The following is a 64282-nucleotide window of genomic DNA, read 5'->3' on the forward strand; positions in this document are numbered from 1 at the left end:
ACTATCACGCCTTCGAACAGATGATGATCGGAGCTGACCGTCTGAAGCCGGCCAACTCAGATCTGTTCGGGTTCTCAGGAGAAGTTGTCAAGGTCGAAGGGCAGATTGAGCTTCCAGTTCTTATCGGGGAGCCGCCCCGCCAGTCCTTCGCAATGGTGACTTTCCTGGTGGTTAAGGCCAAGTCGGCCTATAACGCCATTCTAGGACGCCCCGGCCAGAACCTCCTCCGAGCGATTCCCTCCGCTTATCATCAGAAGATGAAGTTCATTACGCCAGGAGGCGTAGGTGAAGTCAGAGGGGATCAGCCCCAATCAAGACAATGCTATGCGGCAGCGCTGAGAGGGAAGAATGCGTTTGATCCCTTCCAATCGAGCTGTACGATCTGAGAGACGAAGCGCAGGTCACAGTCAACGAGCCCGCAGAGGACCTCATCTCTATTCAATTGAACATCGATGACGAACTGAGGGTTGTCCAGATCGGCTCTGCCCTGCCAGAGGCCGCGCAGCAGGATCTCGCTCAGTTCCTCAGGGCCAATGCAGATGTCTTTGCCTGGACTCCTTCAGACATGCCCGGCATTGACCCGTCGATTAGCACCCACGAGCTCGGTGTCGATCAGACCTGCAAGCCCGTGAAGCAGAAGCGTAGACACTTTGCACCGGAAAGGCGGATAGCCATCAGAGAAGAGGTGGAGAGGCTTTTGAAGGCCGATTTCATTCGTGAGATCCAGTATCCGGACTGGCTCGCGAATGTGGTAATGGTAAAAAAGTCCAACGGGAAGTGGAGGACCTGTATAGACTTCACAGACCTGAACAAGGCCTGCCCAAAGGACAGCTACCCACTCCCAAAAATAGACCAGCTCATTGACGCTACAGCAGGTCACGAGCTGCTCAGTTTCATGGATGCTTTCTCAGGATACAATCAAATCAGAATGTACGAGTCAGACATCCCGAAGACATCATTCGTTACCGACCAGGGGACTTATTGCTATCGGGTGATGCCTTTCGGACTGAAGAATGCAGGAGCCACTTACCAGCGTCTCGTCAACAAGCTGTTCAGAAATCAGATCGGTCGAAACATGGAGGTCTACGTTGATGATATGCTAGTGAAGAGCAGAAGTGCTTCCAACCACGTCTCCGACCTCGAAGAGGCCTTCCAAGTCTTGAGGGAGCACAACATGAAGCTTAATCCGACCAAATGTACGTTTGGCGTCGGAGCAGGCAAATTCCTGGGCTTCATGGTAAGCCAGAGAGGAATAGAGGCGAATCCGGAGAAGATCAAGGCGGTAATGGAGCTGACTCCTCCCAGCACTATCAGAGAGGTACAGCGACTGACCGGACTGGTGGCAGCTCTGGGGCGGTTTATTTCTAAATCCGCCGAGAGATGCCTCCCGTTCTTCAATGCGATCAAAGGTATAAAAACCGCGCCCTGGACTCCGGAATGTCAAGCAGCGTTCGAGGAGCTGAAGCAATACTTGTCCTCCCCTCCCTTGTTGTCCACGCCGGAGCCAGGAGAAGAGCTGATTCTGTACCTCTCAGCGGGACCCTTGGCAGTTGCGGCAGTACTGATCAAAGAAGAGTCTAACCAGCAAAAGCCAATCTACTATGTGAGCAAGGTCCTCCACGATGCAGAGACCAGATATCAGCGAGTAGAAAAGCTTGTGTGCGCCCTTATCATGGCGGCCCGGAAGCTAAGGCCGTACTTCCAGGCGCACACAATCAAGGTCTTGACAGGGCAGCCTCTCAGACAGATCCTCCACCGGCCAGACACTTCGGGCCGACTTGTCAAGTGGGCCGTGGAGCTCAGTGAGTTTGATATCAAGTATCTACCCAGGCCGGCGATCAAAGCTCAGATTCTCGCTGACTTCATAGCCGAGTGCACAGTTCCGGACCCAGACCCCGGGCTGGTAGCAGTTCCATCTCCAGAGGCAGAGCCGGCTGTACCGGAGCCTCGAGTCGTTTTCAGAGCATCACCGCCCCCCGGAACTGAGTCCGTCATCGCGCACCCAGTTTTTGATGAAGAGCCGCTCTGGGAAGTTTATGTGGATGGGTCATCGAACAAGACAGGGTGTGGTGCAGGACTAGTTCTCACCGGACCAGAGGACTTCGTCCTGAACTACGCCCTGAGGTTTGGTTTCCGTGCGTCCAACAATGAAGCAGAATATGAAGCGCTCATAGCCGGGATGAATCTCGCTGTACAGACCCGTGCTCAGAGGTTAAGGGCGTACTGCGATTCACAGCTGGTCGTCTGTCAGATCCAGGGAGTATATGAAGCCCGTGAAGAGCGAATGATCAAGTACCTGGGAAGGGTTCGCGGTCTGGCCGTTCATTTCAAAAGCTTTGAGGTCGTCAGAATCCCCCGAGCAGAGAATGTAAAGGCAGATGTGTTATCAAAGCTTGCGGCATCGGGTTACACCGCCCTCAGAGAAATTCGCATGGAGTTTCTGAGGAGGTCCAGTATCGATGCCCAGTCCGTTGTGGTGATGCAGATTGACGACGAGCCGTGCTGGATGGATGAGATAATCAGGTATCTGCGCAGCGGAGAGCTCCCGGGAGAGAGGAAGGAGGCCCGTAAGGTCACGCAGAGGGCAGCGAGGTTTTCACTGGATGGCGAGACTCTATACAAGAGGTCGTATACCCTCCCGTATCTGAAGTGTCTTCGCCCCAGTGATGCCTTGTTAGCCCTGCAGGAAACCCATGAAGGAATCTGCGGAGAGCACCTCGGGGGCAAGGCCCTGGCCATTAAAATCCTCCTGAGAGGTCTGTACTGGCCTACATTGAGGAAGGACGCGCTGAGCCTTGTGAAAAAGTGTGAGAAGTGCCAGAAGTTCTCTCCAACCGTCCACCAGCCACCCGTTCCGATGGCCCCGATCATCAGTCCTCTTCCCTTCGCAGTATGGGGAATGGATATTCTGGGCCCCTTTCCGCCGGCCTCGGGAGGCCGTGAGTTCGTCGTTGTCACCATTGATTATTTCACCAAATGGGTAGAAGCAGAGCCTCTAGCCAAGATCACTGAGCAGAATGTACAGAACTTCTTCTGGAAATCAGTGGTGTGCAGGTTCGGAATCCCCCGGGTCCTCATAACGGACAATGGCAAGCAGTTCGACTCGAGGAACTTCCGAAAGTTTTGTTCTGACCTGCACATAGAGCAGAGATTCACATCTGTGGCACATCCTCAGACGAATGGGCAAACAGAGGTGACGAACAGGACCCTCTTGCAGGGGATAAAGAAGAGACTGGATGGCAAGGCCGGGCGTTGGGCAGACGAACTGTATCATGTGCTCTGGGCGTATCGGACTACTCCGCGTACGGCCACAGGCGAGTCACCCTTCAATCTCTCCTTCGGAACAGAAGCAGTGATCCCGGTTGACATCGGCGTCCCCTCCCCAAGGATCGTCCATTTCAGTGAGCAGCTCAACGGGGACGGACTCCGTGCCAACCTTGACTTGCTTGAGGAAGTCCGAGAGGAATCTCAGATCAGGACGGCGGCCTATAAACAGAAAATATCCAGATATCATGACGTCAAGATCCGACCAAGAGAATTCCGTGCTGGCCACCTAGTCCTGAGGAAAGCCTCCGTTTCCCAGCCAAGAAGCGTGGGCAAGCTCTCTCCGACCTGGGAAGGACCATACCGAATCAAAGAAGTCATCCGTCCAGGAAGCTATCGGTTAGAGTCCCTCGACGAACAGATGCTACCACACGCCTGGAATTCTAGAAATCTTCGGAATTACTATCAGTAATTTTGTTTGCCTTGTAAAGAACTGCTGTAATCATCCAAGTTCTGTAATGAATAAAATAAGTTTCCCGAACAATTGTCCCTCTTTGAGTAACTTATTTAGACATCAGCGTATAGCAGCAGTGGTGCACTCCGGCTCATCCTAGTGGGTTGGAGATCAGTTCCAGCCAGGACGCCCGCAGTGGAAACCACTTTCAAATATTTCCTAAGTGTTTGAGTACCAAGCTTCCAGCTCGGTTCTCGCAGACTTAGGACGAGCAGCAGTGGTGTACTCCGGCTCATCCTAGTGGCTTGGAGATCAGTTCCAGCCAGGACGCCCGCAGTGGAAACCACTTTCAAATATTTCCTAAGTGTTTGAGTACCAAGCTTCCAGCTCGGTTCTCGCAGACTTAGGACGAGCAGCAGTGGTGTACTCCGGCTCATCCTAGTGGCTTGGAGATCAGTTCCAGCCAGGATGCCCGCAGTGGAAACCACCTTCAAATATTTCCTAAGTGTTTGAGTACCAAGCTTCCAGCTCGGTTCTCGCAGACTTAGGACGAGCAGCAGTGGTGTACTCCGGCTCATCCTAGTGGCTTGGAGATCAGTTCCAGCCAGGACGCCCGCAGTGGAAACCACCTTCAAAGATTTCCTAAGTGTTTGAGTACCAAGCTTCCAGCTCGGTTCTCGCAGACTTAGGACGAGCAGCAGTGGTGCACTCCGGCTCATCCTAGTGGCTTGGAGATCAGTTCCAGCCAGGACGCCCGCAATGGAAACCACCTTTAAAGATTTCCTAAGTGTTTGAGTACCAAGCTTCCAGCTCGGTTCTCGCAGACTTAGGACGAGCAGCAGTGGTGCACTCCGGCTCATCCTAGTGGCTTGGAGATCAGTTCCAGCCAGGACGCCCGCAGTGGAAACCACCTTCGAAGATTTCCTAAGTGTTTGAGTACCAAGCTTCCAGCTCGGTTCTCGCAGACTTAGGACGAGCAGCAGTGGTGCACTCCGGCTCATCCTAGTGGCTTGGAGATCAGTTCCAGCCAGGACGCCCGCAGTGGAAACCACCTTCAAATATTTCCAGCTCGGTTCTCGATGCAGCACAGAAATAATACGTACAAAAAAATAAGAATGCTGTACAGACAGGTGAACAAAAATGTATTTGTATTCAGTATTCGTATTACAAAATTGCTCTCTTCGCCGAGCTGGCTTACAAAGAATAGGCGTTACAAAAAACGTATCACCAAAAAAGAAAGAAGGCTGCTGCTCAGGCCTCCTCGTCTGCCACCACCTCGGTGACGACCTCTGCGGGAGTGAGGGCTGCAAGCTCGCCACCCTCCGCCGAGGAGACGGCGGCCACAGTCACCTCCGCATCTACCTCAATAGGCCGGGAGGAGTCCGGTTCGTCTTCCTCCTCATCTTCCTCATCCTCTGGAGGTGCATACGGAACGGTTAGCCCGTCCAAGGAGATGTCGGGGTGAAGCTTCTTCACCTGCTCGGAGCAGAGAAGGAAACCCGCCCTGTAGGCCTGGAGGCCTAAGTCGAAGTGCTGGGCCTCCTTCCTCTCCTCAGTTTCTTTCACGGCCTTCTCCACGGCCGCCTTCTCCTTCCTTCCGGCCCTCTCTGCCGAACTTAGGAGATCCTGCACGGCCTGGTTTTTGACCCTCTGCAGTTCGTCCTGTAAGCTGTTGAGTTCAGCTTCTTTGATCTGGACGGCTTCAGTGAGCTCGCCGTTCTCCTTCTGGAGCTGGGCCTTTTCGGACTCGATCCTTGTGATCGTCTCAGAGAAGAGATATCGCTTCTTGGCCATATCCCTTGAGTAGACCTGGAGTTGATAGAGGGCGGAGCTGATTGCCGCTTCGCAGGTCTCCGGCACCTCTTTTTCGACTGCTAACCGGTCGCGTGGGAGGACGCCCTTGTACATCAACTCTGTGGCCACCCGGGTATCCCCCAGGCCGGTGTCCGTTTTCTGCACGGCCTAGTTCGGGCGGAAGACGTTGTCGCCTCCAACCGATGCAGTAGCCGGCATACTCAGTACTGCCCCGCCGTGCTTTGACCCTGTCGCCGCTCCGGACTTGGAGCTCTGACCCGTGGTGTCTGCCCGGCTCGATAGGGCAAGCTTATGCGTCGCCCGGCTGCTTTTCAGAGGCTTAGCCAGCGCGACCATCGGCGGAGTCGACTCCGGCACCTTCCTCTTCTTGCCCTTTGTTTGGGGCTGCTCCTGTGCTGGGGACGCGCCCGAGGACTGCTTGATTCTGTCCAAAAGGGACATCTGCTTCACCATTTCTGCAAAAGAGAACGGAGCGCAGTCAGAAATATGAAAGTTGAAAAACACTTCAGAAAAATAAATGTTATCCTATAGTATCTACGTACGTGCCGGCGTCGCACGACTGACCCCGAGTGCGACCAGCTCGGCCTCTTCTTCGAACTCTGAGCAGTGTACTGGACCTCGCTTGAGCTCTTCTTTGATCAGAGCGAAGGTCATATGGTCATAGTCCTCGAGGGCTGGTTTCTTACTAAGGCGTCGAGTGTCCGGCGTTCTCCATTGTAATGAGAACGGCCACTGCGAGCCCGGCGCGGTGTCCTTTACATAGAAGAACCTGTTCTTCCATGTGTGAATGGAAGAAGGTATCCCAGTGATCATTTTCATTTCAGGCCTCTGGCTAATGTAGATCCAGCCGCCGTCCTTATGCCTCTTCAGGTGCGCACACATCCTGAAGACGGGCACGGTGGGGTTCCTACGGAGCCGGACTTCAAGAAGGTACAAGAAGCCGATCAGTGTTCTCCAAGAGTTTGGGACGACCTGTGTAACTGCCAGCCCGTAATAATTCAGTGCGTCCGTAAAGAAGGGGTGGAAGGGGAGCCTAAGCCCGGCCCGAAAGGCCTCCTCATATACGCAGAGGTCTGCGCTATCGTTGCTGGCCCGATCCCCTTCGACAGCCGCCCTCAGAATGTACCGGCTAGGAATACAGTATTTGTCCCTGACGATCTGAAGCCTGTTCGGCCACAGATGGTTCACCTCGTATAGGGCCCCGATGTTATACTGCGGGTTGGCTTCCATCTGTGCCTCCGCTAGCACCTCGACTGGCATACGCGACGATTGAGGAACTGCCGCTTCGACGTCCTCATCATCGTCGCTGGTTTCTACCCGGTCCGGTCCGTCCCCACAGGCCGGAATTGTGTCTAAATCCACGCTCATTTCCTCACCGCTCTCCTCGTCTATTATGATCACTAGCTCTTCGCCCTCAACACCGGCCTCCACTATAGGCGAGGCCGGAACCGCCCTCTCCGACGCCTCGGACCCCGATGCGGTACTGGTCGAACCGGACTCCTTTGAACTGGAGTCCGTCTCCGAACTAGTGCTAGACATAAAAAAGGAAGAAAAGAAAAGCTAAAAGCTAAAAAAGATTACCGAACTGAAGTGTTGGACGAGGACCTCCGGGCTCACTGATCCGAAGCGGGCAGAAAACTTGAGTAGCCGAACAGAAGAGGAGGAGAGTAAAAGATGAAAAGTAAGAAATGAAGAGTAAACTTCTGTATTTATAGAGAACCTGAGAAGAGCGGGAAAAATCCCGCCCCTTTCCGCCAGCCGGAGTGCGCCACGTCGCCTTCCGCATTAAATGCGCCGCTCGCATTAAATACGCCGCCTGCATTAAATACAAGGCACAGGTCCCAAAGCGCTAGGCGACAAAAGACCTGTCCGGCTATCCGGACAGGATAATTCAAAAGACAAAAGACCTGTCCGGCTGTCCGGACAGGATAATTCAAAAGGCAAAGACCTGTCCGGCTGTCCGGACAGGATATGGCGCGTTTAGAAGACAAAGACCTGTCCGGCTGTCCGGACAGGATAATTCAAAAGGCAAAGACCTGTCCGGCTGTCCGGACAGGATATGGCGCGTTTAGAAGACAAAGACCTGTCCGGCTGTCCGGACAGGATAATTCAAAAGGCAAAGACCTGTCCGGCTGTCCGGACAGGATATGGCGCGTTTAGAAGACAAAGACCTGTCCGGCTGTCCGGACAGGATAATTCAAAAGGCAAAGACCTGTCCGGCTGTCCGGACAGGATATGGCGCGTTTAGAAGACAAAGACCTGTCCGGTTGTCCGGACAGGATAATTCAAAAGGCAAAGACCTGTCCGGCTGTCCGGACAGGATATGGCGCGGTCGCTAGACGACAAAAGCGCTAGGCGACAAAAGACCTGTCCGGCTGTCCGGACAGGATATGGCGCGTTCGCTAGACGACAAAAGCGCTAGGCGACAAAAGACCTGTCCGGCTGTCCGGACAGGATATGGCGCGTTCGCTAGACGACAAAAGCGCTAGAAGACAAAGACCTGTCCGGCTGTCCGGACAGGATAATTCAAAAGGCAAAGACCTGTCCGGCTGTCCGGACAGGATATGGCGCGTTTAGAAGACAAAGACCTGTCCGGCTGTCCGGACAGGATAATTCAAAAGACAAAAGACCTGTCCGGCTGTCCGGACAGGGTAATTCAAAAGGCAAAGACCTGTCCGGCTGTCCGGACAGGATATGGCGCGTTCGCTAGACGACAAAAGCGCTAGGCGACAAAAGACCTGTCCGGCTGTCCGGACAGGATATGGCGCGTTCGCTAGACGACAAAAGCGCTAGACGACAAAAGACCTGTCCGGCTGTCCGGACAGGATATGGCGCGTTCGCTAGACGACAAAAGACCTGTCCGGCCGTCCGGACAGGATAATTCAAAAGACAAAAGACCTGTCCGGCTGTCCGGACAGGATATGGCGCGTTCGCTAGACGACAAAAGCGCTAGGCGACAAAAAACCTGCCCGGCTGGCCGCCCACAGCCTTAGTCGAACAGGACCACGTAACCTCCTGAACCAAGGACGTCCAGGAAGCCTGGCCGCCCAGACCTCTGGTCAAAAATTTAGCCGTGCTGGATAGCCGAATGCCTTCTGCCCGGCCGTACTCCTGCAGGCCAAACGCCAAGGCCAGGCCAAGACGCCAGGGGTCTCCTGTCCAGCCACTATTTCTCCTAGCTGAGTCTGAGCCCGGCCTCAGCCGCCAGGAGGTCTTAAGGCCGGTCCGACGCTGTCTTTACCTTCTCTTTGCTTCTTCTAGCCACTTTCATGGCTTGAAGAACCAGGGGGCAACTGATAGGGTCCGGACTCAGCACTGAGGGAATCCGGACTCAGCAATCCGGACTCAGCACTGAGGGGTCCGAACTCAGCATCCAATTAGCTTCTGGCACGTGGCCCTCACAAGGACCGTTGGAAAGCCAACACCTGTCTCCACTAGGTGTGACACCTGGACCAATCAGGGACCTCCACCTACCCTCCTTAGGTATGAAACCTGGTCCATACAGAGGCCACCACCTGGCTCAGAACTACCACCTGTCCTAGACAGGTGGCTCAGAATCACTATAAATAGCCTTAACTTGTGCTAAGGTGAGGGTCCTGAAAAACTGAGAGCCAAAACTCTAAGCTTTTTGCTCTGACATTGCTCTGCACTCCTGCTCATACTGACTTGAGTGTCGAAGCGCCCGTCCGGAGTATCACTCCGGGTTGGTCCTCTGACCCTTTTCTTTCTTGTCTGTACTCTGTGCAGCGCAGGACTCAACCAGCCCCTCAGTCGTGGCTCGTTAGCCCGGACCACCCAGCCCTACCATAACCTGTTACCGATTTTAGGCCTAACAGAGGGGGCTACTAAGCTTTTGGATGAAATGGAGGAGAAGAATGTAAGAGCTGATCTTGTGACTTATAACATTCTGATCGGCTCGTTATGCAGGGAAGGCGAGTCAAGAAAGGCAGTTAGGCTATTGGAAGAGATGTTTGAGGTGGGTTTGAATCCAAGTCATGTGACTTACAATACTTTGATGGATGGGTTCTGTAAAGAAGGAAACATGAAGGCTGCTTTGAATGTGAGGATGAGGATGGAGAAGGAAGGCAGGAGGGCAAATGTTGTCACTTATAATGTGCTTATTAGGGGACTCTGTGGAAAAGGGAAGCTTGAAGAAGCAAATAAACTTTTGAATGAGATGTTGGAGAAGGGATTGATACCAAATAGAGTCACCTATGATATTGTTAGAGATGAAATGATGGATAAAGGATTTGTTCCAGACATAGATGGACATCTTTACAACAGTGCTTCTTAGCACTTATTGGGAGCAAATGACAGATTTTGATGTGTTCCATGTTTTCTGGATTGAAGCAGACTGACTGTTGAAAAATTTTAGCAGTCAGCCTATAGGAAAAATATTAGGGTTTTTTCAGGGAAGACCCAAAGTGCCTATCAATCGGATTGCAGCTAGAAGATTCCAGCTAGAAGGGCCTGGACAATGTAGAAGCCATGTACAGCTTACTAAATTATAAGTTCTGTTAAAGTGCATTCCACACAAATTTTTGAAAGCTTGCTTTCTCAATCATGTTTTATACAGCTCTTATGTGATTTAGTTCCAGGTGAAGCCTCCCAACCATTGGCAATATCTAAGGGGCCCTGTTTTTTTTTTGGATTTTGAAAACCGATTGTGCGTACAAAACTGACTATTGGGGTCATAATTATATTTAGGCCTTGATTGTTTTTTACTTTGAGAACCGATTGCAAGTCCAAATGGAGAAGGGATTGATACCAAATAGAGTCACCTATGATATTGTTAGAGATGAAATAATGGATGAAGGATTTGTTCCAGACATAGATGGGCATCTTTACAATAGTGCTTCTTAGCACTTATTGGGAGCAAATGACAGATTTTGATGTGTTCCATGTTTTCTGGATTGAAGGAGACTGACTGTTGAAATTTTTTCGCAGTCAGCCTATAGGAAAAATATTAGGGTTTTTTCAGGGAAGACCCAAAGTGCCTATCAATCGGATTTCTGTTAACTTACCAACTTCTCCAATAGCTCAAGCTGTTGGAGAAAGGCAGTATTTAATCTTTTATACTTTAACACTCCCCCTCACGTGTGGCCCCACTTTCTAGGGTTGGCCTACACGTGGCACATGTGGCCCCACTTTTGGGTTTAGCCATTGCATGTGGATTTTGCCATCAAGGAGGTTTGAACCCAGGCATTTGCTCTGATACCATGTTAACTTACCAACTTCTCCAATAGCTCAAGCTGTTGGAGAAAGGCAGTATTTAATCTTTTATACTTTAACAATTTCAGCTAGAAGATTCCAGCTAGAAGGGGCCTGGACAATGTAGAAGTCATGTACAGCTTACTAAATTATAAGTTCTGTTAAAGTGCATTCCACACAAGTTTTTGAAAGCTTGCTTTCTCAATCATGTTTTATACAGCTCTTATGTGATTTAGTTCCAGTTGAAGCCTCCCAACCATTGGCAATATCTAAGGGGCCCTGTTTTTTTTTTTGGATTTTGAAAACCGATTGTGCGTCCAAAACTGACTATTGGGGTCGTAATTATATTTAGGCCTTGATTGTTTTTTACTTTGAGAACCGATTGCAAGTCCAAAACTGATCAGGGGACTCAGGGAGGGAGGATATGATCTCTGGATGGGGGGAGAGGGAGAGGGAGAGAGAGGGCATCTGTTCTTTGAATTTTTCTTCTTCTTCTTCACCTTCTTAGTTTTACTATTCTTTGAATCTTTTGCAACTAAGAAAAATTAGTAGAATAAAATTATTTTATTAATTTAATTATATAGTTGTTTTAATTTTCTATTAATGGGGGTGAAAAAGGCAACTCTATTGCGATGATCCCACGTGGCACCCAGGGAGACCACTCGGCCAATCCGACAGCTCTGGGTCACTACGGCCCTTTCCCCTCTCCATACGATGATCCAAACCGTCCATTTGATGGTCCACAACGTAAATAGATTGTGCCCCAAAAATCATTGCCATAGGATGATCCCAACCGTCCGATCTATTGAAGTTTTCATATTGTGAGTTCCTCTTTAGAACGGAGGGTTGGGATCATCCTATGCTAATGATTTTTTGGGCACAAGCCCATCAAATGCACGGTTTGGATCATCCTATGGTGTGGGTTGTACTGTCCAATCCTCATTTTGAAAAATAGGGGGTGTATTCATGCATAGTAATGCCCATAAGCTACTGGGTCTTGAGTCGGTAAAGCGAGAATCTTCCCGAGTCGTTTAGCGTCTCCTTCTTTGAAGATCAAAATAGAGAACCTTGGTTGAGGAATACACCAATAGATGGGCCCCACCAACCTTGGTTGTGGAACTATTCTGGTCTTCTTTTGACGTTTGGTAGATTTTTCTTTCTCTGGATATTTTATCAGAGGCAACCTATGTAATCATTCATTGTATCAAAAAGTCTTTTTACTTAAACAGATCACCTTTGACTAACCATGGTTGTGGAATACAGCAATAGATGGCCCCCACCAAGGATGGCCCACTACCTCAATAATCTAACTGGCCTAGATTTGCCAATTGGCCACATCCACTAACCCTCTGATCAATGCTCTAGATTTGCCAATTGGCCACATCCACTAACCCTCTGATCAATGGCCTAGATTTGCCACTTGGCAGCATCTGACATCACGGATTTGACAAGTGGCATCTCACCTAGTTGATGAGAACAATGGGCCATGAATCATACAGGGTGGAGCCCACCGATTTAGGTGGGTCCCACATTCCCAAACTGTCCAAATGAGAATCCAAGATTTTTCTTTGTCGATCATGCAGCTGGTCAGCTTTCTAGAAGAGAGAGAGCGAGAGCGAGAGCGAGAGAGAGACGTGTGATTACAACTCAACCGCATTCATCCTTCTTCACGCAAATAGACGGAAGACCTTGACTCAGTAGGAGGTCTTCTTTTCCCACTACCCACTGATAAATGCTAGCGCCACTCTCCCAATCCCACACTCAGGCTACTATTCAACTAAGTCATGGAAGTGGTAATCTGAACCGTTCATCTATCCTCACCTACCACCACCTCAACATTTCATTCGAACGTCTCATTTCAAATCAAATGAACATTTCCAAATCGTACAATCGGGATAGTTGATATAGCAAATAAGACACGAAGAGTGTCCCTAACATTAATAGCCCTCCTCTACCCTCACCAACAAGTAATAACTGAGCCAAAGATGTATAATAAATATGGACACACACATATCAACAAGAACAAAGTTCACATGGCCACCACTCAACTTCACAGTCTTCTTCTTATACTCCCTCTCCTCCTCGTAACTTACAAAGCCACCTCCTCCCACCACCACGACCACCACCACAACAGAGCCCTCCATTTCTCCCTCTACCAACATGAAACAATCAACAAGACCGGATTTATCATCGTTAGTGGAGTCATCGGACCAGGCGTTAGCCAAACCACCACTCCATTTGGCACGATATTTACGTTCCAAGACCCCATGACGGTCACCGCAAAAACTTCGTCTATGGTTCGCGGCATCGTCGAGGGGACTTCGATCACGTCGGGGCTCGACGGCCTTCGGAGCATCTCAATTGCTAAGATCACTCTCAATTTGAAGGATCATAAAGGGTCTATCTCAATTCTTGGAGTGGTCCACAACACTAAACCTTCGAAGCTCCCGGTGGTCGGTGGGACCGACGACTTCTTGTTCGTTAATGGGTACGTGAAGTCTTCTCCGGTGAATCTCGTCGGCTTGACAGTTACTTACAAGATTGAATTCCATCTGTATTGGCCTCCATTTCCAGTCCATGAAGGTTCTTAAGTCTTTGGGATGGAATACCAATATATATATGGTGTGTGAGATTTCAAAAAGTAATGTATGGCCCACTCCGTAGGATGATCCAAACCGTCTATTTGATGGGCCACAACGTAAATTGGTTGTTCCCAAAAAATCATTTCCATAGGATGATCCTGGCACTCGGATCTATAGAGGTTTCCAAAAGATGCAGATCCTCTATAGATTGGAGGGCTAGGATCATCCTACGGAATTGATTTTGGGGACACACTCAATTTACATTATGGCCCATCAAATGTACGGTTTGGATCAACCTATAGTGGGCCATACGGGACCATTTGGAAAAAAAAAACAAAAAAACTGGACTATACGGACACACACCATATAAAAACTCTGTATATGTAGTTTAATAAATCAGGAGAGTTACATTTGTTTCAGGTTTAATTTCATAGGATTGTTGTTAAATTGATATTCTCTCTTTCTGTTTTCCATCTAAATTTCTTGTATGGTTGTTATGCACTGGTCTGATCAGTGATCTCACTCAAATAAATATGTAATATTTTACACACCTGTGTCAGGAGTCTTCCTAACTGCCTTTTGTATTTTGCCACGTGTCCAATAATAGATATATAAATCTTTTTATGACAAAACTATCCCTATCTCTATGATAGAATGACAAACGTATTCCTAGTATGGTATATACATTGCAATATTTAGTCTACTAATGTTGGGTCATAGAAATAGGCCTTATATTACAGTAAAGGCAAGGAAAGTAAGTAAAACACAAACAAAGAGAAAGGAGATGTGAAGTGTGCAAATGAAGACCAATGTTACCTCACTAATTGCCTGCTGCATGTACTATGCAGAAGTCCTCAAAATTCTTCTTATCTGATGAAATTGAGTGAGAACAAGGTGAGAAGTGGCCGAAAAACAAGGAAAAGAAAATTTCTATTCAAGCATATGGACACACTACGTTCACTCCTTCTCAATGAAGGGTAAATGATACACATGAAGAGAAAAAAACAATTTGATTTCTCTTTGATGCTAAGTATGCACTAATTTTAACAGTTCTGATTGCATGTGTACAGTTTAAGCTGTAGATTTACAAACTTCTGGGTGCTCCCTCTTAGTCTAGTTAGGAAAATGCAATGACTATTGTACATGATCAGATTCAGATCTTACCTTCAACTCACTATTATATATTCATTGAGTTGAGAACTTCAAATCCAAGTCGTAGTGTCAATGATTGGCGTGCCCCCATGTTGAAATTTGAGATTGAGCCCTTTGACATGGGGGCATTGAGTATTCAATTTCATTATTCCTCCTTGATTACAAAACCAAAGATGAGATCATAGGTGTGTTTTTTTTTTTGAATAATCAAGAATTTTATTAAGAAAAGAAAGGGGCAAAGGCCCGCAACCCATATGGTCGAAACAAAAAAAAAAAAGTACATCAAGAAACTAAAGATCTCAAGGGGGAAGGAAATCAAAATTCTCAATAGCCTCCTTGCCAACACCCGTTAGGGCTAACCTATCCACATCACTATTAGCCGATCTCATTATATATGTTTGGAAGCGAACAGAGAAATCAGTCACTCTATCCTAAATCTCATCAATCATATGGGCGAATCTCCATAGGTGTGAATAGCTCCCGTCTGACCGCCTGATGACGTTTAACGATGAGATTATAACTACGAAGTAGATCCTCAGGAAAGATACATGAGGAAACAATGAATGATTTTGCTTCTCATAGACTCCATTCATTCTCTTCATATTTCTGTCAAACCCCAAGAACATAAAAGCAGAAGAGAACGAAAGTTTCAGTTCAATAACCTCTAAAATCTGTTTCTATCTCATTGAGAGGCCTTACTATGCCCACTCGAACAAATGCAATTTTCCCAAAATTTCAAACCGTTTCAACAACAGAAAAACATCAGGAAGGGAGATGGCAGTATGTGATACCTTGGTAATCTTCCCATACTATCATCCCTTTCTTTTAAAAAAAAAAAACACTTCAATTATAGGAAGAAGTTTTAAAGTCTGGTCGGCTTCTCCTGGGAAAGAATGGAATGGATAGGCCAAATGAATCTTATACTCCTTTTAAAAGATTCATTTCTAGGAGTTACAATAGATTATTTAAATTTAAAATTCATGCGACAACACTATTCATGCCTTGAAAAAGTAATAAATTTGAGTTTTTGTGCAAACTTCGATTTAAAGGGCGGGAAATCACTGGACATCCTCTTATCGAGGCACTGTTTTGATCTCAATGGACTACACATCCTTGTCGGAATACCGCCGGTAGGAGCAACCTTTCGCCGGCAGTATGCCGTTTTCCGGCTATGCCCAAAACTTTTCCAAAACTGATTTTCTATCTTTAAATCGCCGACATCGAATTGATGCACCGTATGTTGTGTTGGACTCCATGATCATGAAAAATGTTCCAATACCATTCGATCATCGATCCGATTTGTGAATTGCCGGTGGCAATCAAAATACCAGTTTTTATCAAGAAACCCTATTTCAATCAATGTTTTACCAATTTTAATGCGATTTTCTAGGACTATCAACGGATCCACCTCGGATCAGATCCACTTATGTCTCAGTTACAATCCATTCAAATCCCTTATCGGTCGGATCGAATTCGGAGCGTTCTTTAGATCTTACTTCCCGTGTCCCAGTCACGACCATCCATCAAAGAGTCCTAGTATGTCCTACTTACATTGTACACAATTAAAATGTTAAAAAAAAAGTTAGAATGCTTAGTCAACTATGAGCAAACGATTGTCCTTTATGTAATATCTCCCAAATGACTCAGAGCCCTAGTACTTGTACAATGATGGAAATCCATGAACAGAGCTATTCAGCAAATGAAATCCAAACAGGTTTTTTAAATACACAAATGAATAAAAATGTGAATCTTTTTAATCTTGACTAAAACTCGAAGATTGCAATAGAGAGTGAGCTAAAAAAGTGTTTGGTCCAAACAAGTGTGGATGGAGCACATGCAAGACAAAATTGTGAGTATCGACAGAATGGAATGGCCTAGTTGATTAGGGTATGGGTGAGTGACTAGCGATTGCGTGAATGGATTGACAAAGTGGATTAGGGTTACGGGAAGAAAACGATTGGTATTTCTCCTTGCTCCACAATAGACAGTGATAGGGACTGATTTCCTCTCTCTTTTTTTTGCCATGGATTACCAAGAGAATGATGTAGAAATTGTTGTGTACAAGTAGGGACCGGATGAGGGATTTTGTAGATGTTTGAGGGAAGGGATGCAACTCCTCATCCTGTTGATCCCTCTCTCAAGCGTCTCTCTTTATTTACAATTTTTCATTTACGAGAAATTATATCGTGCCTGACCAGCAAGTCCCTTGTGGCCCTTGATATTTGATCCAACAGCAGACTCTGAAAAAGTGGTCTGCTGTTGGATCAAATATCAAGGGTGGTACCGCTAGCAAGGTACTTGACGGTCGGGCGCCATAGAAAAACTCTTTCATTTACAACTCTTCACTTAGTGCCTTTTTACAAAAGCAACTAACTAACCAAAATGATCCAAGATAACGATCTTGCAAAGGCCACATCCACCGTTAGGATTAATTCCTAACAACATGAACCAGTTAAAATTAACATGCATTTTTAACCTGTTAAATGGCATTCACATTCACATTCACATCACATCCGCATCATTTGAACAAAATTCATAATTTTATATGTAGTAAAAGACATATGTGCAATCGGACTTGACATTCACAAAGAACTTTTAACTTAAAGAAGCTCTCACATAGAACTGTTAACTTTCCAACTTTGCAATGCACACCCAAGACAGTATGACTTCATTCACCTTTGATCAAAAAGAAGAAACACATGATGACAAAACTGAAATCCCAAAGTTGACAACGAACATAAACAAAGTCATTACAAATGAAATAAGAAAAAAGTGAAGTATATATCTTCCTGTAAGGATGATGACTCCTACATATATAGAGACCAATTTTCCATCTTCAACTTTACATGTAGGAGACAAATTGCTGTCCTTTACCAAATTACTTCATCTAAAGCATGATACTGTGGAATGGAAAACGTATATACTGCAAACAAAGAGGTTGGAGTTTTGGAAATGCAATCTAGCCATGGCCTTGCTCTTCCATTGAAATGAATAACAACATGCTTGGCATCTATATAACACAAAGTTCTCAACTGCCACAAGCTCAGATCTGATTTCAGGTTCTGCAATAAAACAAAGAAGCTAATCAGTAATTATTTTATAAGTTTAATGACACAAGTTTGAGTTAAGAAACAGAGTCAGAGGTTCATGAAACGAATATACCATCACGAGTTAGGCTTCAGAGAATCAGAAGCCAACCAAGCTGGATGATTGATTATATGTCAAAGTAAAAGGAAGCTTATTCTGACTGGACTGAAGACAGTTAAAGTCAGTTAGAACTGTAGTTAGCAGTTAGCATTCTGTTGTAACTTTGGTTAGTTAACTGTTGAATTGAAAGGGATAACAAATGAATTTTCTTCAAAATGTTCTTCTAATTCTTCTTCTTCTTCTTTTTCTTTTTGTCTTCTGGTTTTCTGAATATCTACAAGGCATGACTTAGCCCATTGGAATTCGAATCGTGCTCATTCAACTGTAAACTGAATTAGTTACGGGTACTAATGGGCTGGATTCATTCAAAGCTTTTGCCCCAAAATGAATAGCCCTAATAGCATAAATATATCATGCTGAATAATAAATAAAAGAGGCAACATGAAATTCTTTATTAAGGAAACATGAACACATCACCTGTGCCCCTCAGTTGGTGAGTTCAAAAGAAGCACAAAAAGTAGTTCATGAATCTTCTATAATCTTTATCTTTGAAACAATATAACTCGAAAATGCAGGCATGAAGAGCAATGTAAAAGCAAGTCTTATGGATCCTCGTTAGTTTTATCATTGGATTGTCGACCCACCAAAATGCAGAGCTAGCCGCATGTCACGAGCCAAGTAGCTTCTGAACCTGCAAGGAGGGTCAGCAACCAAAGGAGAGAATTGCCAGCAAGGCTTAGAGAGTAGTTGAGAATAACAAATTCTATTAAATTCTGTAAGACAGCTAAGCAAGCAGTGAAAACAGTTAGCATAACACCTATAGCTATAAATAGACAAAGGGAAAGCAGAATCAGTTGAGAAAATTGTGTAGAAATTTCTTAAGTTCTGTAATTGGAGGTTCTGGTCCTCGAAACCAGTTATCTTTCTTCTTTTTTTCTGCAATTCAAGAACTCTTTTCTTTTTCTTCTTCTTCTTCTTCTTAGAAAATCTGTTTCTTCTTCTCTTTACTAAGCTCATAACACCGCACCATATGCAAAAACTGAAAGAGGGCTTTCTTTACCAATAACATCAGATACTGGAATTAAGCACATTGCACGTCACTGAGGCAACTAAAACAAAACATAAGCAACAACATGCAAACCACATTCGAGAAAAATACCAATTATGTAACCTTTCTGTGTATCTATTTCATTCAAAAATAAGGAGAGAAGATAAAAAATTGGTTTGGGCCACTTGTTTGAATCAAAACATGAAACTAAACTAGTAAAGCCCAGAAATTATGAAACCAAATAAACCCATAGGAAAGGGATAAAACTGATGAGAGGCATCTATATCAAGCCTACAAGTGAAAGAAGAGCAATTTCACAGCTCACTTTTGCAGAGCTAGGCAATTTCATGGAAATCCATTTCGCAGCTCACTTTTACAGGAGAGAATAGCCACCTCAGATGAATTAAATGCATAAGACAAAATCTGCCTAAAAGTAGCCTGTGTGGCTATTCTCTCCTGCAAAAGCAGCAAAATTGCCTACCATACCCCCCTTATACACAGGTATGGGACTGATATCTGCACTACCATAGTTTGGTAATGCCACCATCACCATCACCAACACCCCACCACTACCATCACCAACACCCCACTACCACCACCACCACCATACTATTATAAGTCTCCTCCACCATCATCTCCATCCACACCTCCTCCATACATACAAATCAACACCTCCCCCATCACCATCACCATCACCATCACCATCACCATCACCATCACCATCACCTCCCCCATCACCATCACCATCACCATCACCATCACCATCACCATCACCATCACCAGCTCCCCACCACCATCACCTCCCCACGATCCCCATCCCCATCACCAACTCCCCACCACCACCATCACCAACTCCACACCACCACCACCGCCATCATCACCACCACCACCACCACCACACACACACACACACACACACACACACACACATATATATATATAAGGTTTTAAATAACCTCATTTTGTTATATGAAATGTTTAATTCATAGAAAGAGTTTTAGATGGCAGACCAAGATTTCCTGTTTTTTGTTGGTATTCTAGTTATGCATAGTATAAAATATGGTTTCAAATAATTATTTATAAGCTTTATTGAAAATAAAGTCATTCTAAGGACAAACAAAGGCTGTAGAAATGGTGAGATTGGGGATGAAAATAAATTTCTCAAGAAATATCTTGTGTGACTTGCCCTATTGGGATGAGGACAGTAGACATGATGTGACATGTCTCTATTATTTATTGCGTATTAGATCTTTCAACAACTTGTGAGGCCATAGAGGAAAAAATATCTTATGTATAGAAGTAGTGAATGTCATATGGCTGTTGTTTCCTACCTCACGAGCATTGAGTTGCACTGGAGCATGAACTTGTGCTAATGTCACCCTGTGCATGCAAGCAACAAGATACCTTCATCTGGCGGGAGGTTCTAGCATCACAAACAGTAGAACGAATGGGTTAAATAAACAGAGGTTCTAGCATCACAAACAGTAGAACGAATGGGTTAAATAAACACAGCGTAGAAGATGAGAAAAAAAAATGATAGGACTTAATTTTTGATCATTTTGAAGCATTTTGAAGGGGCTAATTGACTCCTCTTTGGAGATATTTGAGCACAAGATTGAGAGAGAAACGGATAATCATATTTCATGCATCAAAACTAGATTAGATATGTTCTATCACAACAATTTTGACTATGAAATTGCATACACAAATATAGACAAAAAGTAAATGCGTTCTATGACAGAAGGATGAAAAAGTCTAATACAATGCAATAAAAAACTAAAAAAGGCAAAGGAAGATATAAACATGGAAACATACTGTCTCAGAAATGAGACCTGGCAAACGTGACCCGTGCCCGCGGGTCGCCCAACCCACCCGCAAATTTGCAGGCACGGGTCTGAGTTTTAGTGACCCGTCAAAACTGACCTGCGGGGGACCCAACCCCCAAAAACACGGGTCAGGTCGGGTCAACCCGCAGGCACCCGCTGGTCGTTTAGCTTTTTTAAGGGTGGTGATTTTGTCCTGCTAATCTAGTTAGATGGCTTTTTTTTTAATGCGAAGGATGGTGATTTTGTCATGCTAATCTATTTTTTAAGGGTTTGATGCCTGAATAGGTTATGGCTGGCACCATAGAATATAAATAGGTTGTGGCTGGCACCATAGGTTGATCCCAACCCTCCGATCTGAATGTTAGAGGGTTGATCACTTGATCCTAACCCTCTATAGATCGGAGGGTTAGGATCAACCTATTGAAATGATTTTTGGGGCACAACCTATTTAGGCTGTGGGCCATCTAATGGACGGTTTGGATCATCCCACGGTGCCGGCCATACCGCCCTCATCAAAATCCAATGATAACATTTCCCAAAATAAACGAGTGTTTGAATTTGCGGGTGACCCGCGGGTTGACCCGGCCCACCCGCAGGTCACCTAAATTCTGACCCGCAAAAATGCGGGTCATTTCCTGACCCGACCCGTGTGACCCGCACCCGCATCACCCGCGGGTTGACCCGGCCCGACCCACCCGTTTGCCAGGTCGGTCAGAAATGCACCAACATGGCCCATGATAGATCAACTCGGAAACTAAACTTAAAAACATAAAGAAAAGGTGGTTCAGTACTCCGGCTTTGATTTAACCTGAAAACAAAGGAAACCCAAAAGTAAAGAAATAATTTAGCATACTTGTCAGTAAAATTATCATCATGCACCAATAAATCTTGGCATCGTATATCATTTACATTCCAAGAAGGACGGCCAAGTGACTGGTGCTCCAAGCAGCGTCTGCGATAGTTGTGAAGAATTCGGATGGTCTTACCAGAAGCTCATCTGGCTCCTCTCCGGCCGTGATCTGGATCTCAGAGAAACCCTCTCCTAATAGCTCGTCCTCAACTACTACTGCCGGATTGACACTCAAACGAATACCACTAGCCACTAGAAGCCCCTCACCTCTCGTTGAATGCTCAGTAAGTCAACCTTGGAAAAAACCAAATGATCAGAAGTAAAATTACACAGTTCTTTATTAGGTCACAATTTGACATATGATTAGATTAAAAGTTAACGACATTTATACCCGATCGTCAGTGAGATCTTCGTGGCTGCCAGAGGAGGGTGCATGTGGTCGTGATGGAGTAAGATCGTCGGAAATTAGCCGTTTTAATACATTGATACTTTAATTCGCGATTTATTCGTTTTCATTGGAAATCAACTGTTTTAAACTGTGTTAGCATTTTAAACGTCGTATTATTCGGCTTTCCCGTAAAACGCATTTTTCAAACAAAAAAAAACGCCATTTAGTACGGCGTTTTGCTAACTATGGCTGTGACTCCTGAGAGTTGGGCGGATTCTTTCTCTTTGTCATGCCTAAGTAAAATATGTGACCTGTAAATAGAAAAGCGAGATTTGTATCAATGATTTACAAAATATAAGCACTGATTGCAAAACTAACATGTACATAGATTATTTGCAACAAAAGATAAATCATACAAAGCACAAATGTAGCAAAAATAAGAAAAATAAAAAATACGGAACTATCAAGAGGTGGCACAAATTTGACTTTTAAAGAGAGGATCAGTTAACCAATTTCATAACTATGGACATCTAGATAGTGTTCTCAAGTTTAGCTCCATGCCTAAAAAAAACAATCAATTTGTGATATGCAAGAACTAATTGTAGAACAAAGGATTTGAAACATAAAGAATGCAAGAGCTAAATGTAAATAGATCTAAATACCTTTTATAGGATAGAAAGCCAACGAATGTCAAATTAAGGTCACGGATTACTTAGTATCGCCTCCAACATCATCCACGAAGCTATTCTCATCTTCAGTGCTATCGACTAGCTCCCTAACATATATAGGGTCTTCTTGGTTAGATTGGATAAACATTTCCAGCGGTCCGTCAATCTCTGCCCCAAGAGTGTGTGTGTGTGTCTATACACACACACACACACACACTTGGGAAACAGATATATACACACACACACTTGGGAAACATATATATATATATATATATATATATATATATATATATATATATATATATATATATATATATGAGGAAAAGGATTGTACGCTCTACCGTACCTAAAGTTAGGTACGGTAGAGTGCCAAATCACATGGGTCCCCCATTTTTGGTGGGCATCTAAACCATTCATTTGCAAGGCCCCATCATAGATAGGGTGCATACCAAAAATCAGCTCCATAGGATCATCCTAACCCATCCATTTGTGGAGGCTAAAATGGACAGACAGTGTTTGTCCACAAATCTGCCCATTTTGCCCTCCAGTTTTGGAGGGGTTAGGATGATCCTATGGTGCTGATTTTTGGTATGCACCCTATCTATGATGGGGCCTTGCAAATGAATGGTTTAGATGCCCACCAAAAATGGGGGACCCATGTGATTTGGCACTCTACCGTACCTAACTTTAGGTATGGTCGAGCGTACAATCCTTTTCCTCTCTCTCTCTCTCTCTCTCTCTCTCTATATATATATATATATATATATATATATATATATATATATATATATATATATATATATATATATATATATATATATATATCTGTTTCCCAACTTTCAATATCATCCAAATTTTGTACTTCCACTGCCTCGCACTGTATATATGTCTTTGCACAATCACATCAAAAGTGTCCCTAGGCTTTGTCTTGGTAATCGCGTACCAGTCTTTATTGTTGAGGTGATCTTGTACGTAGAAGACATGCTCTACTTGAGCGACGAAGACAAAAGGCTCATCTTCACAATGGCGAGCTATATTTACAACCGTAAAACCAAGCTCATCTATTTTTACTCCTCTTCCCGGGTTGGATCAAACTGATCACACTTGAATATCAATGCCTTTATTTGTCTGAAATAGTCAAGTTCGACGACATCCATCAAGACACCATAGTAAGTGACATCACCTACTATGTGATTTCAATCCCTTGCACTCGCAAAACTTGACATTCGTGCAGGACAACCACTCCACTATTCTATGTTTTTTATTTTTTGCTCGTGATCTTTCACGTGAAAGCTGTGGACCACGATCCCGAGGACGGTGAGCGAGGGACATGAGATCCCACGCCGATCCTCTAAGATCTCCACAATGTGAAGGAGAGCTCTACCAAGGAACTCTCGAAATGGTGCCACTCACAGCATAGGTGGCGATATAAATGAGATACCTCTCGATTCAAGGACTAGCCCAGAACCAAGACGTACCTATAACAAAGAAGAGTCGTCATCCAAGGAAATAAGCCCTGGATCCCTTGAAATACTCTGTTGCAACGGATAATCAGAGATACAAAAGTCCGTACCTGATGACGAATGGGGAAGGTGTTAAGCACCCCCAATTCGCCCAAGTGCAAGCACCTGGACTCTTATGCAATTTTAAATTAATTTCGAAGAGTTTTGGGCTAAAATCATGTGAAATGGGAACGAGTATCCCTGAGAAAACGTCTATCTAAGCATGCGTGACCCGGGGATGGGTAAAAGGGTTGTTGGAGCTGAGAGAGATGAGATGGGGAATGGAGGTAGGACGGCTGCTCTAGGGAAGAGGATGAAGTCAGGTTTGAGAAGTATAGAGGGGTGAAAATGGTGTTTGGAGGCGGTGCTCGGGCGGATTTAGAGGTTAGAGATGGGGTCTGTTGGGATGTGAACCATGAGGAAATGAAGATGAAAATGGGTTTTGATTAAGATCTGAAGTGGGTTTGATGATGGTAGTTGGGGTTGGGTTTTAAAGACAAAGAGATGTGTTCGGATTAAATGGAGGAGGTGGAGGTCGGCCGGATTCCGGTGGAGTGGGATTTGTAGAGGTGGCTGATGGTGGAAGAAGAGGCCGGATTCTGGCACAATTTTGACGGAGAAGATGGAGTTGCAGTGATTGGAAATGGAGATGGGTTTTGGTAGATGGTTTTAATGGTGGTGGATTTCAAAGGGGTTTTGGTTCGGGATTCCGGCGAAGGTTCCTTGAGAAGAAAGTTGCAGCGGTGGCTGAGAAATGAAGGTGGAGGTAGAGGCCAGCTAGGGTCGGATTCGGTTGGGGTTGGATGCGTGGGTATATGCCATGAAAAGCTTGGGGATGGTGGCTGGTTTGGATGTTTGAGAGTGGAAATGGGTTAGAGGTAGGTTTTGAGGAGAGGATTTGATGGGTTTTGGGGTAGGAAAATGGTGGAGGATGGTGGTCGGTGGCGGTGACAGAGATGGTTGGAGATGGGTTTGTGCCGGTCTCCTTCTCCTTCCTCTCTCTGTTTTGTTTTGTTTTTCTTTCTAAGGAAAATGGGGCTCCCTCCTCTACCCACGAGACTCCTTGAGATTTTATAGCTAGGGTTCAAGCCCTCATGCTAATCTCAGCCATCCATTTATCAGATTTCTTTTCTTGGTTGCTGTCAGCCCTTGATTCCTTATCCCTCTTGCCCTAATTCTATCTTAGAAATCCTAAAAACCTAGAGTGTCTAGTTGATCTAAGCCCTACACCTCATCTCTTTAATCCAATGGCCCATGCATGTTGCTTGCAAAGAAAGTAATGTCCATTTTACTAAATACCCCAAGGAGAAGGCAATTTTACCCTCCTGCCACTATACCCTATTTGGCTTTTCTTCTCTCAGAGGGAATGGTATATTATTCCCTCTCTTCTCCAAGCAACCCCAAGCTGGCTAATTCACTCCCCTCCTGCTTAACATGGGAAAGTGATTAAACACACGCACGCTTTGATAAATGCACTCCTAGGGATATTAGCAGCCTCTTAGGGATTTTGCGCTGCAGTGGGTGGGTACCATTTTGAAGTTTTTTCTGCATTTGGGGCCCACCTTTTCAAGAATTTCGGGATTCGGTTCAGGACCTCGACTCAACTTCGGGATTGGGATTTTATTCGATTTCGAGAATTTATTCAATTTTTGGGGAAAATTGTCCCGTCAAAATGGGGTGTCTACAGATGCCCCTCTTTGGCAGAGGGCACTTGTCGCACGAATGCCAAAGCTGAAGAGACAACACATTTTGATCGGCCCGAAATTTCAAATGAAAAGATACAAAAGGGATTGGATTTTTTTATATTAAATGACAATTTGGACTTTGAACATTCAGGCGGAACCCACATGCACTGAAAATGAGGTTGGGATAATCAGGCGGAACCTTCACGCCTTGAAGATAGAATTTTTTTTTAAGTAGGCGGGACCTTCGCGCACTAACGGGAGATTTGGTTAGGTGGAACCTTCACACGCTAACCACAGGGAAGCTTTGTTATGCGAAACATTCACGCATTAAAAAGCAATGAAAATTTGTTATGTGGAACCCTCACACAGTAACAAAAGGTGGAATTTTAATTAGGCGGAACCCTCACGCACTAATCAAAAGGGAAAGTTTTGTTATGCGGAACCCTCACGCAGTAACAAGCGATGGAAATTTGTTATGTGGAACCCTCACACAGTAACAAAAAGGGAGAATTTTAATTAGGCGGAACCCTCACGCACTAATCAAAAGGGAAAGCTTTGTTATGCGAAACCCTCACGCAGTAACAAGCGATGGAAATTTATTATGTGGAACCCTCACACAGTAACAAAAGGTAGAATTTAATTAGGCGGAACCCTCACGCACTAATCAAAAGGGAATGCTTTGTTATGCGGAACCCTCACGCAGTAACAAGCAATGGAAATTTATTATGTGGAACCCTCACACAGTAACAAAAGGTGGAATTTAATTAGGCGGAACCCTCACGCACTAATCAAAAGGGAAATCTTTGTTATGCGGAACCCTCACGCAGTAACAAGCAATGGAAATTTGTGATGTGGAACTCTCACACAGTAACAAAAGGTGGAATTTAATTAGGCGGAACCCTCACGCACTAATCAAAAGGGAAAGCTTTGTTATGCGGAACCCTCACGCAGTAACAAAAGCGAATTCCATTTATAGCATACCCTTTACAACTCCTAACATTAGGATTTGGTCGACTACTCGACCACCTCGGTTTTTTCTAATATCCGTTCATTTCTTGACTCATGCAACGTTTCAACCTATTCAAAGTGTCATTTATTAAAATTATAAAATAACTTTCTGATAAATATAATATAAGGTCAGCTTAATGTCCATCTCATACTTTCATGTGCTTTAAACCAATTTGGAAACCCAATTTTGTGACTGCCTTCTATATCCATTAGCCGAGCACGGGATTCTTTCTCTTAATTTTGGCAATGTGTGTTCTGCATATGAATTTCTTAGGTAAGAGAAGAGAATGAGCACACTGGATTAAATGTTGACGGTTGAATTGACTTAAGAAATTGTCTGATCACATCGCAATTGAAGAGAACATATCGATGTCCCTGTTCGAGTGTTCTTTGATCTAGGGTTAACATTTTCACCCTTCCTAAAGGGAATCCTGATACTGAGAAATTGGAGAAACCTTCTTCTATTTCGTATCGAATGTCTCCGTCATTCCTTTTTTCCCGGTTCAGGCTTGATTCAACCCCTTCGAGATATCTTGAACAAAAATTCAAACGTTCAGATAAAAATTCAAATGTTCAGATAAAAATTCAAAAAAGCTCTCAGAAGCTAATTAAAAAAGAAAAGACGGGTGAGTTAGTGAAATTATAAAAATATGGCAATGCCAATATGAGTAGCCATCTTATAATACCACCGCAAAATTTAAATCCCCATTTAAATGTAAAAGTGTTAAATCTCATGGTTTCAACCCTTCCGGAAAAAAATTGAGAATGCACCTATTATTGGAGAATTCTAACTTATAGAACATATGAAAATTGGAAAATTCATTTATTAATAGTAAATTTAATTTTAAAATGTTTATAATTTTAAAAATATAATATCAAGCATAAACTTTTTATTACTAATATCTTTTTTTGGTCAATTGATTACACATAGGAAAAGTGAATGGATGTGGATGGTCTTATAAGGCCTTGTGCACCCTTCCCTTAACGGTTAGCTTTTAAGGATGAGTTCTACCCGGGTCCCAACAAGTAATATCATAAACGGGGCGTGGTAACCCAGTGTACCCTCAAGGATGGAGAAAATCCCTCAGGGAAGATCTCAGTAACCTTGGTGTAGGATGGTGAAATTGCCTCGGATAATATTTCATAGTTTCCACATTGCTCCCGTATGGAGAGGCGAGATTGTCCAAGTTGCTTCCATATGGAGGGGGAGATTGTTGGGGTTCTTCGCAAAAGCAATGATGATGGGCTTATAAAGGCTTGGGCACCCTTCCCTTAAAGGCTAGCTTTAAAGGGTGAGTTCTATCCTGGTCCCAACAAAAGTACTCTGATGAGTGATCAACGCCTTAAAATCTCTCAACTCCTCATTTGGTCTACGAAATGTTGAAAACTTTCCACTCCCTATAACTCAAAAATTCCCTTTCCATAGATTGATGTAGCATTGTTTCCATCCTTGCGTTCGAAGTAGTTGAATATCTAAACTCTCTTTACTCTTAATTAATCCTAGCGATCCTCCTTGAAAAGCATTTAAACATTAGTTTCAATCTTCTCGTAAAATGCAAAAGAATATTAATCTTTTTGACTATTATCATGCTCTCCATCCTCAAGGAAGTTCCACTCAATTTTTCAAAGAAGAAGCATTTTGAGAAGAAGGCCTTATGTAGAGCACAAGTAGCAGTGAAATTTGTGTTCATTTGCATAATTCACAACTCCTTTCTCTGTATTTTTATTTCACTTGTTTTCCTTGCTATGTATTGTAAAATACAAAGGACGGTTAGGAAGATTCCTGACATGGGTGTGTAAAATATTACATGTTTATTTGAGTAAGATCTCTGATCAGACCATTGCATAAGAAGCACAAAACAATTTAGATGAAAAAAAAAAAACAAGAGAACATCAATCTAGCAAAATTCCCATTAAAGTACACCTGAAACTACAGTAAGTCTCTATGATTTTTTGTTTTATTGAGCCACAGAGAGAGAGAGAGAGGAATGCTAAACTCAGGGGTGCCCTTGCAGAAATCGGATGAAAGTATGCTCCCATTGCTTGGAAGCTGGGCACCCTTGAGTTTAGCATTCCATCCCAAAACCGTATTGATAGTCCATTCCAAAACCTTAGGAAGATTGATGGACTGGAAATGGAGGCCAATACAGATGGAATTCAATCTTGAAGGTAGCTGTCAACCCAACCACATTCACCGGAGAAGTCGTCACGTAACCATGAACGAACAAGAAGTTGCCGGTCCCACCAACCACCGAGAGGTCCGAAGGTTTGAGGTTGTGGACCACTCCTAGGTATGAGATAGACCCTTTATAGCCCTTCAAATTGAGAGTGATCTTAGCCATCGTGATTCCCTGAAGGCCATCGAGCCCCGAAGTGATCGATGTCCCTTCCACAATGCCGAGAACCCTAGACGAATTGTTTGCAGTGGTCATCAAGGGGTCTTGAAACGTAAATATACTGCCAATTGGTGCGGTGGTTAGAGTAACGGCGGGTCCGGCGACTCCAGTAAAGATGATAAATCCGGTCTTGTTGATTGTTTCATGTTGGTAGAGGGAAAAATAAAGGGCTTTGTGGTGCTGGTGGTGGTGGGGGGAAGGGGTGGCCTTGTAAGATAGAGGAGAAGAGAGAGAACAAGGAAAAGAGAGCGAAGTCGAAAGGTGGCCATTTAAACTTTGTTGAGGTGGGAAGTATTTGTGTGTACATTTTTATTATATAGACTCAAGCGTGCCCTTGCAGAAATAGGAGGAAATGGTGCTCCGACTGGTTCCAACTTCACGAAGTCCATTTATTATGCCAAAGTCAATAGTTGACGTGATAAATGCACTTTGTGAAGTTGCAACCAATGGGAGCGCCCTTTCCTCTTATTTTTGCAAGGGCGCCCTTCAGTCTAGCATTCCTCTTGGCTCAGATATACTTCTTGGTGAGGGCCCTTCAGTCTAGCATTCCTCTTGGCTCAGATATTACTTCTTGGTGAGGGTAGAGGGCGGCTAGAAATGCTAGGGATACTCTCGAGTTTTATTTACTGTATCACTAATGCAGATGTGACGTGGAATGGAATGCTGTCAAGAAAAATTCTTGTTGACTCGGTGCGGACGCGGCCAAGAACACGGTCGACGCGGTTGACGCAGTCATAACTCGAGAAAGCCAAATGAGTTTTTATTGACTGTGTAGGACAAAACGCGGAATGCGGATATGGTGCAACGCGTAATGCAGCCAAGGTAAAAGGGAGACACCTCGGGCGAGATCCTTGTCATGTCAACGAGTTTTTAAACACTGATGCTGATTGTATGATTTTTGGTCTATGCGGTGGCGATCGATCCCATTCATCCTTTCATATAAGATGAGAAGTATGAAAATATTCATCTGATTTGAAATAGGAATTCATATGAAATCTTGTGGCCACGGTTGTTGAGGAGGGAATAGATGAACGGTCAAGATTACCATTTCAATGTGTTACTTGAATAGTAGTTTGAGAGTGAGAGATTGGGAGAGTGGGAATGGGATTGGGATTTATCAGTGGGTGGGTGTCAGAGTCCGGGACGAGACGTGAAGAACGCGGAATGTGGTTGAGTGATAACCACACGTTATACACGTTATCACTCACGGAATGTTGTTAGAGTGATAATCACACGTCCCACTCTCTCGCGGAATGTGAAGGAGTGATAATCACACGTCTCTCTCTCTCTCTCTAGTGGATGAGAACAATGGGCCATGGCTCATCCTCTCTCTCTCTCTCTCTCTCTCTCTCTCTCTCTCTCTCTCGTGGATGAGAACAATGGGCCATGGCTCATCCACGAGAGAGCTGACCGAGTTTAGGTGGGTCCCACATCCAAACGAGAAATCTTAGGACTTCCATGTCGACCATGTCAACTCGTCTATTTCAGACGAATTATTATATGATTAAGACAAAATGAGCCAAAAAGTCAGCCTATGTGGATGTTCTCACATGCAAAAGCCAGCCACGAAATGGGCTTCCGGCAAAATTGGCTAGTAAATCCCAAAATAAATAATTTTTTAGGCGATAATAAATTGAGGAAATGTGGCATATAAGTCTTTAAAGCTTTTGAACTCTAATTCACGTTAAAGGAGTGCCAATTATCGAATGGGTGACGATTCTTACGCCCCGCGGGTAGAATAATGCGCCCCCATTTTAACGTGATTTGATGTCAAAAAGCGTTAAAGTCTCCAACAGTTCGCATTAGGGGGGAGCATTATCCTACATGGGGCGAAAATTTTTTCTCACTTGTCGAATTTATCATTGCCCTAATTTTTATGCAAATTTCTACTGTTGCAACTCGGTTCAAGCGGGTCGGGTTTTACATGACCCAACCCTACGCGAGAAATTATCTCAGGTCGGGTCAGGTCTTTATGGGAAAACTTGAGATTCATAAACCTGTCCCAACCGGAGATCTAGGGTAGGATCTGGTCGGGTTTTTAATGTTTAGCTTAATATAATGAGTAATTTCAAAGACTGTAGAAAACAACAAATCTTCATACCAAAAATCCTAAATTTAAGTCATCAAGTGCATAAATTTAAGAAGGAAATTACATTTTTCATGTCAAACCTGAAAATAATTTCCAATAATTTAAAAAGGAAATTATTTTCAATAAGGAAAGTGTTCTTGCACAAAAGTGCAGATAAGTTATCTACACTCGAGTGTAGAAACAGGGTGGGGGCCCACATTTTTGGGGCGGTCACAAGCATTCATTTGAAAGGAATATAAGCTTAGCTGCACGCTTTTGCAGGAACGTCACTTTACTCGTTTTCAATATACTTGAAAATAATTAGGCATGTTATTTAAGAGATATTTACGAAAATCATAGCACACCTACAAGAGTCGGGTCGGGTTTTAGGTTTGGGGTTTTTTTTATTTAAACCCGGCCCGACCCGATGCGGTTGGGTAAATCCCGACCCAAGTTGCAACCTTACAGATGTCTTACTAGTGCAAAATGCCTACTGTTGGGACCTCCTCTTAATCTCTCTCTTCCTTGGTTTGGTATTTATTTTAAAAAAAATTATATATTTTTTTAACACATATTTTTTGAATTATTTATTTCTCCTTTGTCCATCTGTGCATCCCGTCTTTCTAGTGTTGTATTCACGGCTGGCTTTTGCATGTGAGAACAACCACACAGGTTGACTTTTTGGTAGATTATGTCTTATTCGTGTAATTCATCTAAGGTGGTTGGTCTCACATGCAAAAGCAAGCAGTGAAATGGCTTTCTATGAAATTGGCTATCTCACGTGCAAAAGCAAGCAGTGAAATGGTTTTCTATGAAATTGGCTGGCAAATTCCCTTCTATATGAGAACAACCGCACAGGTTTGTATTTTTGGCAGATTTTGTCTTATTGGTATAATTCATCTGATGTGGATGTTCTCACATGCAAAAGCCAGCCATGAAATTGGCTAGCAAATCTAAAATATTTGAAGTGGCTGTTCTCACATGTGAAAAGCCAGCCACGAAATTGGCTAGCAACGTGAAAGTGGGCTTTTCCAATGGTTGTCTTAATAGTGCAAAGCGCCTGCCGTTGGGACCCCTTCTCTCTATCTGTCTCTTCCTTGGTTTAGTATTTCTTTTTAAATTGAGAAAAGTGGCCCCACATTTCTGTGGGGATCCGAAGGCCGAAGCATTCATTTGGAAGGCCCTTCTATGGATAGGGTGTGTACAAAAAATCAGCCCTATATGATCATCCTAATCCAATCAAGGTGGAAAGGAAAATGGACAGACACTGTGTGTCCATGTTTCTACCCATTTTTTCCCTCCACACATGGCAGGGAAAAAATGAAAAATTCATTGATTAATAGTAGAATTAATATTAAAATATTTATAGTTTAAAAATATAATATTCAAGCATAAACTTTTTATTACTAATATCCTTTTTTGGTCAATTGCTTAAATAGATCAATGAGGTGCCATGGGATTATAATTATATGATGTAATGTTCCTTTTTAGGAACATTGATCAAGTATTATGGATCGAATGGAAACACAAGGATTGGGTTGTGTGGGACCACTCAGTGCGCCGAAGATCAGACAAAGGTGCAAGGTTTGAGCCGTGTGGGGCCCCTTTTGTGTGCTTGGGGATCATCCGTGGAGCCGGATCATGCGGAGGTGGCCTACTTATGAGGCAAATGGAGTGGGAGTCACTCTATAGGGCATGGCGCCAAGGGCCATATAGCATTCAAAGAGGATATGATATGACACTTTGGAGTGTTTCAGAGTGGTACTGAAATGATAGGGGCACCCCTTCTGTGTGCATTGGGCAAAAGCCACTCTCTTTGACATTTTTGCTTAGGCATTGATTTGATATGGGCACCTTGTTTTGTATTGGTTATAAGTAGGTTGGATAGGTAAGGAAAGGGCTTATGCTTGCTTATTATCTCCTTGTCTCGAAGTGAAGTTGGCTAGTGTAGCCGATCAGCCGTGGTAGTGAGATAGTGCATCTCCTACATGGTGAAGGTGCAATGAGCACCCCATCTATCCTCCATCCCCCATCCTCCTCGCAGCAGTGTGCACTTGGAGATCGCCCATCTTCCACAATCATTCAAGAGAACACCCCCTCCATGAGCAGTGCGCCCTTGGATGCGGCAACCATATCCTTCCCCATCTACTCTTCTCCTTCCCTACATATTCTCCACAACATCCCTCCATGTAATGCCCCCAATCTTTTGTATGTGACTGAATTGATACATGAAGAGATTAACTTCAGATTGCCCATCTTCCACCTATCTTTATATTGTGTTTTTCATATGGTATATTAAATGGAGTGCTGCCATTAGTGCTATATGAATGCAATGCAGTCTTTTTCTTGAGTGTTTAATGTTCTTTATAGAAGTTGAAGAAAAGGGTCATTACATATGACCCCAAAATCCGGTCTATTTTCATGTGGTTTGTAAGGTATTGGTGCTCAATATTAGTCGAATCTAGCTAGGGATGGAGAAGGATCCTTTGAAGCAGGGTTAAAGAGCCTTTAATGATAGATAGAGGCTATCTATTCTATATATATAAAGCTGAATGTGGTAAGCTGGGGTGGCACCCCCTACTGCTTAAAAGGAATGTTGCATAGTTTCGGCTTCTTTCCGTCTTTATTTTCATAATTTATTGCTGATTTATTGCCCTGTTTTCAATTTTTAAGTCGAGGGCTGTCGAATCGGGGATTTGCACAATAAATCTGCTTCAACTCTTATTCTTGCGCTTTCATGATATAGCAATAAATCAGTTTTTAATAGAAAACGTAATTCTAACGTTAAAAGTTAGGGATACAACATAATAGTTATCTTTCCTCTACTTTTTAATAGAAACGATTAACATAGCTTCTTAATAGCAGTCTTCTAAAACGTTTCCCCATTAAATTAATACATTACATCCCCATACCACCGAGAGAATGTTGTTTTCTTATTCATTCTTCTCTAATCATCGGGTAAATATGTTTCTTTGATTATATGATAGCTCCAGATGTGAAACTAAAACCATAGCAATATTTTGGAGTGACAGAAATCTACTCTAGTAATATTCTTTTGGCTTAGATCATCAGTTCTTCTTAGTAATATTCTTTTGGCTTAGATCATCAGTTCATTTGTTGCTCAGTAGATTTGCCGGATCGGACTACAAAAATGGGAGTCATAGGATGATCCTAACCCTTCGATTTGTGGGCCCATATTTGGACGGCATGGTGTAGAAAACACCACAACCCTTCGGTAAGATCATTGCTTACAATGCAAGCATTAGCAATAACTGGCCTTCTTTTGACAAATCATAGAAAATATAATATACAGATTCATTGACAAATAATTGAAATTATTTGCTTTACCATGTTTTAAGCAGTTTTTGTATTTCTATTTTCTTTGCTTGGGGTTTCTAATAATATTTCATTATTATTAGAATCAAATAGTAATTCATTATAAGAGAAATCATTAGGATCATGAGAACGACTACTAGAAACTATATTTATCTTGCTCTTACAATTTTTTCTTCCCCATTAATACCTAATTATTTTGTACGATTAGCTTTATTTATTTTTTTCCCTTTTTTGTAAATTCCTTTCTATTGTTTGCTTTATTTTTTAGCTGTGTTGTTTATTGTTGATTTCTTCCTATTATAGCTTATTTTTACTTTTTAAAATTTCTTTATATTTTGGGCATTTTTTCGCTGTATTTTTTTTGTAAATTCCTTTCTATTTTTGGCTTTAAACTTTCGTTGTATTTTTATTTATTTCATTTTCGCTTTATATTTATTGTTAATTTCTTCCTAATTTCGGCTTCATTTTTATTTTTTTAATTTCTTCCGAATTTCTGATTAATGTCTGATATTTTTTTATTTTTTTCAGTAACTGTTTGTGCTAATGTTCTTATTTTGCTTCATTCTTTCTAAAGTTAAGTGTTTTTATTTTGGATTTTGCTTTGGATTCATGTTTATTTTGGCGAGATTTTATGAATTCCATTGTTTTTGCACTTAAATTTGTTATGTATTGCAATTATTCAATATTTTTGGTTCAAAATATATGTACTTGCTTCTTTGGATGGTTTTCTTATGGCCTCTTCTGTTGAAATCTTTTCTATATATTCTGTATGAATGTTTCTTCTTTCTTTTCTTATTATTATTATTTTTTAAAATTTATATAGCTTTCTTTTTTGGACCGCCTCGTGCATCACACGGGTCTGCAACTACTACATACATATATACGGAATTGCTAGGCAATTATGCGGAAAGCCATTTTGTGGCTGGCTTTTGCATGTGAGAACAGGTACACAAGTTAGCTTTTTGACAGATTCTGTCTTATTCATCTGAGGTGGCTGTTCTCACTGATTTTGTCCTAAAGTAAAGGGTATTTTAGTTGTTTTATTTGCACGTTTGTCCAAGTTCGTTGTTTCTGAACACTTAAACCCAAGTTGTTAATTAAGGTAAAGTAGTTTATTATTTTGGTAAAAAAAATTCTTCTTGGGAATCTATTTCCTTATTTTAAAAACCACCTTGCTATTCTCCTTCTTCACGTTCTTACTTTTATAATTATTATTTAAATCTTTTGTAAGTATATAAGAAAGAGAAATTATATGGTGTAAGGCCTTACAGCAATAAGGCCTCCGGAAAATAACTTTCTCAGGAAAATAGAGAAACAATGTTATTTTCCTTTACAAGGAAATTAAACTTTCCATTGTTTTCAATGTATCGATTTCTTTCCCATGTTCACCCATTCACTGTATATTCGGACATGATCTAAGATAGCTCTTGATCCCTTTATAACTTTTCAATATCCATGATCATGCTTAATGAGGTTAATACGTGTTTAAAAGGTTCAATAGAGAAGACTAATGTCTAAGATTTAACCCAAAAAATACTCTGGTGAATGATCCCGAGCCTAAAATTTCTTGACTCATTTGGTCTAAAGAATTGTTGCAAACTTAATTTCCACTCCCTATAACTCAGAAATTTCCTTCCCATAGATTGATGTGCCATTGTTTCCATCCTTGCATTCGAACTAATTGGATGTCTAAACTCTTTTTTACTCTTTAATTAATCCTAGCCATCCTCCTTGAAAATCATTTAAACATTAGTTTCACTCGTCTCTTCTTATGGTGGTAAATTGCAAAAGAAAATTAATTCTCTTGACTATTATCATGCTCTCCATACTCAAAGAAGTTTCACTCAGTTTTTCAAAGACGAAGGCCTTACGTAGAGCACATGTAGCAAACAATTGGCAAGGTGAAATTTGAGTTCATTTGCATAATTCACAACTCCTTTCTCTGTATTTTTATTTCACATGCATTCTTGCAATATAGTGTAAAATACAAAGGGCAGTTGCCAGTTAGCATGATTCCTAACCTGGGTGTGAAAAATATTACATATTTATTTGATGTGACTTACAAAACCAATAGGTTATCTCTACCATTTGCACCGTTTACAGAAGTGAACCATCATAGACAGTCAACCATATTCGGATTTGCGCTGTTAGCTGACGAGACAGAGGAAACCTTCAGTTTGTTCTTTGATCAGTGGTTGACGTGCATGCACGGTAAAGCACCCGATGCAATAATAACGGATATGGATGTGGCTATGAAAAATGCAATTAAAAGAGTTTTTTCACACGCCCGTCATAGGTTTTGTTCTTGGCACATACACAGGCATCTACTTGAGCATATTGCAAGCATAAGGGATTCGATTAGTGATTTCAATCACGATTATAATTGGTGGTTTTTTTCAAAAAAAGAATAGAGGACTGTGAGAAGGAATGGCAACATTTGGTTTGTAAATATGAAATTTGGGAAAGTGATTGGTTATTAGGATGTGAGAGCAGCGAGAGCATTGGGTTCCGGCATATTGACGAAACACATTCACTACAGGAATGACTTCGAGTCAACGTAGCGAAACAACAAATTCATTCTTTAATGGATATGTGAACAACAACACTGTCTCGATACATATGATAGGGCATTGGTTCAACGTCGTAAAACGGAAGCCGAAGAAGATTTCAAGTCGAAATATTCGAATGCAAGTATGAAAGCGAATAGCCCATTGGAAGAAGAGGCCGGGATATTCTATACGAGGAACATGTTAAACATATTTCAGGATGAGTTGAGGGGTAGTACTGGTCGTTTGTATGACCACTTGAGCAAGGATGTGACCGTTGAAGAATATTTAATAGGTCTCAGAAATAATATGAAGAGTAAATGGTGTAGGGCAATGTATGATGATTCCGATGGAGTGACTGTCAAATGTGATTGTGTTAAGTTTGAAAGGGAAGGGATATTATACAAGCATATCCTTCTTATTATGGATATGAAACAATTGAAAAAGGTCCCCGACCATTATATGTTGAGGAGATGGTCTATTAGGCAATGTATCAAGTATGGGGTACAATATATACAAGGCCACAAGTAGTTATTAGCGTGAATCTGTTTCAGTAGTGGTGCATAATCTCAAGATGGCAATGACTAATTGGTGGACCCGGTACTGATGAGAAAGTTTTCAACAGGATGCTTGAATTTTGTGATCTTCTTTTTGCTGAAGAAGAACAAAAGCAGAAAGAAAAGTAAGGTAACTTGGAGGATAGTGACTTACCAATCGTTGCTAGCGAAGTGCATTCAAACTTTGGCGTGAGTCAAATACCTAAAATCACAATTCGAGACCCAACAGTTGCGAAGACCAAGGGCAGCCACAGAATCCAACACATTTAAAATCTAGCATAGAGACATCTGGATCCCAACCAAAGAAACGGACGTGCAAATCATGTGGCGAACTAGGACATTATGCGTCGACATGTACAAAGAAGGGACAGGTTTGTTTTTGTTGCCTATTTGGTCATTTGTATATGTACATGGAGTTTCTTAAAGTAATTTTTGTTAATGTTTATATATTGATTCTGTTATTGTGAATGCTAATAGAAGCCTAAAAGACAGCGCCAAGAGGAAGATGAGGTAGAGGAAGAGGCATAGGAGTAGTACGTATAAACTATCATCTATCTCATATATTAATTGGAAGGTTTGGGATTGGGTGATGTTTCTCTTATGTTCAGTTCATTTTGTAGGTATTCAATTCCTCCATTTGTAGAGTATGGACATTGGGGAATCATATTTTTTTTTCATGGTAACACTGATTTAGCTACATAGGCATATTGCTTTACACAGGACAAAAAAATGAGTCTTGTTTCTTATTGGAGTTTTGTTTGTTGTCATGGTAAAATCCCCATACACTAATACGTCATTGTGAAGTTATATCTAATTTCTGTTTGGATTCTAACAATGCATCTTCGCTACCATTTGCCTAGTTACAATAATGAGAGTAACTATTTCTCATTTGCCTAGTTGCAATAATGTGTTCTGTTGCCTGTTAGATTGAGAGTAACTATTTCTCATTTGCCTTGACAACCTGTAAGATTGAGAGTAACTATTTCTCATTTGCCTTGGAAACCTATAATGTGTACTGTTGCCATTTTCACTTATTTATCTTCTTATTCTTCCTCTCTCTGTTGCAGGAAAGCTAGAGAAAGGAGATATAAAAAAAAACTCGATTTTGGAAATGACGGTTCCCCTGGCAAGAACATCCGACTCTTCAAGGGGTTTTTTTTTTTTTTTTTTTTTTTTGCAGCTTAATAGGATCATGGCGAAGCTGGCAGAGTGCTCTTTATTTGTAGAATCAACAGTTGTTTTAGTTTTTGGGTTAATATTTGCAGTTAGATTTGGGATGTGGCGTTGTTTCTGTTTCTGGACCCCAAAAAAGATGTGGATTCCTTATCGATGAAGCGCAATGTTGTGTGCTTTGTTGGGATTATTTCCAACTTATATTTGTAACTCACAGTTATCAACAGGATCATTCTCTTATTAATGAAGCACCATTGTTGGATTCCTTATTAATGAAGCACCATGTTCCTTATTAATCTTGCAAGACATGTAATGACAAATGAAAAAGTAATCTTATCATAAATGGTTCCACAAGAACAATTTATGATGAGATCAAATGCCTCCATGAGGTTACAAAATCGTAATCTTATCATTGAACCTAAAAACAGCATTCCCATACCATCCAACATTATTTCAACACCGTGGTGAAGGGAATGCCACAAATCCAGCAGAATGAAAGAATAATCATCACATAATGTTTGAAATTAGCACACCTGGTAGTAAAGAATATCATTAACATGCCAATAATCAGTTGCTACAGAGGGGAGTGGTTTTCAGGTCCACTCCTTTATATTCTGCCATCAACGGTGGGGCTTGTGAAGGCGAGGCCGATGGCAGAATATCCGGACGGGCCGGGTAGGCCCGCGGGTCCGGGTCACTTTTTGCCGAGTCTAGAGCTGACCGAGTTTAGGTGGGTCCCACATTCCCAAACCGTCAAAAATGTCTATTTCACATGCAAAAGCCAGCCACGAAATGGGCTTCCGGTGAAATTGGCTAGTAAATCCCAAAAATAAATAAATTTTTAGGCGATAATAAATTGAGGATACGTGGCATACAAGTCTTTAAAGCTTTTTAACTTTAATTCACGTTAAAGGAGTGCCAATTATCGAATGGGGCGGTCACAAGCATTTATTTGGAAGGCCCCTCAATGGATAGGGTGTGTCCCAAAAATTAGCCCCATTGGATTATCCTAATGAATGCTTGTGATCCTCAAAAAATGTGGGACCACCTTTTTTTTGCACTCGAGTGCATTTAAGCTTATCTGCACTCTTTTGCAGGAACACTTTACTCATTTTCAATATACTTGAAAATAATTAGGCATGTTATTTAAGAGATATTTACGAAAATCATAGTACACCTACAAGAGTTGGGTCAGGTTTTAGGTTTTGGGTTTTTTTAATTTAAACCCGGCCCGACCAAAGATTTGGTCGGGTTTTTCAACCTGAAACCCGACCCTACACAAGACCCAAATTTCTAAACCTAGCCCATGTTATTTTCGGGTCGGCCGATGCGATTGGGTAAAACCCGACCCAAGTTGCAACCTTACAGATGTCTTACTAGTGCAGAACGCCTACCGTTGGGACCTCCTCTTAATCTCTCTCTTCCTTGGTTTAGTATTTATTTTTAAAAAAAATTATATATATTTTTAACACACTTTTTGAATTGTTTATTTGTCCTTTGTCCATCCGTGCATCGCACGATTGTCTTTCTAGTGTGTGTATATTCACTGCTGGCTTTTGCATGTGAGAACAGCCACACAGGTTGACTTTTTGGTAGATTATGTCTTATTTGTGTAATTCATCTAAGGTGGTTGTTGTCACATGCAAAAGCCCGCAGTGAAATGGCTTTCTATGAAATTGGCTGGCAAATTCCCTTCTATATTAGAACAACCACACAGGTTTGTCTTTTTGGCAGATTTTGTCTTATTCGTTTAATTCATCTGAGGTGGATGTTCTCACATGCAAAAGGCAGCTATGAAATCGGCAAGCAAATCTAAAATATTTGAAGTGGCTGTTCTCACATGTGAAAAGCCAGACTCGAATTGGGCTAGCAAGCGAAAGTGGTCTTTTCGCATGGTTGTCTTATTAGTGCAAAGCGCCTGCCGTTGGGACCCCTTTTCTCAATCTGTCTCTTCCTAGGTTTAGTACTTCTTTTTTTAAATGAGAAAAGTGTTCATGAGCTTGTGGGGATCCGAAGCATTCATTTGGAAGGCCTTTCTATGGATAGGGTGTGTACCAAAAATCAACCATATATGATCATCCTAACCCAATCTAAGGTGGAAGGGAAAATGGACAGAAAATCAGCCCTATATAATCATCCTAACCCAATCAACGGTGGAAGGGAAAATGGACAGAGACTGTGTGTCCATGTTTCTACCCATTTTTTCCCTCCACAAATGGCAAGGAAAAAATGGGAAATTCATTGATTAATAGTAGAATTAATATTAAAATATTTATAATTTTAAAAATATAATATTCAAGCATAAACTATTTATTACTAATATCCTTTTTTTGGTCAATTGCTTAAACAGATCAATGAGGTACCATGGGATTATAATTATATGACCCCAAAATCGGGTCTATTTTCATGTGGTTTGTAAGGTATTGGTGCTCGATATTAGGCTTTGAATCAGGGTTGAAGAGCCTTCAATGATAGATAGAGGCCGTACATACATATATACGGATTGGCTACCCAATTACGCGGAAAGCCATTCTGTGGCTGGCTTTTGCATGTGAGAACAGGTACACAAGTTGACTTTTTGACAGATTCTGCCATTATTCATCTGAGGTGGCTGTTCTCACTGATTTTGTCCTAAAGTAAAGGGTATTTTAGTTATTTTATTTGCACGTTTGTCCAAGTTCGTTGTTTCTGAACACTTAAACCCATGTTGTTAATTAAGGTAAAGTAATTTAATTTATTATTTTGGTAAAAAAATATTCTTCTTGGGAATCTATTTCCTTATTTTAAAAACCACCTTCTTCACGTTCTTACTTTTATAATTATTATTAAAATCTTTTGCAAGTATATAAGAAAGAGAAAGTCTTACAACAATAAGGCTTTTGTACGGTGGAAGTACCACCCTTGACATTTGATCCACTAACATAATAATGTTAGAATAAAGTTAGAATAAAGTTATTTTATTAATACAATTAAAGGGCCCATTTGGGTATTTGGTTTTGCACGGTTTGTTTACTTTATTTAACTTGGATTGTTTCTTCTGGAGCTCCGTTTTTTTCGACGTAAAAATGAATGTAAAATTTGAACATAAATCAAATTTTACATCCATTTTTACGTCGAAAAAAACGGAGCCTCAGGAAAATAGAGAAACAATGTTATTTTCCTTTATGTATTCTCGGACATGATCTAAGATAACTCTTGATCCCTTTTATAACTTCTCAATATCCATGATCATGCTTAATGAGGTGAATACGTGTTTAAAAGGTTCAATAGAGAAGAATAATGTCTAAGAAACTTAATTTCCACTCCCTAATTTCCTTCCCATAGATTGATATGGCATTGTTTCCACCCTTGCATTCGAACTAATTGGATGTCTAAACTCTTTTTTACTCCTAATTAATCCTACCCATCCTCCTTGAAAAGCATTTAAACATTAGTTTCACTCGTCTCTTGTTATGGTGGAAAATTGCAAAAGAATATTAATTCTCTTGACTATTATCGTGCTCTCCATCCTCAAAGAAGTTTCACTCAGTTTTTCAAAGAAGAAGGCCTTACGTAGAGCACATGTGGCAAACAATTGGTGAGGTGAAATTTGAGTTCATTTGCATAATTCACAACTCCTTTCTCTGTATTTTTATTTCACATGCATTCTTGCAATATAGTGTAAAATACAAAGGGCAGTTAGGATGATTCCTAACCTGGGTGTGAAAAATATTACATATTTATTCGAGTGAGATCTTTGATCAGGCCAGTACATAAGAATCATACAACAATTTAAATGAAAAACACACACCCACAGACGCACACACGCACATGTGCCCTCACATACACGCAGGCGCACGCGCACACCTAGAGGAATGCTAAACTCAGGGACGCCCTTGCAGGAATTGGATGAAAGGGCGCCCTCATTGGTTGGAAGTTACAAAGTGCAATTAATGCTTTTTGACTTTTACATATTATAAATGAACTTTGGTAACTTACAACCAATGGGGGCGCCGTTCATCCGATTTCTGCAAAGGCGACCTTGAGTTTAGCATTTCTGATATATATATATATATATATATTATAACATTGAGATTCCATCCCAAAACCTTAGGAAGATTGTTAGACTGGAAATGGAGGCCAATACAGATGGAATTCAATCTTGAAGGTAGCTGTCAACCCAACGACATTCACCGGAGAAGTCGTCACATACCCGCCAACAAACAAGAAATCGCCAGTCCCACCGACCACCGGGATGTCCGAAGGTACGATGTTGCGGATCACTCCGAGAATTGAGATAGACCCTTTATGGCCCTTCAAATTGAGAGTGATCTTAGCCATAGAGATGCCCTGAAGGCCGTCAACCCCCGAAGTGACTGATGTCCCTTCGACAGTGCCGAGAACCATAGACGAATTGCTTGCGGTGGCCATCAAGGGGTCTTGGAACGTATTTATAGTGCCAATGGGCGCGGTGGTTAGGGTTACGGCGGGTCCGGTTGGTCCAGTATAGACAATAAATCCGGTCTTGTTGATTGTTTCATGTTGGAAGAGGGTAAAATTGAGGGCTTTGTGGTAGGAGGAGGTGGCTATGTTAGCTAGGAGGAGGATAGAGAGTACAAGAAGAAGAGATTGTAGAGAGGTGGCCATGTGAGCTTTGTTAAGGTGGGAAGTTTGTGTGTGTGTACATTTTTATTATATAGGCAGAAGGGCGCCCCCAACTTGACAAATGTGCATTTATTATGTAAAAGAGCATACAAAATTCTAAAACGTTGAAGGACGCGGAATGTAATTGAGTTTTAATAATTCAATCACACGACTCTCTCTCACACACGTCAGAGGAATGTAGTTGAGTGATAATCAAATCACGCGTCTCGCTCTCTCTACTTCTCTAGTGGATGAGAACTATGGGCCGTGGCTCATCCAAGAGGGAGCTGACCATTTTAGGTGGGTCCCACATTCCCAAGCTGTCCAAATGAGAATATAGGACCTTTTCCATGTCGACCATGTCAACTAAGTCTATTTCATATGAATCAAAACAATATGTCAAAATCTGCCAAAAAGTCATGCAAAAGCCAGCTACGAAATGGGCTTGGCCTTAATTTGGCTAGCAAATGGACAGTTTGGATCATCCCAGAGTGTTGGCTGTGCAGTATTTCTGGGGAGTTTGCATAGGTAAGCTCCCTGTGCAATCTCTTAGATTCCCTTTTCCATATACATACACACGCATATATATCTACTTCTATATAGCAGAAGAGAAAATGAGATAATTATTTGAATTTCTCCTAAAATTCTATGAGAATTACACGTCACTTTTTTTTTACTTTTTTTTTAACAAGGGCACCATTCAACCCACATATTTTCAATCTTACCCCCTCCTTTATGCTTTTTAACAAAGGCACCCATTAAAGCCACATGATATGTAATTCTCATAGAATTTTGGGAGAAATTCAAATAATTCCCTTATTTTCTCTTCTGCTATACGGACCACATCATAGGTTGATCCAAACCGTCCATGTGATGGAACACAACATCAATACGTTATGCCCTTAAAAGCATTTTCATAGGCTGATCCTAGCCCTCCAATCTATAGAGGTTTCCATAATATGTTGTTCCTCTTAAGGTGCCCAGAATTCGTAAATATTTTTCCAGGTGTGCTGAATTCATAATATCCTCAAAGAATTACTAAGGAAAAGTTATTTTTTCGTAATTGTCATATTTTGATACCTCTTATTTGTAGATGTTTCCGTAATTGTCATATACAGGTACCCATTGTCCGTAATTTCCCTCCAAAACTTTACTACTAATGATTATTATTGCTAGCTTCTTTTGATACTTATTATTGCTAGCCACCTTTCAAGAAATAGTATTTCCGTTTAGTTTCCACCACATCTAATAGGACAGATCTCTGAACACATACAATTGCAAAGGACGTGCGAGACGAAACCTTTGGAGAAGGTGGCTAGCAAATCATGATTTGTTTTTTCAAATAATTCTGAAAATGGGTATGATTGAAATTATGTGGCTTTAATGGGTGCCTTTGTTAAAAAACGTCAAGGAGGGGGTAGGATTGAAATATGTGGGTTGAATGGGTGCCTTTGTTAAAAAAAGTCAAAAAAAAGTGATGTGTAATTCCCACAGATTTTTGGGTGAAATTCAAATAATTCTCTTCTTTTCTCTTCTGCTATATATATATATATATATGAGGAAAAGGATTGTACGCTCAACCGTCTGTAACTTTGGTGCGGAAGAGTTTTAAATCGTGTTTTCATTGGTCGAAATTTGGGGCCCACCGTGCGATTGAAAACCCAAAATAACACACCTTCGTATACAGTAGCAGATGGGAGGGAAAAAAAAACCCAAAAAAACCCCATCTTCCACAACAGTAGCTTCTGCGAGGGAAAGGAAACCCAAAAAATCTGCAGATTCTCTCGCTCTCTCTCCGATTCCGGCCGGCCCCAAAAAAACCCACCTTCGTCGACAGTAGCAGATGCGAGGGAAAAAAAACTCATCTTCCACGACAGTAGCAGATGCGAGGGAAAAAAAAACCCAAAAAATCTGCAAGGTCTCTCGCCCTCTCTTCGACTCTGGCCGGCTCTCTTCCTCTCTCCGACTCCCGCGTAGTTCTCTCTCCCTCTCTCCAACAGGTATGTCTTTTTTCTTGTTTTTTTTTTGGGTTTAGTTCCATTCTAGGGTTTGTAATGGGTTCTTGTTACTGATTTGTTGTGGTATGAAGGGAAAATGACCCTAAATCAGTAGCAAGAGGGTTTTCTTTGTGTGGATTAAATACATGGATTTAGGATTTATTTTTAACACAAGAGACCCTAAAAATCTAGGTTCTCTTACTCATTTTGTTCACTGATTTATGGTTTTTTGCTATTGATTTTTTGTGGATTGAAGACGTGGATTTAGGGTTTATTATTTTTCCTCTTTTTGTGGATTGAAGACATATGAAAAAGAATTCATGCCAGCCATATTCAGAATGTCCCTATCAGGCAAGCCCTCAAGTCCCAAAAAATCTCTAGTCAACCCACCCTTTCCACCACTTACCAAACCTTCACCATTATTTTGATGGTTTTTTGAAAAATTTCCTTCGCTTTGTGAACCCAACAACACTCATTTGAGAAGAGGAGCTGATGATGATGCTGCCTGGTCCATAAAATTTATGTTTGGCTGTTGATACTCGTATCCCCGTCCCAGGAGAGAAGTAAATTTAGAAAAGAAAGATTTATACATGTTCCTAAAAAATTTACATGTTCCTATCTCTTAATGTTGTGAATTTTAATTTGTGGGTTTACTGTTGATCCACCCTATATTTGGAACATCATCATGGGCATCACCTTTAATATTGTGCTGAAGGACATTTCATCATGTTTGAACCAAACATTTATTTTGTTGTGATGGAATGATGATTTTTTATTTTTTATTTTTTTTTGAAAGATGATGGAATGATGACTTCTGCCACTGGTATTTGATGATTATATGGTCCTTACATTTCTATTTGCTTTCTTTAGCTGTGTATGCTTCCATGTCAAGAATCACCATTATAAGAAAATCTTCCTTCACCACATAACAGGCATGCATCTTTTTGGCATAATCTGTTCAGACTCATAATCTGTTCAGACAGTTCCTTTTCTGTTTATTCTTCTATTTGAATCTTCAACTCTTAATTACCAAAATTTATAGACACATTATTTATCAGGTCCTTATTATAGTTGCTGATTTCTTTATGGACAGGATTTCGTAGGTTCGATCTTCCTATAGAGCTGGCGAGCTTTTTGTTCAGAGCATGGTGAGAGGTGAAAGGGCTAAACAAAGCCCTTCCAGCTTCGATGTTTGATGATTATAGTTGGTGATTTCTTTATGGACATGAAGACTACTCTTGCTCAATTCGTCTACAACGATCACATGGATTGAGGGTTTCTTAAATCTAAGGTTTGAAGTTGCTTTCTTTGATGTATCTTTGATTAATTTTCATGTTGTTTGACGGATATATTTATCATATTTCCATGTTTTTAGATAGCTAAAATGTATCCAAGTTCTTCGCAACCAAGTGGGGTACCTATTGAGCGAGGTGATGGTAGACCCTGTGCTTTGGTTGACGATGCTTTGTCGCAAGCATGCGGCCTAGCTATTGAAGAAGTTGATGCTCATGGTTTACTTATGGTTGATGATGGTATAAATGTGGATGAAGATCATCTTGAATGGGCAGAGACAGATGTGAATGACATAGATGAGGTTGGCAGTGGTACATTTAGTACACCCAAAAAGGTTGATGGTGAGAAGGGTGTTGTGAATACGCCTTTTGTGGGACAGGCGTTTGATAGATGGGAATCTGCCTATGATTTTTACAATGCTTATGGACTGGCCATTGGATTTGGGGTACGGAAGTCCAGTACATCCTCTTCGATGAAGACAAATGAGGTCATATCGAGGGCGTTTGTATGTGACAGAGAGGGGCTGAAAAGGGAAAGGGATAAGGGCAAGATAGATAATGCTAAGGAAATGAGGGAGCGTCGCATTGTGCGCCTAAATTGTAAAGCTAGGATGATCATCAAACATAGAGATGAGAAGTGGATAGTGAAAACTTTTGAAGACATCCATTCTCATGAGCTGACCTCCCCACTGAAAACCAAAATGCTTCGTTCCCATAACTGATTTCATAAGAGTGAAGGTACTAAGGCTTTGATAGATTGTCTGAATGAGACACAAATGCCTAAATCTAAGATTGCAAAGGCCATTAATTCGACCCACGATGGAGTAACAGGTGGGCTGTCAACAAATCAAGTTATTGCCCATTTGAGAGCAAAAAGAAATAATAATTTGGGGCAAGAAGCAGTCATAGTGGCCAACCATCTGCAAAAGAAACGATCGGAAGACCCAAACTTATTTTTCTCGATGGAGTTAGACACGGATGGGACCTTCCGATCCATGTCCTGGGCTGACGCTAGGGCGAGAGATGCATACATGATATTCAACGATGTCATTGTTTTTGATGTTACCTATAAAACAAATAGACTCTCTCTGCCATTTGCACCATTTACAGGATTGAACCACCACAAACAGTCAACTCTTTTCGGAGCTGCACTGCTAGCCGACGAGACAGATGAGACATTTTGTTGGGTATTTGAGCAGTGGTTGACGTGCATGCATGGTAGAGCTCCGGGTGTAATAATTACTGATATGGACTTGGCTATGAAAAATGCGATTAAAAGAGTTTTTCCAGATACACGCCATAGGTTTTGCGAGTGGCACATATGGAAGCATCTACTTGAGAAAGTTGTAGAAATGCGGGATACCGATAGTGATTTTTACCGTGATTATAATCGGTGTTTTCATTCCAAAAAAATAGAGGAGTGTGAGGACAAATGGCAAGATTTGGTGGTCAATTATGGAATTTGTAGGAATGAATGGTTGTCTAGGATGTGGGAGCAACGAGAGCATTGGATGCGGGCATATTGGAGAACCACTTTCACTGCAGGCATGAAATCAAGTCAGCGCAGCGAAAGCATGAATTCCTTCTTTGACGGATATGTGAACAACAACACCGGGTTACATGAGTTCTTGACTGCTTATGAAAGGGCACTTGTTCAACGCCGTAAAACCGAAGCCGAAGAAGATTTCAAGTCAAAATATTCGATTCCTAAGATGCAAACGAATACCCCATTGGAAGAAGAGGCCGGTAAATTCTATACGAGTATTATCTTTAACAAATTTCAGGATGAGTTGAAGGGTAGTAACAACTGTTGGCATGATCAGTTGAGCAGTAAAGGTACAGTGGAAGAGTATTCTGTAGGTCTTAAAACTGATCAGAAGAGTAGATGGTGCAGGGTACAATATGACGATTCTGACGGAGTGACCGCGAGATGTGAGTGTGCTATGTTTGAGATGGAAGGGATATTATGTCAACATATCCTTCGGATTTTTGACCTTAAGCAATTGAGAATAATCCCTGAGCGTTACATGTTAAGGAGGTGGTCTATTGAGGCTAGATATCGAGAGGGGGGTGTATTACCTACAAGCACACAAGAGATTCCATCCCAAAACCTTAGGAAGATTGTTAGACTGGAAATGGAGGCCAATACAGATGGAATTCAATCTTGAAGGTAGCTGTCAACCCAACGACATTCACGGGAGAAGTCGTCACATACCCGCCAACAAACAAGAAATCGTCGGTCCCACCGACCACCGGGAGGTCCGAAGGTACGATGTTGCGTATCACTCCGAGAATTGAGATAGACCCATTATGGCCCTTCAAATTGAGAGTGATCTTAGCCATTGAGATGCCCTGAAGGCCGTCAACCCCCGAAGTGACCGATGTCCCTTCGACAGTGCCGAGAACCATAGACGAATTGCTTGCGGTGGCCATCAAGGGGTCTTGGAACGTATTTATAGTGCCAATGGGCGCGGTGGTTAGGGTTACGGCGGGTCCGGTTGGTCCGGTATAGACAATAAATCCGGTCTTGTTGATTGTTTCATGTTGGAAGAGGGTAAAATGGAGGGTTTTGTGGTTGAAGGAGGTGGCTATGTTAGCTAGGAGGAGGATAGAGAGTACAAGAAGAAGAGATTGTAGAGAGGTGGCCATGTGAGCTTTGTTAAGGTGGGGAGTTTGTGTGTGTGTACATTTTTATTATATAGGCAGAAGGGCGACCCCAACTTGACAAATGTGCATTTACTATGTAAAAGAGCATACAAATTAAATGCACTTTGACTCATAAAATGCTCTTTCACTTTACATAATAAATGCACCTTGTGAAGTCGCAGTCAATGGGGCCCCCTTTCCTCCTACTTGTATGCCAGGGCGCCCTTCAGTCTAGCATTCCTCTTGGTTCGGTTATTACTTCTTCGCAAGGGTAGAGGATTGCTAGAAATGCTAGGAACACTCTCTCTGAGTTTTAGTCACTGTAACACTAATGCTGATTGTATGATTTGGGTCTGTGCGGTAGTGATCGGTATCATTCATCCTTTCGAATAAGATGAGAACTATGGAAAGATTCATTTGATTTGAAATTAGACATTTATATGAAATCTTGTGGTGGTGGTGATGAACGGTCAAGATTACTACTTAAATGTGTTACTTGTATAGTAGCCTGAGAGTGAGATTGGGGGAGTGGCCTCAGCACTTATAAGTGCGTGGTTGAGAGTTGAGGGGAAGACCTCAGAGTCATGGTCCAAACGTGAAGGACGCGGAATATACTTGTGTTTTAACAAGTCATGGTCCAAACGTGAAGGACGCGGTTCCTGTGCAGTCTCTTAATTTGGATTTTAAGAGATTACATTGGGAGCTTACCTACGCAAACTGCCCAAAAATACGGTACTGCCAACACTCTAGGATGATCCAAGCCATCCATTTGCTAGCCAATGTCGGGTAAAGCCCATTTCGTAGTTGGCTTTTGCTTGACTTTTTGGCAGATTTTGTCTTACTGTTTTGATTCATATGAAATAGACTAGTTGACATGCCTCGCATGATCGTCTTATATATATTCACAAAAATAGAGAAAAGTACGGAATGCAGGCCTATCTTTAGTGAAAATACGGATTGCCGGCACTTTTTAAAACAAGAACAAAAAACGGGCTAATCTTTAAAATCTCGTTGGAAAAAGACCCTAATACCCTTCTGACATCTACAGAAACGCCATTCAGCCTCATTTTTCATTACTGGCGTGTTTTACGAGGTTCTTTTGATTCGTCTGGTATTTGAACCGATAGAAATCATAGAACCATAGTCATACACATTATTTCCGCCGGCATACCCATTATTTCCCTCTCTGTAACCATTATTTTCCGCCGGCGTACCCATTATTTCTATCTTGGCCGTCGAAAATACCTAGATACGGATGGATGCCTGACACGTGTTGAAAAGATAAGTGAGAAAAGATAACTTCTATCGTTCTAAGCCAAAAGATAAGTGAGAAAAGATAACCTCAGTGTTCCAAAAAGTACAATAACGTCGGGGTTCCAAAAAGTTTCCCAACACGTGTCAAGATCCATCCGTCTCTAGTTATTTCCGACGGCCAAGATAGAAACGAACCCAAGGTTCTCTCAGTTCAAATACACATTTAAATAACCAAAAGAAGCTTAGTGAATCGGGCCAATTTAAGAGGCAGTAATGGAAAATGAGGACTCTGTCGATGTCAGAAAGGTATTGGGCTCTTTTGACCACCCGATTTTGAAGTTTAGCCCTTTTTTTGTTCTTGTTTTAAAAGGTGCCCGCAATTAGTATTTTCACTAAACATCGGCCTACATTCCGTACTTTTCTCACAAAAATATGCATTAAAAATCATTTCTTTAAAAAGGAAATATTAAACAAAGGAAGAGCAATATTGAGAGAAGAGGTCCCAATTGTTGCATTAGTAAGACAACGGCGTTGGACCTAGTTGCATTAGTAAGACAACGGCGTTGGACCTAGTTGCATTAGTAAGACAACGGTTCCTACACATATGTGTAGAGAGTTCTCTACACACTAGCTTAAAATACAGTGGGGGCCCACATTGTTTGGGTGATCCAAGCCATCCATTTTAAAGGCCCTCACATAGATAGGGTGTCTACAAAAAATCAGATCCATAGGATCATCCCAACCCTACGATTTGTGGAGGTAAAATGGACGTCTTTAAACCTTTACAAATTAGTCCATTTTTTGCCTCCACAGTTCGAATGGTTAGGATGATCCTATGGATCTGATTTTTTGTGGACACCGTATCTATGTGAGGGCCTTAAAAATGAATGGTTTGGATCACCCAAATAATGTGGCCTCCACTGTATTTTAAGCTAGTGTGTAGATAACTTATCTACACATATGTGTAGGAACCGTTTTCTCATATATATATATATATATATATATATATATATATATATATATATATATATATATATATATATATATATATATATATATATATATATATATAGGTTTTTGCAAAAGAAGTCTTCTATTTGCTTTATTTGCAAGAGGAGTCTTCTAGTTTGAAGATTTGCAAATAAAGACATCATGTTTGAGTGAATTTTGCAAATCAGGTCATGTCATTAATTTGTGACCAAAATACAGTCCATAATAAGTTTTGAATCAAAGGGTGTGGGAATATCATTTCTATATACTAGCTTTCTCTTATGAGTTTGTATTAAAAAAATGGGCACGCCCCATGAAACACACGACGTGTAAAATTGTGGGCCCCAACATACACGTGGGCTCAGTTGGGGATTGTGGGAAGTACCCCATCAAAACATGAGGCAAAATGGTGGGCCCCACTTATGATCGTTTGAATTGAGTTGGTGGGACCCCACCCTATGAAAACATATCATTGAGCATTACATGTATTTTAGTCTTTTACAAGGTATCTTTTTTATCTTTTCACATATAAGGACATTTTGATCTTTTGCAAGTCAAAAAATTTACAATGGGTAGTTTGGTCACTAATTGTTGGCATGACCTGATTTGAAAATTTCTTTGAAACATGATGACCCTATTTGCAAATTGTCAAACGAGAAGACTGTTTTTGCAAATAGAGCAAAGTAGAGGACTTCTTTTGCAAAACCCTATATATATATATATATATATATATATATATATATATATATATATATATATATATGAGGAAAATGGTTGTGAGCTTGAAGCTCATATAGCTTATATGGGCTTGAGGGCCAAACACATGTGGGCCCACATTGTTAGGATGATCCAAAGCATTCATTTGAAAGGCCCTTACATAGATAGGGTGTGTACAAAAAATCAGCTCCATAGGATCATCCTAACCCATCCAAAAGTGGAGGGCAAAATGGATAGACACCGTTTGCCACAAATCTGCCCATTTTTGCCCTCCGCTTTTGGAGGGGTTTGGATGATCCAATGGAGCTGATTTTTGGTACACACCCTATTTATGATGGGGCCTTGCAAATGAATTGTTTGGATCACCACAAAAAATGTGGGACCCATGTGTTTGGGCCCTCAAGCTCATATAAGATATAGGAGCTTCAAGCTTACAATCATTTTCCACTATATATATATATATATATATATATATATATATATATGAGAAAAGAGAAGGTATTCCCTGGAGTAGATAACTTATCTACTCCCTACCTTAAAGTAACAGTTGGGGCCACATTGTTTGGGTGATCCAAAGCATTCATTTGATGCGCCCTCACATAGATAGGGTGTGCCCAAAAAATTAGCTCGATAGGATCATCCTAACCCTATGAACTGTGGGGGCAAAAAATGGACAAATTTGTGCAGGTTTATACACTTCCATTTTTGCCTCCACAGTTCATAGGGTTAGGATGATCCTATCGAGCTGATATTTTGGGCACACCCTATCTATGTGAGGGCCCATCAAATGAATGCTTTGGATCACCCAAACAATGTGGCCCAAATGGCCATTTGTGGAGGGAAAAAATGGGCAGACGAGCCGAGCCGAGCTTGGCCAGACTCGGCTCGGCTCGTTAAGCTCAAAAGCTCGGCTCGGGCTCGAACCAGGCTCGGGCTCGGCTCGGCTCAGCGAGCGGCTCGCGAGCCTTACTGAGGTCGGGTTATATTGAGTTCACACCCCTCATCTTCCTTGGACAGCCCTATCTAGTGTAATTTGACTACTTTTTTTTACACTATGGGGGGTGGTCCAAGTAACAAATGGGGTTCCAAAAATGAAGTGACATATTTTGCCTCTCCCTTTCACTCCCTGGACAACCTTTTTAGTGTATATATTAATATATAATATATATATTTAAATATATTAGATTCTTAACGAGCCGAGCCGAGCCTAAATCGGGCTCGGCTCATTAAGCTTAACGAGCCTGGCGAGCCGGCTCGGCTCGGCTCGTTAAGGATTCGAGCTGAGATTTTTTCGAGCCGAGCTCGAGCGAGCTTCTGAGCCCGAGCCAAAATTGACACCCTTAGCAGAAACAATGTCTGTCCATTTTTCCCTCCAACTTTGTTTGGTTACTTTATTTAACATGGATTGTTTCTTCTAGAGCTCTGTTTCTTTCGACGTAAAAATGGATGTAAAATTTGAACATAAATCAAATTTTACATCCATTTTTACGTCGAAAAAAATGGAGCCTCAGAAAATAGAGAAACAATGTTATTTTCCTTTATGTATACTCGGACATGATCTAAGATAACTCTTGATCCCTTTTATAACTTCTCAATATCCATGATCATGCTTAATGAGGTGAATACGTGTTTAAAAGGTTCAATAGAGAAGAATAATGTCTAAGATTTAACCTAAAAAATACTCTGGTGAATGATCCCGAGCCTAAAATTTCTTGACTCATTTGGTCTAACAATCGTTGCAAACTTAATTTCCACTCCCTAATTTCCTTCCCATAGATTGATATGGCATTGTTTCCACCCTTGCATTCGAACTAATTGGATGTCTAAACTCTTTTTTACAACTAATTAATCCTACCCATCCTCCTTGAAAAGCATTTAAACATTAGTTTCACTCGTCTCTTGTTATGGTGGAAAATTGCAAAAGAATATTAATTCTCTTGACTATTATCGTGCTCTCCATCCTCAAAGAAGTTTCACTCAGTTTTTCAAAGAAGAAGGCCTTACGTAGAGCACATGTGGCAAACAATTGGTGAGGTGAAATTTGAGTTCATTTGCATAATTCACAACTCCTTTCTCTGTATTTTTATTTCACATGCATTCTTGCAATATAGTGTAAAATACAAAGGGCAGTTAGGATGATTCCTAACCTGGGTGTGAAAAATATTACATATTTATTCGAGTGAGATCTTTGATCAGGCCAGTACATAAGAATCATACAACAATTTAAATGAAAAACACAAACGGACGCACACACGCATATGTGCACTCACATACACACATGCACACAGGCGCGCACACACATAGAGGAATGTTAAACTCAGGGGCGCCCTTTCAGAAATTGGATGAAAGGGCGCCATCATTGGTTGGAAGTTACAAAGTGCAATTAATGCATTTTGACTTTTACATATTATAAATGAACTTTGGTAACTTACAACCAATGTTGGCGCGCTTTCATCCAATTTCTGCAAAGGCGACCTTGAGTTTAGCGTTTCTCATTTATATATTATATACATTGAGATTCCATCCCAAAACCATAGGAAGATTCTTAGACTGGAAATGGAGGCCAATACAGATGGAATTCAATCTTGAAGGTAGCTGTCAACCCAACGACATTCACCGGAGAAGTCGTCACATACCCGCCAACAAACAAGAAATCGCCAGTCCCACCGACCACCGGGATGTCCGAAGGTACGATGTTGCGGATCACTCCGAGAATTGAGATAGACCCTTTATGGCCCTTCAAATTGAGAGTGATCTTAGCCATAGAGATGCCCTGAAGGCCGTCAACCCCCGAAGTGACTGATGTCCCTTCGACAGTGCCGAGAACCATAGACGAATTGCTTGCGGTGGCCATCAAGGGGTCTTGGAACGTATTTATAGTGCCAATGGGCGCGGTGGTTAGGGTTACGGCGGGTCCGGTTGGCCCGGTATAGACAATAAATCCGGTCTTGTTGATTGTTTCATGTTGGAAGAGGGTAAAATGGAGGGCTTTGTGGTAGGAGGAGGTGGCTATGTTAGCTAGGAGGAGGATAGAGAGTACAAGAAGAAGAGATTGTAGAGAGGTGGCCATGTGAGCTTTGTTAAGGTGGGAAGTTTGTGTGTGTGTACATTTTTATTATATAGGCAGAAGGGCGCCCCCAACTTGACAAATGTGCATTTATTATGTAAAAGAGCATACAAAATTCTAAAACGTTGAAGGACGCGGAATGTAATTGAGTTTTAATAATTCAATCACACGACTCTCTCTCACACGCGTCACAGGAATGTAGTTGAGTGATAATCAAATCACGCGTCTCGCTCTCTCTACTTCTCTAGTGGATGAGAACTATGGGCCGTGGCTCATCCAAGAGGGAGCTGACCATTTTAGGTTGGTCCCACATTCCCAAGCTGTCCAAATGAGAATATAGGACCTTTTCCATGTCGACCATGTCAACTAAGTCTATTTCATATGAATCAAAACAATATGACAAAATCTGCCAAAAAGTCATGCAAAAGCCAGCTACGAAATGGGCTTGGCCTTAATTTGGCTAGCAAATGGACAGTTTGGATCATCCCAGAGTGTTGGCTGTGCATTATTTCTGGGAAGTTTGCATAGGTAAGCTCCCTGTGCAATCTCTTAGATTCCCTTTTCCATATACATACACACGCATATATATCTACTTCTATATAGCAGAAGAGAAAATGAGAGAATTATTTAAATTTCTCTCAAAATTCTATGAGAATTACACGTCACTTTTGTTTTACTTTCTTTTTTTTTTAACAAAGGCACCATTCAACCCACATATTTTCAATCTTACCCCTCCTTTATGCTTTTTAACAAAGGCACCCATTAAAGCCACATGATATGTAATTCTCATAGAATTTTGACAGAAATTCAAATAATTCCCTTATTTTCTCTTCTGCTATACGGACCACATCATAGGTTGATCCAAACCGTCCATGTGATGGAACACAACATCAATACGTTATGCCCTTAAAAGCATTTCCATAGGCTGATCCTAGCCCGCCAATCTATAGAGGTTTCCATAATATGTTGTTCCTCTTAAGGTGCCCAGAATTCGTAAATATTTTTCCAGGTGTGCTGAATTCATAATATCCTCAAAGAATTACTAAGGAAAAGTTATTTTTTCGTAATTGTCATATTTTGATACCTCTTATTTGTAGATGTTTCCGTAATTGTCATATACAGGTACCCATTGTCCGTAATTTCCCTCCAAAACTTTACTACTAATGATTATTATTGCTAGCTTCTTTTGATACTTATTATTGCTAGCCACCTTTCAAGAAATAGTATTTCCGTTTAGTTTCCACCACATCTAATAGGACAGATCTCTGAACACATACAATTGCAAAGGATGTGCGAGACGAAACCTTTGGAGAAGGTGGCTAGCAAATCATGATTTGTTTTTTCAAATAATTCTGAAAATGGGTATGATTGAAATTATGTGGCTTTAATGGGTGCCTTTGTTAAAAAACGTCAAGGAGGGGGTAGGATTGAAATATGTGGGTTGAATGGGTGCCTTTGTTAAAAAAAGTCAAAAAAAAGTGATGTGTAATTCCCACAGATTTTTGGGTGAAATTCAAATAATTCTCTTCTTTTCTCTTCTGCTATATATATATATATATATAAAGTGTTCCTGCGCAGGGAGCTTCTTGGGCTTAAGTGGATTAAAAAGCCTCTCATTGGTCACTTTTTTTCGACCCCACAAAGGTGGACCCACTATACGAACCAATGGGAGGCTTTTTAAGCCACTTAAGCGTAGGGAAGCTCCTTGTGCAGCTACGCAGAAACGCTTTTCTCCTTATATATATATTCGTGCGAGGCATGTTAACTAGTCTATTTCATATGAATCAAAACAGTAAGACAAAATCTGCCAAAAAGTCATGCAAAAGCCAGCAACGAAATGGGCTTTACCCGACATTGGCTAGCAAATGGACGGTTTGGATCATCCTAGAGTGTTGCCGTGCCGTATTTTGGGGACTTTGCATGGGTAGGCTCCTTATGTAATCTCTTAGATTCCCTTTTCGATTTATATACTAGTTGTAGACCCGTGCGATGCACGGGGGCAAGAAAGAAATAGCAGACTAAAATCAAATTAATTCAGAATAGTCAATAAAATGACATACATAAAATCTAATGAAATTCTAACACATATCCCAAAACTTTCTTCCTGTGCTATTCACTGCTTTCTTTTCTCTATGGAAGAGTGGCCGATTCGCTTTCTTCTTCTAGACGAAACTAAGAGAGAACGAATTTAGTGTTTTGTTGGGTTTGTGAGGAAAGATCTAATTTTAATGGTTCCTTGCACATGGAGATATTTTAGTGTTAATTGCTAATTCGTAGGGATTTTTTCTACTCTTCCTAAAGCACAATTCATTTAGAATGGAGAGGTCATTAGGAAGTTGGCAGAGGTAGAGAGTCCGCCTTTGCATGTGCACGAATTGGAGAGAGATTTTAGGAGATTTGTTTGTCCTACGAATTGGGCAGTTGCCAGTTAGGATGATTCCTAACCTGGGTGTGTAAAATATTACATATTTATTTGAATGAGATCTCTGATCAGACCAGTACATAAAAATCATACAACAATTTAAATGAAAAACACACACACGCGTGCACACGCACATGTATCCTCACATACACACAGGCGCACACGCACACAGAGGAATGCTAAACTCAGGGACGCCCTTGCAGAAATTGGATGAAAGGGCGCCCTCATTGGTTGAAAGTTACAAAGTGCAATTAATGCTTTTTGACTTTTACATATTATAAATGAACTTTGGTAACTTACAACCAATGTTGGCGCCCTTTCATCCGATTTCTGCAAAGGCGACTTCGAGTTTAACATTTCTCATTTATATATTATATACATTGAGATTCCATCCCAAAACCTTAGGAATATTGTTAGACTGGAAATGGAGGCCAATACAGATGGAATTCAATCTTGAAGGTAGCTGTCAACCCAACGACATTCACCGGAGAAGTCGTCACGTACCCGCCAACGAACAAGAAGTCGCCGGTCCCACCGACCACCGGGAGGTCCGAAGGTACGATGTTGCGGATCACTCCGAGAATTGAGATAGACCCATTATGGCCCTTCAAATTGAGAGTGATCTTAGCCATAGAGATGCCCTGAAGGCCGTCAACCCCCGTAGTGACCGATGTCCCTTCGACAATGCCGAGAACCATAGACGAATTGCTTGCCGTGGCCATCAAGGGGTCCTGGAACGTATTTATAGTGCCAATGGGAGCAGTGGTTAGGGTTACGGTGGGTCCGGTATAGACAATAAATCTGGTCTTGTTGATTGTTTCATGTTGGAAGAGGGTAAAATGGAGGGCTTTGTGGTCGGAGCAGGTGGCTATGTTAGCTAGTAGGAGGATCGAGAGTACAAGAAGAAGAGATTGTAGAGAGGTGGCCATGTGAGCTTTGTTAAGGTGGGAAGTTTGTGTGTGTGTACATTTTTATTACTAGTGAGAAAGCCTGTGCGATGCACGGGGCGAGAATATATTTTGTCAGAACACCAGCAATGCTGAAATTTAAGTATGACGTAAGTGGATGGACTATATTCTCTGAGGGCATTAGTAATGTTGAAATTTGGGTATTTAGCAACATAGATCATCCTAAGACTCTATAACCAAAAAAAGAAAATAAAAACTCGTAATCATGTTTCAGTTGAGAATGTTGAGAAAATCGGAGACAGAGAAGTAGCAGAAACCACGAGCATAGGAAGGAAAATAATTATATATACATGATGTTAACTAAAATCATGAAGGAAGATTCTAAGGAGTAGTTGCAGTTATGATTTTTCCCTCTCCTTTAATCATAGTGCATAATTGGGTATGCCTGTTTTTTTTTTTCTTGAAAAAAATATTCCATGATGCAAATTGAATGTCAGAGCCTTTTCGCAACCCATTTTTAGGTACCAAATTTTTTACAATAAAAGTTTTTCACCAGAACAGCACGACTAAAGTCCAACAAAATCTTTAGTAGGCTAAAATCCGTCTCAGTACGAAGAAACAATCAATACTTTTCCACAATTTAATATAATTATTATTGAAATTTCTGTCCAAAACCAAATACTTTTCCAAGGTACCAAAGTAATTAATTAATATAATTTATACACTTATCACTTCAATTTTGGTATGCATTTTGATGGGGATACAACTGGCTTTATGTTGGTGTCATTAGAAATTTCGTGTCATGTATGCAATTCACAGCTTCATTAGTAAAATTAAGAAAGCCCGTGCGATGCACAGGGTGAGAAATGCAAGGGGCAAGAAAGGAAAAAATTAATAACAACCCATCTAAAATCCCAAAATTAAAACTGAAAATAATCATTAAATTACCCAACAATTCAACCCCAATTCTAAAATAAATAATATCCTTGGGATTGTGTTTCCCCTGGACCTGTGGTTGATGTTTAATTCGGCAATGTTTTTTAAAGCCTATCGTATTGTATAATGTTGTCAAGTGAAAACATAGAAAACACCGAGATTTTAGTAGAGATTTTAGCAATAGCGCGAGCAATAATTTTTTGCCATTTATTCTCTCTCTCTCTCTCTCTCTCTCTCTCTAGACGTTAGGTTGAGATGTAAGATTTAGACGATGGTGAGGCTGACATGCTAGCATGAATGAACTGTACAGACCACATCATAGGTTGATCCAAACCGTCCATGTGATGGAACACAACATAAATAGGTTGTGCCCCAAAAATCAATTCCATAGGCTGATCCTAGCCCTCTAATCTATAGATGTGTAATTCTCATTGAATTGTCAAATAATTAAAAAAATACTTTCCTTAGCTCTTCTCCTATATATATATATATATATATATATCCGACCCACCCGACCCAACCCGATTTCCAACCCGGCTGCGTTCAACCTGACCCAACCCGATTTGCAATTTCCTCAACCCGATTTCCAATTCGGGTTGGGTTGGGTCGGGTTGACCCGATTTGATATGGTACCAATTGTTGACCACCTTAATTGAAGTAGGGTTGTTTGGATTTTAAGAAGCAATAGTGAGTCACCAATAATCAGTTTTTAATGCACAATCGGTTCTCAAAATCCAAAACAAACAGGGAATAACATTTAACAAAGGGAAATGTTATCCACGCTACTATATTTTGATGATCACACTCCTCACTTTATTAAAGTACGGTATGGCCCGCATCATAGGATTATCCAAACTGTCCATGGTGGACTATGGAGACTATTTCAATGTTGAAAAAGAAAATACATATACAAAACTTCTTCATATGGAACCCAAATTCGGGTTTCGGGTCGGGTCGGGTTGCCCGACAGCCCAACCCTACCCAACCCGATTTTCAATTCGGGTTGATTTTTCCCAACCCAACCCAACCCGATTTGCGAAAAAACTTAACCCGACCTAACCCAAATTCGGATTGAACCAGTCGGGTTCGGGTTGAACCCAACCCGCGTGGGAACATCCACGTAAAAACGATGGTTTCAAATTATATATAGTGCTAATGTCCTCACTACCATATTTTATAATGGCACTACTTGCCATATTTTGATGATCGCACTCCTCACTTGATTAAAATGTACGGTATGGCACGTACCATAGGATGATCCAAACCGTCCATTAGATGAGCCACTGCCGAAATAGGTTGTGCCCCAAAAATAATTTTCATATTTTGATCCGAACCCTCCGATTGATAGAGGGTTATAGGTTGATCTAAACTGTCCATGTGATGGAACACAACATCAATCGGTTGTGCCCGTAAAATCATTTCCATAGGGTGATCCTAGCCCTCCAATCGATATAGGCTTATCCTAGCCTTCCAACCGATAGAGGTTTCAATAATTGTTGTTCCTCTTCAGGTGCTCGGAATCCGTTAATATTTTGCAAATGTCCTGCATGAGTAATATGAAGTAGTTTTTTCATCATTGTCATATTCTATACCTCTTCTTTGTAGTTTTTTGCCGTAATTGTCATAGACAGGTACCTTGTGTCGGTAATTTTCGTATGAAATTGACGATTTTAACCTCATATAATTTCTCACAGATATAGAAGTTTTATAGAAGCAAAGTGGTTAATGGTAAGAGAGTAATGCTGACGTGTAAAGCTGAGATAAAAAGAAATTTCTCATCAATCTGGGCCGAGATTTTAGGCATATCGTGAGCCCCCCTCTATTTTTTCTCTCTCTGCAAGTGAAGACAAATGGGAGGCTGACACATAAGGCAATTGTTTTTTTAAAGTTTTTTTCCAAATTAGCCAAAACCCAGGTATATATGCTAAGACGAAAGGGGAGGTTGACACGTGAGCATGGTGAACAGTAAAATGCCCCGTCCTCCTTATTAAATAACGGGCATAGGTTGATCCAAACCGTCCCTGTGATGGAACACAACATGAATAGGTTGTGCCCCAAAAATCATTTCCATGGGCTGATCCTAGCCCTCCAATCTATAGAGGTTTCCATAATATGTTGTTCCTCTTACATCTGATGGCTATGATCACCCTATAGATATTTTTTATTAAAAAAGCATAAAGGAGGGGGTTAGGATGTAAATTATGTGGTTTTAATGGGTGCATTTGTTAAAAAGCATAAAGGAGGAGGAATGATTGAAAATATGTGGGTTGGATGGATGCCTTTGTTTGAAAAAGTCCAAAAAAGTGATTTGTAGTTCTGAAAGAATTTTCAAATAATTAAAAAATCCTTGCCGAGGGGGGAGGATTGAAAATCTGTGGGTTGGACGGGTAACTTTGTAAAATTCAAAAAATCCTTCCCTCAAATAATTAAAAAAAATTGTTGCCTTTTCTCTCCTCCTGCCATGATGCATGGGCCGACATAGAAGTGTATGGACCAAATCATATGTTGATCCAAACCGTCCATATGATGTAACACAACATCAGTAGGTTGTGCCCCAAAAATCATTTTCATAGGCTAATCCTAGCTCTCCAATCTATAGATGTTTCCATCATAAGTTGCTCCTCTTAAATCTGATGGTTAAGATCACCCATTAGATTTTTTTTATTTAAAAAGCATAAATGAGGGGGGTAGGATTGAAACTATGTGGCTCTAATGGGTGCCTTTGTTAAAAAGCATAAATGAGGGGTAGGATTGAAAATATGTGGGTTGAATGTCTGCCTTTGTTTAAAAAAGTCAAAAAAAGAATTTTCCAAAATTTCAAACAATCCTTCCCTTTTCTGTCCTGCTGTCACCTCAGCAGTGAATAGTGAAACACCCTATCTAGCTATATTATAATAGAGATATAGACAGAAGGGCGCCCCAACTTGACAAATGTCCATCTATTATGTAAAAGAGCATACAAATTAAATGCACTTAGATTTTAAAATACTTTTTTACTATTAAAATTCATTTAAAATGCTCTTTAACTTTAGCCTAGCATTCCTCTTGGCTCGGTTATTCCTTCTTGGCAAGGCTAGAGGAATGCTAGAAATGCTAGGGACACTCTCTCTCTGAGTTTTAGTCAGTGTAACACTAATGTTGATTGTATGATTTGGGTCTGTGCGGTGGAGATCATTATCGTTCATCCTTTTGTATAAGATGAGAACTATTGAAAGATTCATTTGATTTGAAATTAGACATTCATAGGAAATCTTGTGGTGTTGGTTGTTGGGGAGGGAATAGATGAACGTTCCAGATTACCACTTAAATGTGTTACTTGTGTAGTAGTTTGAGAGTGAGATTGGGAGAGTGGCTTCAGCATTAATTTATCAGTGCGTGGTTGAGACTTGAGAAGAAGACCTCAGAGTCACGGTCCAGACGTGAAGGAAGCCCAATTCAGTTGAGTGATAGTCACACGTCAACTCACTAGTGGATGAGAACAATGGGCCATGGCTCATCCACCAAGGAGCTGACCCATTTTATGTGGGTCCCACATTCCGAATAAGAATTTCTGACTTTACCATGTTCGACCATGTCAACTAGTCTATTATTTCATATGAATCAAAACAATAAGACAAAATCTGCCAAAAAGTCATGCAAAAGCCAGCTGCCAAATGGGCTTTACCCGGTATTGGATAGCAAATGGACTCTCTGGATCATCCCAAAGTGTTGTCCGTATCAGCTCCCTGTGCAATCTCTTAATTTGGATTTTAAGAGATTAAGTAGGGAGCTTACGTACGCAAACTGCCCAAAAATGCGGTACTGCCAACACTCTAGAATGATCCAAGCCGTCCATTTGGCAGCCAATGTCGGGTAAAGCCCAGTTCGTAGCTGGCTTTTGCATGACTTTTTGGCAGATTTTGTCTTACTGTTTTGATTCATATGAAATAGACTGGTTGCATTAGTAAGACAACAGTGCTGGACCTGGTTGCATTAGTAAGACAACGGCGCTGGACAATAAATATATATATATATATATATATATATATATATATATATATATATATACGGATTTGCTACCCAATTATGCGGAGAGCCATTTTGTGGCTGGCTTTTGCATGTGAGAACAGCTACCCAATTCGCACTTTTGTCCAAGTTCGTTGTTTCTGAACACGTAGACCCGACCCAAGTTGTTAATTAAGGTAAAGTAATTTATTATTTTGGTAAAAACAATTCTTCCTGGGAATCTATTTCCTTATTTTAAAAACCACCTTGCTATTCTCCTTCTTCACGTTCTTACTTTTATAATTATTATTTAAATCTTTTGCAAGTATATAAGAAAGAGAAAGCCTTACAACAATAAGGCCTTTGTACGGTGGAAGTACCACCCTTGACATTTGATCCAACAGCAGAATAATGTTAGAATAATGTTAGAATAAAGTTATTTTATTAATACAATTAAAGGGCCCATTTGGATTGCCTGATTCAGGATTCAAGAATGGATATTTGGTTTTGCACGGTTTGGTTACTTTATGTAACATGGATTGTTTCTTCTGGAGCTCTGTTTCTTTCGACGTAAAAATGGATGTAAAATTTGAACATAAATCAAATTTTACATCCATTTTTACGTCGAAAAAAATGGAGCCTCAGGAAAATAGAGAAACAATGTTATTTTCCTTTATGTATTCTCGGACATGATCTAAGATAACTCTTGATCCCTTTTATAACTTCTCAATATCCATGATCATGCTTAATGAGGTGAATACGTGTTTAAA

At 41.3% G+C, this 64282-nt stretch overlaps 7 protein-coding genes, 1 long non-coding RNA gene and 2 pseudogenes across 8 annotated transcripts; 4 read left to right on the forward strand and 6 right to left on the reverse strand.

The window, feature by feature from the left end:
- LOC143853786 (uncharacterized) overlaps positions 1–9879 on the forward strand; it is a 13068-nt pseudogene extending 3189 nt beyond the window's left edge.
- A 2835-nt stretch (positions 9880–12714) lies between these two features.
- On the forward strand, positions 12715–13958 carry LOC143855095 (uncharacterized). The gene has a single exon (XM_077365280.1). It carries the CDS (start codon positions 12730–12732, stop codon positions 13333–13335), a length of 606 nt encoding a protein of 201 aa, XP_077221395.1. The 5' UTR covers positions 12715–12729; the 3' UTR covers positions 13336–13958.
- Positions 13959–21224: 7266 nt separating this feature from the next.
- Positions 21225–22566, reverse strand: LOC143853990 (uncharacterized). Its single transcript, XR_013237320.1, has 3 exons — positions 22400–22566; positions 21741–22048; positions 21225–21643 (listed from the first exon to the last, which is right to left on the reverse strand). It is a non-coding gene; the product is annotated as an uncharacterized LOC143853990 (long non-coding RNA).
- A 5825-nt stretch (positions 22567–28391) lies between these two features.
- LOC143853787 (dirigent protein-like) lies at positions 28392–29293 on the reverse strand (the record flags this gene model as incomplete). The annotated part of the gene is made up of 1 exon (XM_077363517.1): positions 28392–29293. A coding segment is annotated over one exon (582 nt), but the record flags the coding sequence as incomplete, so codon positions are not given.
- Positions 29294–42300: 13007 nt separating this feature from the next.
- On the reverse strand, positions 42301–43317 carry LOC143855144 (uncharacterized). Its single transcript, XM_077365355.1, has one exon. The coding sequence runs from the start codon at positions 43300–43302 to the stop codon at positions 42778–42780; it is 525 nt and encodes a 174-aa protein (XP_077221470.1). The 5' UTR covers positions 43303–43317; the 3' UTR covers positions 42301–42777.
- A 3498-nt stretch (positions 43318–46815) lies between these two features.
- LOC143853788 (protein FAR1-RELATED SEQUENCE 5-like) lies at positions 46816–47310 on the forward strand. Its single transcript, XM_077363518.1, has one exon. The coding sequence runs from the start codon at positions 46816–46818 to the stop codon at positions 47308–47310; it is 495 nt and encodes a 164-aa protein (XP_077219633.1).
- Positions 47311–47364: 54 nt separating this feature from the next.
- Positions 47365–48608, forward strand: LOC143853789 (protein FAR1-RELATED SEQUENCE 5-like). The gene is made up of 2 exons (XM_077363520.1): positions 47365–48520; positions 48589–48608. The coding sequence occupies exons 1-2, from the start codon at positions 47365–47367 to the stop codon at positions 48606–48608; spliced, it is 1176 nt and encodes a 391-aa protein (XP_077219635.1).
- Positions 48609–48700: 92 nt separating this feature from the next.
- On the reverse strand, positions 48701–50409 carry LOC143853790 (uncharacterized; annotated as a pseudogene).
- A 3848-nt stretch (positions 50410–54257) lies between these two features.
- LOC143855188 (uncharacterized) lies at positions 54258–55269 on the reverse strand. Its single transcript, XM_077365409.1, has one exon. The coding sequence runs from the start codon at positions 55263–55265 to the stop codon at positions 54741–54743; it is 525 nt and encodes a 174-aa protein (XP_077221524.1). The 5' UTR covers positions 55266–55269; the 3' UTR covers positions 54258–54740.
- A 2828-nt stretch (positions 55270–58097) lies between these two features.
- LOC143853791 (uncharacterized) lies at positions 58098–58613 on the reverse strand. Its single transcript, XM_077363521.1, has one exon. It carries the CDS (start codon positions 58611–58613, stop codon positions 58098–58100), a length of 516 nt encoding a protein of 171 aa, XP_077219636.1.
- Between the last annotated feature and the right edge of the window lie 5669 nt (positions 58614–64282).

This window comes from Tasmannia lanceolata, unplaced genomic scaffold, assembly GCF_043159265.1.
Source record: "Tasmannia lanceolata isolate RefF3 unplaced genomic scaffold, GAP_Taslan_0.1 ptg000020l, whole genome shotgun sequence".
NCBI lineage: Eukaryota > Viridiplantae > Streptophyta > Magnoliopsida > Canellales > Winteraceae > Tasmannia > Tasmannia lanceolata.

Excerpts from the sequence above, each read along its gene's own strand:
- LOC143855144 (XM_077365355.1), bottom strand. The coding sequence starts at position 43,302 with ATGGCCACCTCTCTACAATCTCTTCTTCTTGTACTCTCTATCCTCCTC.
- LOC143853788 (XM_077363518.1), top strand. The coding sequence starts at position 46,816 with ATGGTTGATGATGGTATAAATGTGGATGAAGATCATCTTGAATGGGCA.
- LOC143853791 (XM_077363521.1), bottom strand. The coding sequence starts at position 58,613 with ATGGCCACCTCTCTACAATCTCTTCTTCTTGTACTCTCGATCCTCCTA.
- LOC143855095 (XM_077365280.1), top strand. The coding sequence starts at position 12,730 with ATGTATAATAAATATGGACACACACATATCAACAAGAACAAAGTTCAC.
- LOC143853789 (XM_077363520.1), top strand. The coding sequence starts at position 47,365 with ATGCCTAAATCTAAGATTGCAAAGGCCATTAATTCGACCCACGATGGA. Across the intron at positions 48,521-48,588 it reads TGACGGAGTGACCGCGAGAT|CAATTGAGAATAATCCCTGA; the intron begins GTGAGTGTGCTA and ends TTTGACCTTAAG.
- LOC143855188 (XM_077365409.1), bottom strand. The coding sequence starts at position 55,265 with ATGGCCACCTCTCTACAATCTCTTCTTCTTGTACTCTCTATCCTCCTC.